At 38.6% G+C, this 51,697-nt stretch overlaps 10 protein-coding genes and 1 long non-coding RNA gene across 15 annotated transcripts; 6 read left to right on the top strand and 5 right to left on the bottom strand.

The window, feature by feature from the left end:
* Positions 1-4,056: 4,056 nt before the first annotated feature.
* SYP31 (syntaxin of plants 31) lies at positions 4,057-7,211 on the bottom strand. The gene is made up of 6 exons (XM_021977314.2): positions 6,471-7,211; positions 5,726-5,976; positions 5,485-5,630; positions 5,298-5,336; positions 4,567-4,764; positions 4,057-4,448 (listed from the first exon to the last, which is right to left on the bottom strand). The coding sequence occupies exons 1-6, from the start codon at positions 6,688-6,690 to the stop codon at positions 4,289-4,291; spliced, it is 1,014 nt and encodes a 337-aa protein (XP_021833006.1). The 5' UTR covers positions 6,691-7,211; the 3' UTR covers positions 4,057-4,288.
* A 5,557-nt stretch (positions 7,212-12,768) lies between these two features.
* On the top strand, positions 12,769-14,531 carry LOC110772834 (nematode resistance protein-like HSPRO2). Its single transcript, XM_021977313.2, has one exon. The coding sequence runs from the start codon at positions 12,860-12,862 to the stop codon at positions 14,306-14,308; it is 1,449 nt and encodes a 482-aa protein (XP_021833005.1). The 5' UTR covers positions 12,769-12,859; the 3' UTR covers positions 14,309-14,531.
* Positions 14,532-15,295: 764 nt separating this feature from the next.
* On the top strand, positions 15,296-18,363 carry LOC110772833 (uncharacterized). Of its 5 annotated transcripts, none has more exons than XM_021977312.2 (3): positions 15,296-15,510; positions 15,896-17,570; positions 17,891-18,363. In XM_021977312.2, exons 2-3 carry the CDS (start codon positions 16,156-16,158, stop codon positions 18,144-18,146), a joined length of 1,671 nt encoding a protein of 556 aa, XP_021833004.1. In that variant the 5' UTR covers positions 15,296-15,510; positions 15,896-16,155; the 3' UTR covers positions 18,147-18,363. The 5 variants fall into 5 exon arrangements, with proteins under 5 accessions (XP_021833004.1, XP_021833003.1, XP_021833001.1 ...); XM_021977311.2 differs by having other exon boundaries at positions 15,510-15,637; XM_021977309.2 differs by lacking the exon at positions 15,296-15,510 and adding an exon at positions 15,536-15,789.
* Positions 18,364-18,672: 309 nt separating this feature from the next.
* EPC1 (Nucleotide-diphospho-sugar transferases superfamily protein) lies at positions 18,673-22,069 on the bottom strand. Its single transcript, XM_021977319.2, has 5 exons — positions 21,365-22,069; positions 20,379-20,775; positions 19,900-20,063; positions 19,695-19,765; positions 18,673-19,060 (listed from the first exon to the last, which is right to left on the bottom strand). Exons 1-5 carry the CDS (start codon positions 21,559-21,561, stop codon positions 18,900-18,902), a joined length of 990 nt encoding a protein of 329 aa, XP_021833011.2. The 5' UTR covers positions 21,562-22,069; the 3' UTR covers positions 18,673-18,899.
* Positions 22,070-27,034: 4,965 nt separating this feature from the next.
* On the top strand, positions 27,035-28,848 carry LOC110772844 (putative aquaporin PIP1-4). The gene is made up of 4 exons (XM_021977323.2): positions 27,035-27,482; positions 27,617-27,915; positions 28,029-28,169; positions 28,425-28,848. Exons 1-4 carry the CDS (start codon positions 27,146-27,148, stop codon positions 28,518-28,520), a joined length of 873 nt encoding a protein of 290 aa, XP_021833015.1. The 5' UTR covers positions 27,035-27,145; the 3' UTR covers positions 28,521-28,848.
* Positions 28,444-29,648, bottom strand: LOC148297025 (uncharacterized). Its single transcript, XR_015833816.1, has 2 exons — positions 29,216-29,648; positions 28,444-29,047 (listed from the first exon to the last, which is right to left on the bottom strand). It is a non-coding gene; the product is annotated as an uncharacterized LOC148297025 (long non-coding RNA).
* Positions 29,649-30,705: 1,057 nt separating this feature from the next.
* EIF2 (eukaryotic translation initiation factor 2) lies at positions 30,706-33,663 on the top strand. Its single transcript, XM_021977321.2, has 6 exons — positions 30,706-31,065; positions 31,240-31,319; positions 31,812-32,041; positions 32,821-32,942; positions 33,020-33,133; positions 33,339-33,663. Exons 1-6 carry the CDS (start codon positions 30,841-30,843, stop codon positions 33,426-33,428), a joined length of 861 nt encoding a protein of 286 aa, XP_021833013.1. The 5' UTR covers positions 30,706-30,840; the 3' UTR covers positions 33,429-33,663.
* A 4,261-nt stretch (positions 33,664-37,924) lies between these two features.
* On the top strand, positions 37,925-38,888 carry WOX7 (WUSCHEL related homeobox 7). Its single transcript, XM_021977328.2, has 2 exons — positions 37,925-38,326; positions 38,470-38,888. Exons 1-2 carry the CDS (start codon positions 37,981-37,983, stop codon positions 38,664-38,666), a joined length of 543 nt encoding a protein of 180 aa, XP_021833020.1. The 5' UTR covers positions 37,925-37,980; the 3' UTR covers positions 38,667-38,888.
* Positions 38,889-39,631: 743 nt separating this feature from the next.
* RPN8A (RP non-ATPase subunit 8A) lies at positions 39,632-43,537 on the top strand. Its single transcript, XM_021977317.2, has 10 exons — positions 39,632-39,964; positions 40,851-40,943; positions 41,025-41,106; positions 41,651-41,747; positions 41,894-41,969; positions 42,131-42,189; positions 42,275-42,397; positions 42,554-42,611; positions 42,748-42,833; positions 43,123-43,537. The coding sequence occupies exons 1-10, from the start codon at positions 39,778-39,780 to the stop codon at positions 43,192-43,194; spliced, it is 933 nt and encodes a 310-aa protein (XP_021833009.1). The 5' UTR covers positions 39,632-39,777; the 3' UTR covers positions 43,195-43,537.
* A 12-nt stretch (positions 43,538-43,549) lies between these two features.
* Positions 43,550-44,453, bottom strand: LOC110772839 (Fasciclin-like arabinogalactan family protein). The gene has a single exon (XM_021977318.2). The coding sequence runs from the start codon at positions 44,278-44,280 to the stop codon at positions 43,690-43,692; it is 591 nt and encodes a 196-aa protein (XP_021833010.1). The 5' UTR covers positions 44,281-44,453; the 3' UTR covers positions 43,550-43,689.
* A 1,351-nt stretch (positions 44,454-45,804) lies between these two features.
* On the bottom strand, positions 45,805-47,655 carry LOC110772830 (HXXXD-type acyl-transferase family protein). Its single transcript, XM_021977304.2, has one exon. It carries the CDS (start codon positions 47,577-47,579, stop codon positions 46,086-46,088), a length of 1,494 nt encoding a protein of 497 aa, XP_021832996.1. The 5' UTR covers positions 47,580-47,655; the 3' UTR covers positions 45,805-46,085.
* Positions 47,656-51,697: the final 4,042 nt, after the last annotated feature.

Here is a 51,697-nt window from a genome sequence, read left to right as displayed (position 1 = left end):
ATGTGCTGGTAATAAGTCTCTAATTAAATTCAAATGCAAGGTGATTACAATCATTTTAGGGTTTGCTTAATCTCTTAAGAAAGCTCTAAGGGGCCCTCTGCTAGTCACTTGCTCAAGAGTGAAAATTCTACTTAATTCCATTAAATTACACCTAATATTATTTAGTACGCAATCGTCCATCTCAGCATATCATTCACTGTATATAACGTACCCTAATAACAAACTTCAATAAACTTTTGCAGATTGGTATCCATAATTTTCTTGTTTGAAATTGGTTTGAAGAGATTTGATTTTGATGATTGAAATATTTTGTCGAGAAAGTCTCGTTCTTTGAGAATTTGGTGAACTACTCTTTTAACATGCAGTCAAAAAGTTGGCCGAATCCAACCTTTTATTAGAGACTTTCATCTTCCTCTATCAATATCACAATTCATTAAAGTCTTTTTTTCATCTTCTTTTTTTTTCTTCTCCCTTCCTTATCATGAGATTAAATAATAAGCATGCTTAGTGGGTGGAGGGGCCTCCTCCTCACTTGGTTCCTCATCTTTACTTAGCTTTTCCATAATATGCTCCCTGTCTCCCTTTTCTCATCTGACTGATCTGACTCATAATTCATGTTAATTTACTTGCATGGCTCATTAATTTATTTTGTTAGCAACATTATCCTACCCTAATCCAATAGTGCCTATCAAATCAATTGCATGACCAAACTCACATATCTTTGCCATCTTCAAGACTAAAAAGAGAATCATCTACAAGTTAATCCAGCTCTTGTTAGTTGTTGTTATCAAAGTAACCCTACCTTGTTTAGCTTTGCGAATACTAAAGCATATATATTACACATCACGCGTGCCCAACAGTTTGAGAAAAAGGAAAGAAAAAAAGTATTAATTTTGGGATTAGGGGGAGATTTAAGTTAATGATTAAAAAGGAGAGTTTAGTACACATCTGGAACAGTAAAGACAATTTTCAAAACAATGCCAGCTAGGACTTAATATATACTCACACTCAGCTCAGTGGGTATTTCACTCATTATTTGGTTGACTAGCATCCACCCATAGAGAATATATACAGTATTATTCCACGAATCTTGCACTGAATATATAACAACAAGATGGTGAATTAAAAAAGAAACCATTTTATCTCAAATCCATGACAAATATCTAGATTCAACTTACCCTTTTGTTTAGTAACAGTTGTCTCGATTTGGTTAGAGAACGCGAGTCGTTCTCTTACAATGATAAAGCTTTGTTGTGAATGCGTTGATCCGTTATAAAACAATAAAAAAACTAACGCAAAAAGAAATCTTTTTATTATCTTTTCGTATAATTCAAAATAAAAATGTAGGTCATGCACTTATACAATCTTTGCAAATTGCACCCACCACTACATCTCTAATCATATCAGCATGACAATTTGGGGGATGAAGTGGATGTTATTTGCCAAACTCATACGTAAGAGAAAGGGTCCAACCATACCATAATGATCAGGAGGAATTTATGGGGTTACCCCACAATAAAAGAATATTACCTGAAATAAGACTGAAAAGGAAGAGATTGGATTTATTTGGCTTTTTTCCATATCAGCAAAAGCTTCTATTAGGATTTATTTCTGAATAGAAAAATATTTAAGCTCCAAGCTTTGCTCTTTATATCTTATTATTCTTGATATTTTCCGTCACTTCTTTTTCCCTTCAGAATCTGTCTTATAGTTATAAAGCATCCTAGGACATAATTTTTAAACCCAAAAAAAGGGATCTTTAAAAAAAAACAAAAATTGGACAAGATCTATTACATTTTACATGTATATATGTCACGCCAACCTTTTTAGTACAATTACAACAATGGGAATTAATAATTAATTATTCATGTAGGACCAAAAACTATTAATGCTGACTAAAACTTTCATCATTTCTAAACACATTTTAGAGTGCCACGCCACAAATCCTTTGGTTTTATTTAAGAGTGCAATACACAGCATTTTAATACAAAATCAATCATTGGTTTGGAATAATGCTAGATGTTTAATATTTCATTCTCTTTAAGCTGCTACTCACACATTATGAGTGCTATTCTATGGAAAATGTCTGCAATAATAATAACAATTCCTCGAGGGAAAAGACATAGACGTTATAAGAAAAGATTTGGCTCATCTCCTTCATGTAATATGTTTGGGAGTGCTTTTGGAAGGGTTAAAAGCACTTCTAACAATATTTGACAGAAAAACTTAGAAGTGCTTATGGGTCATAGAAGCACTTTCTAACTCCCAAGTGCTTTTTCATGAAGTATTTTGATTTCTTATGAAAATTTCAACGTATTTATAATAAAAGTGCTTATAAACATAAGTACTTGCTAGAGAAACAATCCCAAACTATCATTGATTGGAAGCAGCGTGAAAATCTAGTAATCTTTGTTCTAATTTTCTGGTTAATTTGGATGAATAAATATTAATTATTAGGCCGACAATTTGTGCAAATAATTAGTGATGATGGAACATTATTATACTTAATTACACTGTTTTTGTTAGATCATGATGATAATCATACACACTTACATACACACTGATCTTCTGCTCTGCGTAAACTTTGATTATGCTTATTTTATACTTGATTATTTCGTTTACCGACCAAAAAAAGATGATTAGTGAGCCTTTGGAAGCATATACTTTAATACCTACATAAAAGTTCCATACGAAACTGAACAATCCCATCTCAGTTATGCAACAAAATCAAGGAAAGATTTACATCAAACTAGGTTGGGGAAATCAAAGCAGACAAAGACATCAAAATGATTCCAAAAACTTCAAATCATAGTCAATAAGACCATCATGTCCTCTGCACTACAAGCAAAATCGATATTTTCAGCTCTGAATATCTTTTTTTTCTCTTGCACCACACTTGACACTACCATATCATGTATAATGTGTAGGGTTTATCTCTACATGTCTGCCATGAATGAGCCTACTACTGTAGTAGGCAACTAGGCAATTAGGTCTACGAGTGTCAAATTCCACTGTTCAGTGTTAGTTTTTGCATGAGTCTTTTCAATGGGCACCTTCCACCACCTACCAAATCTCAATATATCATGGCCTTGCAGACTTGACGACTTGAATGTTGGACTTGTGTCTGCCATTAATGGCTCCGTTGGTTTTGCATCTAACGCTCGCAGAAAATGCGCAGCAACAACTCACTTACCTTTGTCCTTTTTCTAGTTTTCTTTCTCTTCATTTGTTAGGCTGTCCGTTACTTTTCTTACTTCAGCGAAAAACGCAATCAAAGTCTCAAAGAGAAGTAAAGGACACACTAGTATAATATAGTGGTTTGAAGCAATTGCTACCATTGAAGAAGGTTCTAAGTTCAAATCCTAAATGTGTATGAATTTAGTATTTTATCACCCATCTCAATAAAAAAAAAAAAATTTAAAAAAAATCTTAAAAGAGAAGTTCTTGTAATATAGTATTGAAAAAAAGAGGAAGAATCATTTCATTAGAACAAAATTCAATTAAAAAGAGACAGATAGATGCATTAAACCTTTCGAAATGTAACCGCCCATCAAGACATACTTTACTATAATAGAATTCGACAAGTGATTTGTAGTTTAAGTGATTAAAATCATTCGTAAATTGTTAAAAGGACCCCTCACCTTCAATTCTAACAGTTAACAGGTTAGGATTCAAATCGCGTGAACCCGTGAGTTTGCCAGGTGGGAAGGACATGACTTGGACGAAATCCAGACCATTGTTGAAGGTCATCGCTTCGCAGTGCAGCTAGTACCTAGCTTTGAACCCTTTTGACTACGGGGCAGTTAAAGTTGCACATCCAAACACCAAATTTTCAAGGTTTTGGTATGAAGGGCTATCAGTACAGCGAGTTCATCAATCATAGTCGCATGTCAAGGGTTAGGTTGGTGGGCCAAAGTTAAGATTTAACCCGTTCTTAATTTTGGTCCATTTTTCTTCTTTCTGATCTTCTTAGTTTATTCACACTCACAAAGTTCAAATCACTTTTGCATGTATATGCGCGTGTATCTGGGCCAATTGTAGGGAAAGCAGAGCAAAGAAGACAACAACCGGAGCTTCATATCACTTTATCACGCAGGCAAACATATGTATGCTATAAAGAATGCTACTAATTGTACAAGCTAAAACTTGAGAATTGTCAATTGGGCATGCCCATTAAATATACAGAACAAAGTACCCTTTTCTGCTTTCAATGATCAGCTTTGGGGCGGAAGAAGCCTGAATACACCATGCAGCAAGAATTCTACTGCTGGGTTTTCAATACCAAACTTTATGCCACAAAGAAGATGAAGACAATCAGGAAAAATACCAAAATGGCAAATATCTTGATTATAAGCCACCTATTTGATGATATTCGGTTGAGATTCCTTAGTAAAGCGTTGTGTGCTCCCTCAACATTTGCCAGTGATTCTTCCATGTTGTCATCAATCCTGTTCACGACAACCAGCTTAGTAAAAGTGCATCCAGTATTCTATGATCCAACTTTCATCACACTAAGAGACTGAATAATAAAACATCACAAATTTACAAGCAGCAAAAAGAGAAAACCTGATAGCCAGTTCCCCTTGCTGTGCAACCATTGTAGCCAAATGTGTAAAGATGCCACTCAATTCGGAAATTGTAGATTCTACATTGTGTAGAGCAACAGCCCGGCTTTGTGTATAATTTTCTTGCCTTGGAACTACCTGCTGTAACATGGACATTTCCATTTGCTGCGATGGAGGGTTATCTACAGCTAACCTTCGTCTGTCTTGGCAATGTTTAAAACAAGCAGTTATTTTCCATCAACATACATCTATAAACAGATATCAGAAAACCAAATCATTTAACACCTTATTTCTGGCAACTAAATAAAATAATCATCAATACCAGAAATTCAGAATGGAGAAAATTGACAAGTGCATCCTAGTTTTTGTTGAGGCATGACAATATGAAATATGAGTTCGATTGTAATAGCTGCATTCCAGATAATCATCCAAGTTGATGAAGGCCCTATGCGGCCTTCTTAGATGCTTTCCGGAAGTAAAGCAGACAGTGGTTCACTTCTAATTAAAGGAGGGTGGTTGAAAGTATTGGTTATAGCCTATGTAGCAGATACAAGCATTTCAGGCAAGAATAAAAGATGAATAAAAATAATACTGAAAGAACGTGTGCTTGTCATATTTATGATTGGAAGTACGTGCACATATGCATGCATAGTTTATGCAGCAGGTATTTGTAGGGAATATGACAAAAGGAGATGAATAAGAAATTTCAATTTTCTTCCGGAGCTAACATACCTCAGTTGGCTGCCAGCTTGAACTTCATTTGATGGCAATCTGGTGAGAGAGAGAGAGAGAGAGAGAGAGAGATGAAACGATAAATAAATTACCGGTACATGAACGGTGGAAGGCCTAATATACTACTAATTGACAAACATCAGAACATAAACAGACTTAGTAGATCTCTTTAATACAAAATACTCACGGTGACGGTTGCAAATTTCCAGGTGCACTATTTGTAGTTGACCAGGGAGCAGGTTCGGTCACACTTTTTGCAGGTTGCCGGAAAGGGTTATCTCTTGATGCATTTGTAGAAAACATCTGTTTCCTATTCTCGTGAGCCTTGATATTCTGAGGGGGCAAAAAACGTGGAGTTGTAAGGAAACAACCAGAGACACGGACAAAAAAGACGCTTACCAAGTGTACAAATCAAAACAAGCACTGACCTCTGTTCTAGTGGTTAATACATCTTGAAGCTGTTTGGTAGCCCTCATAAGTTTGCTTTTCAAGTCATCACAGACGGCTGTTGAATGAACAACTTTGTCCTGGGAATAACTTCCATCAGCTATTTCCACGCTTTGAATGGTTTGCAAATCGGTAAGAGCCACATTCAGTGCTGTAATGTCATTCTTCACTAAAGCAGTTAATTCCTGAATTTCCATTATCGGATCATCAAACATAGACGACCTCTTTGCCACTGCAGATTAACACATGGAAAACACAAGCCTTAGGTCGACATATCCTCACCCACCTAATAAAATTCTGAGGAGAATTCAAACCCAGTAGAAAAAGTGAACTCACAAATTACAATATTAGGTTTTGTGAGCAAAATTTTAGGCAATGCAATACAATCAGTTGGAAACGTAAGTAAATCATATGTGACGCTTATTTTCTCCAATCATCGTCAATTATCAATCAGTATTTCAGAACTCTAAAACAGCTCCTTAGCAATATCAAAGATTTAGCTTTCATATGGCTCTCGTACTGAAGTGCTTGAACAAAGCTTAGCTGAACTGTTAACAGTTTAAAGTAAACAAATGCATCACATTCGAACTTCAATTTTGTAATTTTCCTACATTTTCTCAGCCATCAAACAGCTAGGCATAAATACATAAATACAAGCACATACGTATATAGAGCACGGAAGATTCAATTTTGGAAATGAAAAGGAGAGGAGCAAATGCAAAATACACTGGGTGAGCCTTGAGATCTTCTGAGAGGTTTCCTGGATCCCCAACCCGATTCGGGAAGCCTTCTTGTTGAATTCGGATCCAGAAGAGGCGGGTCCCGGAGATTTGGACGGAGATGAGACATTCTGAGGTTGATGAACGGCTGTGATTCCTCCGATTTTCTGGAGGGTCTCGGAGAGTGATCGGAACTCTGTGGTCCGATCACGGTACGTGAAGGCCATTGGAAACGACAAGCCTCAGATGGAAAAAGGTCGAGAGAGAGAGGGAAATATAGGTATTGGTCGTTTGTCGGTGGTTGGATCACCTGCAAACCGGAGGTGAGCAGCAACAGATTGCTTGCTTCCTAGACCTTGGACTTGGAGTTGGGTCCCCTGACGCTCTAGGCGGCCCAATCAAACTTCCGCCATGACACCCACAAATGCGTGAAATGATGAAAATAATTTTAATGCTGAAAATGAAATTGGTTTTTATATTTTCCTCTTTTGCATCTTCATGTTTTCAAATTTCATATATGAATGAGACATGATCACTAGATGTGATGAAAATATATTCGTCTTAATTAATGATTTAAAATTTGTAGTAGAGGTGGGTATTTTAGTTGGATAAACCTACTAATCCAAGTTCAATCTCCATCTTAGATGGGACTAAGATTTCTTAGTTCAAACCCGATAATTTGCACAAAGATGAAGAAATCTTCAACTCAAATAGCAACCTGAAGAGTTTACGGGAATCGAACGCGCATGTCGATGAGATGGGCACTCTATTTTAGCCAACTAATCTAACTCACATATGCAAAGAGTTTATATGTTTAATCACTTGACATTATATCTTATCAAAATCATATCCTTTACAATCCTCGAACAGATATTGGGTTAAATTTGTGGGTCCAACTCACTATAATTTGGGCAAATTTGAGTTTTCCAACCAGCCCATGCTCATTAGACCAAAAAAAGAAAAACCAGCCCATGCTCATACCTCCTCTTGGGTCACGCCTAATTTGTTTTCACAAATACATTATCCTTTGGGCCTGTGCAGCCCAGTTTCAATCTAGCTTAGATCACAGCCATCAGATCCAAAATAGATCTAGGTTTTCACAAAAACCCCAACTTTCTCTCCCTCCCCTCCACCCGACTGTATAAATCTCACCATCAGCCATTTTCATCTTCTACACTGATGCCCGGGCTCTTATGTGTAAAGATGCTCACCTAATGCTCTTGACCTTAGTTATATTTTTTTATACCTGTTCTTATTCTCAATAAAAATTTATTGCTTCTCATAAATAAATAAAATCCACATGTTTATGAGCATACTCTGAAACATGTTGACCACAAAATGGTTCGAAACAGCGTGCTCTTATTTTATATCCATAGTGGCTCTATAAGTAAAACCAAGCTCATGCATCCCATGTTGTCCTTAGCAAATAAAAACACAACACAAACATATCATTTCACATTCGAAACAAACATAATCTGATAAAAACTCATAAAGTGGGTTAAGCTGCTCCTTTCATTGCCTCAATATTTCCCACGATTTGGTCCCCCTGGTTCCCTTGGGCCCGGACTTAACAAGATTTCTGGAGTATTTTTATGTCCTTTTGACTTGCGAAAGAGAGGCAAGACGGTGGCAAGCCTTTGAGTCGTCGCACGTAATGTCTATCCACTAAAACATCAAACTATAAACAGGGGAGGCACGCTGGTCTTTGTTTTTAATTTAATGTTTTTATTCGTCTGCATGACTGTTTCTGATTGTATTAAAAGCGCCATTAACCTTAATTAATGCTAATATTTTATAAACATTTCAAACTTGTGGTGGGGTAGGTACGTACGTTTTGGTTTCTTCAAGTTATCTCCCATAACTACTGATGCGCATGTCTAATTAGGGTTTGTTCACAAGTCATGGGTCATGACGCAAGAATGGCCGACGAAATTATGTTGAGGCAACAAATCTCATTCTTAACAAAATCATGTGTGTTTTCTTAATCTCGGATTTGAGTGATTGATTACGTCGGTCTCCCATTTCTCTAATCTAAGATGAGTTTGAGTAGTGCACGTACGGTGTACAAATTATAATGTTGTTCTCTTGTTTTTATTTTTCGGGGATTTTTTTTGTGGTTGCTTCTTGTGCAGTGCACTATCTGTGATGATTGATGGATAAGAGAAGCACCTGGAGAGGAAAATGAAATGGTTTGTGACTAGGGTTTGGAATAAATTATTATTCCCGGGTAATATTATCCAAACACGGCAAGAACAGAACAAGCAGACATTTTTGTTTTGTAATGGGGGGGCGGGAGATGCTTTGATTGGTTTTCAGCCATCAATTTCAGATAATGATGTCGTATGTATTCTTCTCATCCCGATGATCAAAATGGCTAGAAAAATGGCACGTAATTGAATGGTGGTCCGTTCTTCTTTTTGAGTTGTTTTCTAACGGTGCTAACCATATAATTGTATTGGTAGAATTCAAGTCACAAAACGCGGACTTTGGCCAAACTGGTGGACCTCATCTTATATTTCCCTTTACGTTTGGTAATCTAATCACTTGTTAAAAGATCTGCACAAAAACACTAGAATAGAGTTGATTGACAGTCATTTATGAGTAGTTGATAACCGTCCATATTTTGTAATACTCGTTTGTATTAAAAATTAATAGTCGTTTATGAGTGATTGATAACTATCTATATTTTGTAATACTCATTTGTATTAAGAATTAACAGTCATCAATATGCAAATGAGGACATAGACTCAATAGCATATATCTGAAAAGATACCGATTCAATCCTATCAAACGAGTGGATAAAATCGTGGAAGAAAAGGTGAGAACAAGTTGGGGCCAATCCATGGCATCCGGTGCATGATCGCCAATAATGCCCCACTTTCTGCCTGAAAACATGCTTCCTTGCTAGGAAACCACTCCTAGCCCACAATTGACTTTTCTCCAAAGTCAAATAAAGCAACAGACGCCTTTCTCCCCCAGTCAAGTTTAATAAAATCCTTCGAAGGAAGTTGTATTTTTGTTCATCGCCATCTACCTATTTTCCTCATTAAAAACGATTTTGAAATAAGTTGAGTGCAAAACAAAAGTACCCAATTTTACTTTCTAAAAAAGAAACAAAATAAAATAAAATAAAGCACCAAACTTTTTTATTTGGATTGCTTTTGCTCTGATGAGTCGGCATACGAATATATCCATACTACCATACACCTGCACGATAATTTACGGCAAAGCCAACTAACCGTTACCATCCCAACTGTCTCCAACTCACAAACTGTAACAGGGTACGTGAAAAATGGCAGCATCGTGGTGGCTTGTTAGGCACCGCCGGGGAACAGTGATGACCCCACGTGTAACCGGGGACATGTGAAGTTGGTGGCGCACGTGATGCGCACTCCACGTGTCGGGAGGTGGGGGCATGTCACATGGTACTACCCTGCGTGGTTCGTTGGCCAGAAAAGGGACGCCGAGTAGGAGGGCACTTAGATCGAGTCTCTTGGCCAATGGAGGGAAGACACGTGTGGAAGTCAAAGGCGGTGGGATTGGCGGATATTTGTGGCGGTAAACGCGGGAGGGGATTGAGTCCAATCCTCCTCCAACAACAACAAAAAACAAACGAGTCTTCTGTTGGGTTGGGGTTCGGATATGGCCGACGCCAACGACGTCGTTTGTAAAGAAAGCGAGTGAGTGGGTGACAAGGACTCAAAAAGTTAAAAAGAAGAGGGTTCTTCTTATCCAAAGCCAACGGAACGATGCAGTGCCCATAATTTGAATTGAATGGAACGATGAAATGGCCACTTGGTTTTGGTTCAATTAAATTATTGTTGTTATTGTCTCTGTCTGTCTGTCTGTTTGTTTGTCATATGGATATCTAATGTAAATGCAAATGTAAAAGTCCGCCCCCATTTTGCTGCTTTTGTGCAAATCTTGGAAGGCAACAACCTATGAAATAACAATTTTTATTGTAAAGATCAAGCATATAATAACAATTTGGTTTTGAATGCTACGCTAAAAGATAAAGCTCCGAAAAATCACCTTTCTCGTAAATAACATTCCAACCCTTTTGAATATATATATATATAGTATGGCCCAGTGAAACAAAACACATTAAGAACCAATGCTCTTTGTCCAAACCCTATGGAGGTTGGGGCTTGCGTTGCTCCACATTTACGGCTTTCACTTTGACTATACTCATTTTCGTCTCTCGATTTAACTTTGACTCGCATTTGAATTGTGTGTTGAAACTTTTATTTTTTAATAAATACTAACTTAAAGGAAACAAATAGAGAATATAAGGGCCGAAACTGCCAAATGCAAAAATAAAGTACCATATGCACACGAAATATTAGACTAAAAACTAGTACAATCTAGTACAACAAATCTTCCCCACACAAAATCAAAACAAAATACAAAACCGAGTTACGTCACCGCAAAGGGACCAAAGACAACACCAATATGGCCACAAAGGAGGGGATTCACATCCTTTACACATATCAGCATAACTGCACATAGAGACCCACTGATCTTATGCCAAGAACAAAATTTCCCTAAAAAAACAAAAACATTCCTCCAAAGAGTATACATACGATCGTTATAATTATTTATTTCTAAAGAGTATATGTTCTGATTATCCTCTACGATATTCGATTGAAATAGCAACAAACTTCTTCAATTTATTCCTCAAAAACATAATTAGCACCCCAACAAACAATACATTCAAAAATCAGGTATTCGTTTGCCCTCGTAGACTTGGAAAGAGAATCGTGGCTTTTTGGACTTGAGCAGCAAGTAATTATAAAAACAAACCTAAAAACCCAATCAAGTTGCCTTATTTTATCATTGTATAGCCAATATCAATGAGCCTTCGCTGGCTCAAACACAAGATGAAAAGCCAATTAAAACATTTGCAAGCTGTACAATCCTATCCAAATACCAATACCCAGTTGGCATTTACTTGTTTTTTTTCTGTTTGAGAGTAGCTAGTTTGGCTTCAATCAAATCTGAGGAGCTGATTATGAGTTGAGTATTGTTTCCCGTAATGGATAATCGTATAAAATTAATTGTATTTTTGTATCTTCCGTGTACTAAAAGGCCATGTCTCGGTCGTTTTCCTGCCCTAAATGCATGGACAGATTTTTGAGTCTCCTAATTATAATCCCTAGTTTACCGACAACGGCATGCTTCATAACTCATGTCACCTTCTTTAGATTTTGACCGATTGAGAATTATGCACAAACCGTTAGCTTCTTTAAATAAAGAAACACAAAATTATAGAAATGAATAAGAACGGATTTGACAAGGGACAAAACGTGGAAAACCCAAGAAGCATCCTAGGCAAGCACTCCAATAATTTTTCATTAAAAATCAACCACAACAACTATTGACCGCTCAAATTATAATAAATACTTAGGATTTTTCGGGTATTTTGAATGCTTTACTATTTTATATCTTTTACTTTATGTATATATAGATGCATGGTCTTATCGAAAAGGTTTAGTTTTCACCAAAAAAAAGAAAAGGTTTAGTAGAAAAATTATAAGATTTTGAGAAACTTCTTCTCTCCTCCCTTGACAAAGTAAAATTCTATCGTGCAACATCAAACTATACGGTAATTTTATTGTCGTCATCCCTACAATTCATGAAAATTCTATTTTAATTTACCGGTTGATAAATCCGTGTGAGCTGTTTAAATGATATTTAATTGCAAGACATATCCAAATTGTGCCAGCTTTTTAGGATACACATCCAAAGTATCAATCAGAGGAAAAAAGAAGATAAATGTCGCCGTGAATTAAGAATGTAATTACAATCATTGATAGATGAGTAAGGGATTATCTATCCCTCTATATAATTAGGAAGCTGGCTTTAACGTTTTATTTCCATGGAAAAAAAGGAAAAAAGTTAAAAAGAAAAAGAAAAGTCAGATGGAATGGAAGGCGGTGTAGAAGATGTAGTGGGTAGTAGATGGATGTGCTTGGTTGACCATGGTCAACCTTCAATGGCTCTACTATTTTAGATTCCATTTCAAACAAAGGCAGTTTCCTACTTACGAAGCTAAGTACAGTACACATACGACACGCCGTATTGATAACAGGCTAGTCGTTAGGTGATATGGATAAGCTTTGTGTGTCCATAAATTTCTATTATATAAAAATGAAAAGAAAGGAAAAATAACGTTTTTTTAAAATTTAAAATTTTTGATTTTTTTCAAAACCACGACTTTCAAATTCCTCGTTCTTCATGCCCATATTCCACACGCCTTTTCTTCTGTTTGAAATTTCCGTTTGCCCTATAAATACCCCTCTCTCTTCCTTTGTTCAAAATATAAACAAAATCCAATTCAGAAGGATAACAGCCCTTATTCAAATTCATTCATCATTTCATTTCTCTGCTAACAACATGGTTGATTTAGATTGGAAAGCCAAGATGGTCTCCTCTGACATGCCCAGTAAATCCCCAAAGCTCTCCAACAAGCTCCACGTTTCGATACCCGGTTCGTTTCGCGCCGCACAAGTCCAAACTGATATTTCGGAGGCTTCCGAAATGGCTTGCTCCACTTACGAGCACTACCTTCGCCTCCCGGAGCTCCGAAACCTCTGGAATTCCAACGACTTCCCGTGCTGGAGAAACGAGTCGGTTCTAAAACCGGCCTTGCAAGCTCTCGAAATTTCGTTCCGGTTCATCTCCACCGTTTTGTCCGACCCGAGACCGTACTCGAACCGGCGCGAGTGGAAGCGCCGCCTCGAGTCGCTCACCACCAGCCAGATACAACTCATTGCGATGCTGATCGAGGACGACGAAGAAGACAGCGAGACACGTGGAGCCGCTCCCATCGTCGATCTGAGCACGTCGTACGGCGAGCTCGCTCGGAACGGGAGCTCAGCCGAGGTGTGGAGTTCGGGTGAGACGACGGTGGTGAGCCGCACCAGCGAGGCCAGCTTGCTTCCGCGGCTCGCCACGTGGCACAAATCCGAAGGCATGGCGCAGAAGATCTTGTACTCGATCGAATGCGAGATGAGGAGCTGTCCGTACACGCTAGGTTTGGGAGAGCCGAACCTAGCCGGGAAGCCGGACCTGGATTACGACGCCGTTTGCAGGCCGAGCGAGCTGCATTCGCTGAAGAAGAGCCCGTACGATCACATCGACAACTACGAGAACCAGACGGTGTACACCACGCACCAGGTCCTCGAGTCGTGGGTGTTCGTCTGCCAGGAGCTTCTCAAGCGCGTCACGAGCCGAATCGAGGCGAGGGACTTCGAAAAAGCCGCCAGTGACTGTTACCTGATCGAACGGATATGGAAGCTTCTGGCAGAGATCGAAGATCTCCACCTTCTGATGGACCCGGACGATTTTCTGAGGCTGAAGAACCAGCTCAGCATCAAGACGGTGGACGAGACGGAGTCGTTTTGCTTCAGATCGAAGGGCCTGGTGGACGTGACGAAGCTTTGTAAGGAGTTGAGGCACAGGGTGCCGTACATCTTGGATGTTGAGGTGGACCCCAAGGGTGGGCCCAGGATTCAGGAGGCGGCGATGAGGTTGTATTCAGAGAAGAAGATCGGATCGGATTCGGACTCGGAGAAGATCCACGTGCTGCAGGCGCTTCAGGCGATTGAGTCGGCGCTGAAGCGGTTCTACTACGCGTACAAACAGGTGCTGGTGGTTTTGATGGGTAGCTTGGAAGCGAAGGGGAACCGAGTCGTGGTGAGTACGGAGATATGTGACTCACTAAGTCAGATATTCTTGGAACCGACTTATTTTCCGAGTTTGGACGCGGCAAAGACGTTTTTGGGCGACAGTTTGAATCACGAACATGGAGGAGGAGTCGGACGGAGTCGGAGGAAGCAGTGAGTACTGTTTGGCGCGTTGACTGGTTGGGTTAGGTGGTTGACTGGGTCTCCTTCTCCTCTTCTTAAATTGTGTGTAACGGAGACTTATAATTAAGAGAGAAATTTTTGTACTTAATATTTTGAATGTTTCCCCGGTGGATTTTTGTTATATGTTGTAGGTCTTCATGTATGATTAAATCCTGTAAAATATTACGATTCTTATAAAATATTTAATTTGTTATTTATCCAAGGAGAATGTAATAAAGCCCAGAATTGGAACAGCAGCACATGATTCTTCTCTCTTCTTATGCTACATAACTGGACTTGATTGGTTCTCATTGTCATTGTTCAACTTGTGGTATGATTGTGAAGAAAGGAATGCTTCTAGAGAGGAACTGGTTCCGGGGAAACTTGAGTGCTCATATGCAAGTTCCATGCCTGATATCCGATAAGCACTTATGCGAAATGAGAATATCACTGTTTTGTTAGTGGCGCATGAGTCTCCCGCAAATGAAGCCTGCCAATGTGCTGTGTTGGGCTATTTTAGCTTCACATGGTTTTGGGTTCAGGCTTCAATCTCACCTTTGTTTGTGATTTGTTTGTGAATTGGGCCCTCAATGATCTCGGGTCCAAAATTATTAATGCGAACCTATTTATTATGGTACCATCGAATTTTAGTTTCAAACTTCGTAACTCAGGTGTATCCCCAAAAAAGAGAAAGGAAGTTTCTACACTAATGGGAAGAGAGAGAGAGAGAGGGATTTCCTCAACAACATCCCACCTGCACAGTTACACGTGTCGATAGAAAGTGACGACAGGTGTGTGAGCGAGTCTGTAGTATTTGGCCAAGTGTCGACATTCAATAAGATAGGAGAAAAAGGCGGCTCTTAGTTATCGTAGTTCGCATGTGACTCGGTACTAGAACGACGTAGTCCCACGTTTTCAGAAACCTTATTCGTTGCGAACAAAATCTGATTTTATTTACCGAGCGAAAGAGAAATTGATTTTCTGGCTGATTAAATACAAATTGGACAGACGGTCCAATTGGGTCAAGTAGGAAGGCGAATTCATACACGGAAAGAACTAAAATTAGCGGTAGAAATGCCAATCGTCGCAGTGTACCAGTAGCATTTCTCCACGTGTGGTGCAAGTCTCTCACCTGAAAATACCAAACCGAAAATTTCTACCTTTCTGCGGCCAACAAACAAGCAAAGACCCTGAAAGGTTCTTATTCTTAACTTGTGTTGTATCTTTTTGCTCTGTCTCATTACAGTTTTCAAATTCGGGTCTCTCTCTCAATTTTCGGAGAAAGAGAAACTCCAAATTTCAGCTGAATATTCTCTCCTCCATGGTAAAGGACTTTGTCACGTAAAATGGTGATGGTGGGAACCCTTTCAAGCCACCATGGTCATCATCATTTCATGATTTCACACTTGTTTTTTCTCTAATCACTCTCCTCTCTTTTTAGAAAAAAAGGGTTTTGTTTTTCAATGATTTGAGGCGGTGGGTTGGGTGAGATATTGTCATATATATATTTATTTATATGTATGGATTGGAGATTATGAATTTTTGACTGATTAAACGTGTTTGCCTTTTTTACCAATTTCAGGTTGGATTGAAAGGGACTTCCAGAACCCAGTTAGACTTTTGCTGCATCCAAAATCCATAAAATTTGCAGTCCTTGTATGAATATGATATGACACCCTTTTAGACTTTTTTGGCGCACGGGATTCTTGGGACTAGTGTGTGACCGCTTTTTCTCCACTATACTCTTTCTTTTCTTCAATTATCAGTTGCTGCATCTGTGCCTCTGTTTTTGGGTTTTCTCTGTTTCTCATCGTGTAGCTTTTTTAGGGTTGATTATTAGATATGGGATCCGGGGTCGTTCATTGTTCTAAGAGTTTGGAAAGCATACTTCAGGTTTCGGTACCGCATCCACTTTCTTCTTCATCTTCGAAACCATCGCATTCAATTTCTTTTCATTCGCTGACAAAACCGAGTGGAAGCAGTGGAGCTTTGGCTTATGGGTTCGTTCATCGTTTGGTCTCTTCTGGGTCGACTAGTTTGAAAGGTCGTCACTCGAAGCAACGTTGTAGAGCCAATTTTGATGATTTCTCATACGAAGAATTATCGAAGCAGATTGAAGATTTGGCACAAAATTTCAACCTTTCTGAAGAAGATGATGAGGAAAGTGAAGAGGAACCACCTTTGGTCGTATCGAAAATCTCGAAAACGTCTCCGGTTTCCATGTACCCAGAAGGTGAAAACAGCAAATCCAATGGTTTTTCAGTGCAATCTTCGAGCTTGAAGCTCAGTGCTTTAGAACCTTCTCTTCTTGGTATTCATCCGGAGCCACCAGACTGGCCAGAAAGAAATGAAATTGTTAGAGCCACCATTGAAAGAAAGGCCAACAGCCTTGAGTTTCCTATGTCCCTTAGGTTAATAAAGAAGAAGCATCGCCAATGGGAAGAGAGCCCCAGAGGAGACGCAGGGGAGTTTACTTCTTGCTCTTTGAGCAAAGCATTCTCTTCCATGGTGTTCATCGTACGCGAGCTTCATAGCGGCGCTTTAAGTATAAGGGAAAGTCTTTACTCTGAAGACTTGCAAGAGATCGTAGCTAAGGTGCAGAAGAGAGAAATGAACATGTCATTTGTGTGGTTGTTTCAACAGGTTTTCTCGAAATCACCGACTCTCATGGTCTATGTGATGGTCTTGCTAGCAAATTTCACAGTGTACTCGATGAATAATAATGCTGCCGTTGCAGCTATACCTTTGCCTGTTATCACCGAGATTTTGACTGTGACTGAGAAAAAGGAACAGCCCAATTCAAAATCTGATGATGTTTCCGAAGCTGACATATTTTCTGTGACTGATTCTAATGGGGTTGTGAAAAGGACCTCGAATGAAGGCGTAAATGGCGATGGTGGTGACAAAGTGAGCCCAACAAGTTCGATCAAGAATGCCATTGTTGATCCTGAAAAGATGTATGGTATTTCGTTGTTCAATCATGAGGAGTTCACAACCGAGGAGGAGGTGAAATTGTGGAACTCTGTGGTGGAGGAAGCTTCAAGGATGCAAGCAGAATTGAGGGATGAGGCCCTTGATCATGAAACACTGCAACAATTTGTGTCGCCAGTGACGGTGAATGTTGAACCAGATTATTATGACGAATACTTTAGAACTGATGTTTTGTACCAGATAGGTTTAGCCAAGGAGCCCGATAATGCACTCCTACTCTCCAACTATGCACAGTTCCTCTATGTCGTGATGCATGATCATGATAGGTGAGTATCATATTATCTTCTCCAATATGCTTACTGTTTACACTAATTCATATTTGTTTGTTGCCTTGTTTGCTTGTCTGAATCTAACTTTTACCAAGGAAATAAACCTAGCCCATCATTTTGGTGAAGATGAGTAAGACTAGCCAGCCATATATGTTTAGGAATAATACATGTCCTTGTGTTGTAAGGTTGGACCATGGAGGAATTGATAGATGACTTAGATTTGGTTCTGTTTTTCGATATGAAGGCTATGGCAAGTGTCTGATGAGAGGACTTAATTATGTGGTCCAGTGTGTGATCTGTGTTTTTTGGGTTTGCAGGGCTGAGCAGTGCTTCAGGCGCGCCGTGCAAGGGGAGAAACCAGATGCCGAGGCTGTGAGTCGATATGCAGACTTCTTGTGGATAGTAAGGAAAGACCTCTGGGGTGCCGAAGAGAGATACCAGCAAGCAATGGCAACTGAACCCTGCAACCCCTACTATGCCTCCAAGTATGCCAACTTCCTCTGGAGCACTGGCGGCGAAGACACCTGCTTCCCCCTCGATACATCCTATGATAACTACAACCAAGTTTTGTAATTTGATAAATAAGTATGGGCTACCATCCGGCAATGCCAGGGACGTGTTACTGCCCCAATTAAATTAAGTATCTATAGGAAAGAATTTGACCAGGATTGTAAATAAAAATCTGTCATTCTCATTCTAGACCAGATTGACTGCAGAGTTAGCATATACCTAGTTTTGTACTCCAGTTTGATCGCAATAAGAAATGAGTTTGACATTGAGTTTTGACCAAGTTTCTGTTTGTCTTGTTTCTCAAGGAAATCACTTCAATTCCAAAAGATTGCTTTACTTTACAGTGTCCAGTCCAAATTGAAATTCAAAAATATTACCATTAATTATCTGTTACCTCCCAACATGCATGATCATCTCCATATGAAAAGAAAAGTTAAAAGGCTAAATCATATGGGGTGATTCAAAATAGAATCATCCGGACCGGAGGTATAATTAATTTCTGGGATGTGGTAAATTCCTTGAGTGTCATTTAACCAAGATGCCAAAAACACAAAAACACCGTATGTTTCTACAACTACCTGATACTAGATTTGGAAAAGACCTATCTCATTACTCATATGGCAACTGCCTTCCTCGTGTTACAAAGGTAAGAAAACAAGAAAATCAATCTATATATGGGCGTGCTAAATTAGCTGCTGTCACAAAATGGCATACATTTCCTAGAATCCAATATTATACAACTCAGGAACAAAGAAGTACCAGAATAACTCTAACAGGACTGAAGCAATTTGATTGACGGAAATGTAAGCTCTGGAATCACCAAAACCAGATGTTGCGACTGTCAACAGCCTTCACAGACGTTGGTACCAATGGCATTCGTCCAAACTCGGCAACAAATCTGTCGATGCAGTGAGTTCTTTTTTCACTGTGACCTCCTAAGCTACTGATTCCAGTTGAACCAATCTCAAATATCTTACCTGAAGAAAAGCACAGCAATACATAAGTACCAGAAAAGAAAATAATTGAGATAGAATAATGCGGTAGTGTATTGCAAAGCACTTCCTGATATACATCAAGCAAGGTGACAATTTGCTTTGGTTACAATGTTTATGAAAGCAAAAGGCTATGGGAGCAAGAGTTAGCATTCCTCCCCAAAATCACAAGAGAAATTTATGGCATTTCCATTATTGTTATATTACTATTGGTGAAAGCTGTAGTTCACATATAAATGTTTATATTGGACTCAGTTTAGCAGGTGTGTCCTTGACCAAGGCACTTAGAAGTTAGAACAGGTATCATCTCAACATTTAACGCTCTGAACTGTCATTCTAAGTTTCATCATGCCTACTCTGCTGCATTATTCGATTAAAACTTTATTTATGATGCAGAACTCATTATGGCTTGTCTCCAACTCTTGTAACATCTTTCCATAGAAACAAAAAGTTATTTTTTTTAATCTCATTTCAATCTTATTCAGATTATAAGGACCCGTAAATAAGCAAAATACCCATTCATTGCATGGCATATAATAAAACTACAATCCCGAACACGAAGATGCAAGGAAACAAAATTAAAACCAAGTATGTAAATTAGCATAGGATATGTGATTACCTTTCACCCATATTGGAGGAGCACCGGTTGCATTTGCTACGAGAAAAGACATTGCAATGTCTTCACAGTTCCTGGTGAAATCCAACCCAATATTAAGTTCTTTTGTACATTTAAAAAAAACAAACATATGCAACCAAACACCGATCAATAGATGAATGCCCAAAAACAAAGGTAAGCGACAAATGAACAAAGAAAAAGTGAAAACCTGTTCTTGGTTATAAATTCTCTGATTGATGCTGGCATTTCATTTGTGTACAGACTTAGGTACTTTTTGTGGAAGAAGGCTGCCTTAGACAGTACCATACTGTATGTACCTGTCCACCAAACTGACCACCATCCGCCATAAATGTAGCGATTCTTATCACCTTTCTGCACAGAGAGCATATTTTTGTAAGACAACTGACCAAGTGTGCCATAAAGAGTTTTCAACATTATTAATAAGAAATGAGTTTTCTTCACTAAATGGTAATGGTCTTGTTGTAAAGGTTGTCTAGCCTAAAAAGAATAATTTCGAGCTTAAATGGATCAATAAGAACTTGAAACATCAAACAGAAATTAAGAACAATATTCCAACCAAGAAGCTTGAAGTATAGGGAAGACGACAAGAACTTTGGTAACACTATCTCTACATGCGGACAAAACTTTAGAATAACTATTGCAGCAAGAAGAGAAAATGAGACATACGATCGGATCAACCCAGTGCATGCGAGGCACGAATCCAACCATTGTATCTGATGCACTTTGCCAAACATCGAAAGCAAATTCTACTGAAGGGCAAGGGAATATAACATCATCGTCAATTGAGAAAATGGCATCTGTTCTCAAATCCTTAATTTCTTTAAATCTGTTGTTCAAGCTGTCTTCGGTATTGATATCAAATTTCAGTTCAACTTGTCGCCCATCTCTAGTATTCAATTGTACAATGTGGTATAGAAATTTTCTCAGAGAATCTGAAGGAGGACTTGGTTCACTCCACACAATATGTATCGAATCAAGCCGAGGGCATCTAGAATAGTGAGAAATTGACTGCTTCAAAAGATCATATCTCTTCCAAGTGTTCATTACAATAGAGTATCCTTTCCTGCATAGAGGTTGCACATTTCATGTCAGCATGAATACACAAGAACTGGTATCTAGATGTAAGCAACAATACGCCAATCAATAGCATCCAGCAAATGATGATCTCTGTTAATACATTAAAATAGTCTAGGAGTGTAAAATATAGAGAAGCATATGAGGGTAATATAGAACCAACACAATCTTCCCAATCTTTGAATAGCTAATTTTCAGTTTCCATCGGAGTCATACCTGCTCCTAAGTATTATCTAATATGAAAATATTCTCAACAATCGAAAATTAGATTCATCAATTCATTTATCTCCATTTGACCATATAACAACTCAATTTCATCTCTATATACTCAAAATCCAACAAGTTCTAGAGAAGTTTGGGATTTTATTGAATCTTTCCTAATAAAGTCGGAAAGAAAAATGAGTTTATTCACCAACATCAAATATAAACCCCGAGCTTAATTATTTTCCAAAGAAAGAAAAATTAACCGTGTGATGTGCAAGTGGATAGCTGCCTAATCCGATACTGAAATCTATAATTAGCGACTAATGCGGGAAGGATATGTGGAGCTGTGGAAACATCTAAACAACAGTACGAACCGTGAATCAGAGAACCGCTCCAGAGCAGCAGTGTGATTGGTCCATCCCATAAAGTCCGAAGCTCGGCTGGCGAGCGCGATGAGCGTGAAGCCGATACAACAGCAGAGCAGAAGCTTGATCTTCATGGATCCAACGGTCGAGATCAACGCCTGCCGCAGCCTCTGTACCGTTCGACGGTTCCACAAGCTCCCTCTCATCACCGCGTGGCTTGGCGAACTCGGCTATCGCGAGCTCGCGCGCCAAGCCCAACCCGATTTGCTTGCCCGAGTCAGAACGAGTGTTTCAAGCACGAGTTTCGAACTCAGTCGCCGCCCTTCTGCAACTTCCCATTAATTAAAATCCCTCCGTCTTTGTGACTCGCCGGCAGAGATAGAGAGATTGCTATGGTGCGACGCGGGTGTAAGTACTATGAGGCAAAGCCCGTGCGACGACGAGAGATGGACGGCTGGGATGAGATTAAAGTTGGAGACGAGTAGCTGGTGCCGCTGATCTTATCGTCCGCGCTCTAATTGACGTCGAAGCAACGTCCGTACTCACATTTTGGTCTCAGATCGGAGGGGCTGATGGGAGATAACTTGTTGTTTAGGCTCCTGTGAGGGGGCCGGAGGTCGGTTAGTGTGTGAGGTGGTAGACGGAAAGTATGGTGCAAATGAACGTGTACGACATCAAATAGGTTGGCGTAACAGGTTGTCTTCAGCTGATTATTGATATTTATTGTCGATGATGATTGATGGGAAAAATATTTATCCTTTCCGGCCGTTAAAGTGGACTAGGAGAACGAACCTCTTTGTCAATTTTAAATGGGCTTGACGACGTCGTTTCTCATCTCTCCATGCGTGGATGCCGACTCTTCGGGAGTGGATCTACCTGTTATGAGGATTTTTTTCCTCTTTGTTTTTTTTTGGGTAAATGAGGTAACTGTATGATGTTTTTAGGCAAAAGAAATAAAAGCTATATGATGTTACTATCATTGTGCCACAAGTTAGGTTTGAGTCTTTTGTTTTTCTTTTTACTTTTCCGTTTGTAAGAGTCAATGTTCATATAGGGAATTAGCCTAATGTCAAAAACATCGTACATTTGGAACCAAACAAATCCGATATTCAACTACTACATTTGAATTGATGCTGTAAAACCCACCCACAATATTGGTCAAATTGAATTCAAACATGAGTGTCACTAATTCTAACACGACAATAATCGCTGTAGATGTCAAATTCCAATATACCAATTCATGTACTATGTGATTTCGATTATGAGATTCGAATAAAGATTAAAAACTTAATCCAAAATTGAGAATTATATTACGCATGCAGAGCAAATAAAACACTTGTCATCCAAAATTGACAAATCAACTCTATCTATTACTTCTTGGACACATGGCAATCAAATTGGATTGATGACTAATTCAATTTTAATACTTTTCCTTTAACGGGCACCCCAAGTCCAAAGGGCTAATTATTCTGAGTCAGTGGCGTAATTCACTTTGGTTTTTGCATTGATTTGTGAATATATAGGGACACTTACCGCAACGCTATTGGACATCTCACGTTCAAACTTCATGCTGACCCAATTCCAAGTCGTGATCGTAAAGGGCCCATGAAAATGACTTATTAAATTATGGTCCAAAGTCCAAAGCAGTGATATATCTCGGTCCAATCAACTACTTGGGCCTTATAGCAACTTAAACGGCTTCGGATTAAAAACCTTCATTATTTAGCCCAAAAATAAAAAATAAAAACTACTCTTTGTGTTTTTTTTGGAAGTACAAGCGAAATGATAGTCTCTAAACTCGCACACACTACGACGGTATCATGAATGTTTGAACTTGAGACCACTAATATGTAAATCAATGTCATTTTTCATTGGACTAAACTCTATTGACTATGCAATGCAAAAACTCGCTCCGGTCAAACTTAGCACAAGTTAGCTTCCCTGTTTATAAAGTGTTCCAATCACACGTCCCCAGAGGCACAACAAATTAATATAGCATTCGTGACATGGGATAAAAATTGGCAGTCCTTGTGTATTTGTTTCTTATTTGCTGGGATTTGTCTGCTATACGATCTGAGCTGTTAATGTCATACGTTGTCGTCGTGTGGCAGAAAATCTAATTTTCTTTGTGTAATTTGTTATGCTGAAGGAAGGCAAAAAACTCATGAAGAAGCTAAAAATTTGGTCAAATTTGTCGTCGCCTTTTGTCAGGGCCACAGTGGGTACGGTAGGAGCACTCAATAATGCATTTTAAAAACATGAACCATGCGCATTACATGAAGAAATTATGAAACTGGGCGGTGAAAGTCGGTTGTCTTTAATTGCATTATTGCTCCTGGGATTTTCTTTTTATTCTTCTTCTAAGTCGGTAAGGAAGAAAAAAGACACACCAAGCCCCATTGATATTGACATCCCAAAGTACAAAGAACCTAGTACATAATGAAAAAAAAGCGCAACTAATACATTCTCCAGCCAGTCCCAAGGATAGATTGTGGGCAATGAGCCAATTAATAATCAAATTAAATATCTACATACGGTTAGCGAAAATGCCCAAGTAGCTAGCCCGGTAAAATATAAAATTTGACAGTGTATCCAAGTTACCTATACATTTTCTCAATATAAAGGAAATGATTTTATATCAAGTTGAAGCACAAAGATATTTTTCGTATTTTGGTAACTATCTCACCTTTTATATATTTGGAGTCCATCACTTTTGCATTATCTTTCCTCCTTTTTAGCCTGTTAGGCCCAACAAATGAGGATGTAAAATCATATGTAAATGTCCTTTTTTTTTTTACATTTTCCGGCCAAATGCTACATTTACATTCATTTACACCTCACCATTTGAGAAACTTCCGGAAACTATGAATGTAAATGTAATTTACATTTCCCCTTACCCTTGTAATGGAGATGCTCTTAATTTTAATCTTGAGTTGGTTCATGCATGCATTAAGCACGAGTTTTATCTATGTTAGTATAGATATAAAAAATAAAAAAATAGTTGTTATTGCAGGAGGGAGGGGAGGCCAAAGTTTATTTTTAAGGAAAAAATTAATTATCTGCAAGTTTCTTTGCTTCATTTGCTAAGAACAATTAGGATATGTTTTTTTTTTAATTAAAAAAATAAATGAGATAAAGTATGAACAAAAGCAATTTTATCTTGGTGATATTACCTGGGTTCAAATTTAAAGAGCATGCTTTGATTATAATGTCTGCCACAACGGGAGTCATTTAATCTGTTGCTTGCAGCCAAAGTTTTAATTACGTTCACAATCATCATTATATTGAAGAGTTATTTCTTCTTTTGTCTTTGTATATTGATCCCAGTGGATTGGTTGCTAGATAACTCCAAAACTGGTTGAATTATTATTATTTGCATTAATCCCTCTGTGTTAATTTAATAAATTATCCTTGACCCTTGCTAATGTTTGTTTAATGGGGACTGATAGAAGCTAATTACCTAACCACCTGTTCATCATATTTCATCCGAATATGACAGGGCATCTCACTTTTTGGTTGCAGCATTTTAGAATTCTTTTTCTCTTTCTAGGGTTTTAAATATTAATCCATCTGGGTTATTATTTATTTAAATGCAGTAAAATATAAAGACTAGCTGGTCAAGCTTGCTCCAGTAACATCATGTGCTGCCAAATCAGCAACGAGCAAAGCAGTGGCCCTAATCCACCGGGCGGCTGCAGCTGCCAAATTATTTGAATCAAATATGTGATAAGCGGTTTGTCACCGCTTAATAAAAGACTAGTCTCTCCGCACGCGTTTCCGCACCTGCAGAGGCTTTTTTTTAAAAAAATTAAAATTTATTTTAAAATTAAAAAAGATAATGGGTATTTGTGTTCCATAAAAATAGGCAATTATCTGATTTTTCTTTTAATTTTAATTTTTTTAAATATGAAAAAGTGTGAATTTACCATATTATCCTCATTTAATTAATAATTTCAATTCTTAATATTTGCATTAACTAAGGGCATTTTCTGGTATTTTGAATGTTTCACAATTCTCTGCCTTTTGCTTTATATATATATAGATTAACAACCTTAATATTTGTTTATGGTTTTAAAATGGGAATAATTGTCTCTTGTGTGAGTGTTATCCCACATGCTCTTCATTTAAACATAAATTACGATTTTCCGGCCACTAAGTATTTTTAGGTTAAGTACGGAAATTTACAGGTTAATACTTGTGCTCATATCAATTTGTGAGTCCACTTGTAAAGCTGACTAGCGACTACCATGGTGCCCATGTGGTCCAGATGGCACCACGACCCCATTGTAGTTTTCCTTTAATAATTTTGGTGCCGACTCAATATAATCAATCATTTCTGATACAAGTAATATTGACGGATGAAGAAATTTAAGACCTCAAATGCAAAGATAAATACATAGAATTAAACTCCACCTGGTGTTTAAGTTAAAGAAGAAATGATCGTGTGGCGGGCCCCAAATTCCACCCACATGTGATGCCTCCCAAGTTCTATGTGGCCAATAATTCTGAGCCAGAACAAAATGAGGGAACATTTATCTCATAAAGAATTGGAGATGATGAAATGCAACAGCGACGTGAAACATTATTTATCATTATCCAGAAATGTCATTGCAATTACAGATAACTATACTATGAGTCTATTACAAATGCATTGACAAATTTAATTAATATATGCTTGAATAAATAAAAAATCCTATGATTCCATTACAGCCCTTGTTAATTGTTTTCTAAGCAAAGCGGCAGCTGTCAGCATACAGAGCAGTTGGATCCTGCGAGTGATCTTTGCACATTGAAGAGATGATTGTTCATGGGATAGGTTATAAAATTCTCATAATCAACAAAAAAAGAATCAAATTCATCATCACAGGATAAATGATTGAAGGTTCCTTAACCACCTGCCACCTAGCAATTAGCATAAAGCTCAATTAATTAAAATCACGAGCCAAACATGATCAGCTCTGCTGGAGCAGACTTATCATTGATCATGGTCCAGCGCTAGTTAATTGAAAATTTTCGGTGAGACAGTCTAGCCACATTATTCGTGCAGTCGCTCTGATAAGAAAGAAAGGCAATCCGACCACATTGCATGTGCGATCACCTTTCACAAAAAATAAAGATTCTCAATGTTGAAGTCCAACTCAACTCTACACTGTTCTGATGGAGTGGTCGCACAATATATAGCATCATAAAAAACCTTACATGTAACGAGTGCATATTTATAATAGCGTCTCAGAAAACACGTACAAGGAAGTTGTATCGGGCCCATATATCTTTTCTACGTACTCGGTGTATGTAAGCTTTTTACCCATTCAACACACCTTCTTCAGCTCGCTGGAACTAGAACTCATGAAGTGGACCCATTTCTTTGTTTAGTTCTGTCTCATCTCAGCACTGTGGCGGATGTGATTGGACGGTGCACACTGTGCAGTATTATCTCATACATTCGTGAACACAATCGCGCCACGTGGAAAATAGTGGAAAATGATTTATTTTCCTTACGTATGTCCCATTTCTGTGAAAACTATTGAGAAATGCCTAGAAAATGATTGGTCGGCCACATGACAAGAAAACAAAATCAAATTAAAACACCCGTTGGGTCCCGCCACCACCCGCCCTCACTTCGTCAGCTTCAAACTCAGGCGCTACACTTGCTATATATAATCGCACGCCATAACCCACTCTCCACTCAAACAAACACTGCTCTCTCTCTCTCTCTCTCTCACAGAGTCTCTCACATCAGATAGATCAAACGGTCTCTGCGCTTGGTTTAGTTCTGTAATTAAAGCGAAAATGGAGGGCAAGGAAGAGGATGTCAAGTTGGGAGCCAACAAGTTTTCGGAGAGGCAGCCGATTGGGACGTCGGCTCAGACCCAAGATGAAGGCAAGGACTACAAGGAGCCGCCACCGGCGCCGCTGTTCGAGCCTGGTGAGCTGACGTCATGGTCGTTTTACAGGGCTGGGATCGCCGAGTTCATCGCCACCTTCCTTTTCCTGTACATCACCATTTTGACGGTGATGGGCGTCAAGAAGTCTCAGTCAATGTGCTCGTCGGTCGGGATTCAAGGGATCGCTTGGGCTTTCGGCGGTACCATCTTCGCCCTGGTCTACAGCACCGCCGGCATCTCAGGTAACTACACTCCCCAAAATGCACCGAACACTGATTTGCAAGTCAAGGTCTTTTTCACTGAGCTAGACTCCGTCGGCACCATGTATCGTTATTTTTTCATGATTAAGTTAATTAATGGTTGTTTAATTCGGCAGGGGGTCACATAAACCCGGCGGTGACGTTCGGGCTGTTTTTGGCCCGGAAGCTGTCTCTGACAAGGGCGGTTTTCTACATCGTCATGCAGACGCTTGGGGCGATCGCCGGTGCGGCGGTGGTGAAGGGCTTCGAGAAGAGCTCCAGCTTCGAGGTTCTTGGTGGTGGGGCCAACTCTGTAGCCCATGGCTACACCAAGGGATCAGGGCTTGGTGCTGAGATCGTTGGCACCTTTGTTCTTGTCTACACAGTTTTCTCTGCCACTGATGCCAAGCGCAGCGCCAGAGATTCCCATGTTCCGGTATGTATGCTAATTAAGTGTTTGATCATTTTCCTTAGCCTAGCTGGATCTTGTTAATTTGTTAATTGGTGATTAATTGGTTGTTAATTTGAATTATTGGGTTTGATTAACAGATTTTGGCACCTTTGCCTATTGGGTTCGCTGTGTTCTTGGTGCACTTGGCTACCATCCCCATCACTGGAACTGGTATCAACCCAGCTAGGAGTCTTGGTGCTGCCATCATCTACAACAAGAAGCATGCATGGGATGACCATGTAAGCCTTTCTGATTCATCCAATTTTATTTTTAGAAATACAAGCCGTAGTATAAACGGCTCCTTACCTAAATTAAGGAGCGGAAACTCGAATTTGAGTGCAAGCAGACGCATTCACTACTCTAGTGCTAGATTCAAACTTGGATCCAATAGGCTTTAATTTCACTTTCCAGGAGGACCCATCTAAAAGTTTTGAGAGCAATTTAATGATTTTTTTTTAAATGCTAATTTTTTGTATTTTAAAAAAATGTTGCAGTGGATTTTCTGGGTTGGACCATTCATTGGGGCAGCACTTGCAGCTTTGTACCACGTGGTTGTGATCAGAGCCATCCCCTTCAAGACCAAGTCTTAAATTTGTGTGTTAATGGTTTATGATGATCGTCAACATGATGCGTACGTGTACTTATCAAGCTCTCTCAAGAAGCCGATCGATCGAGTTTGTTTATTTACTTTTCTGTGTATGGTTGTTAAAGTGTATTTGGTGGTATTTTGTACGTATTTCAGCCAGTGTTAATGAGCAGCAAAGCCTGTGTTTGATTTGATCTGCTTCAACAATCAACGGCCCTGGTTTCCTTTCTTTTTTTTAGGCAAAGGCCCCCATCAGATGTGAGTGCTCATTGTATGTAATTTGGCAGTGAAATGTGTCCTTTTCAATTCAGAAATAACACCGACCATTCCTACTCTCATCTCCACCACACACAAGCAAACAAATTGAAATTCTTTCTTTTTAAATTTTGAAAAAACCAAAAGGGAAAATGACACAGAGAGAGAGAGAGTTGTTGAAGTTAGGTGGCCACCTAGCAATGGATGAGGCTGTGGTTTGCTCTCTCTGGTAGGTTCTTTGACTTTGAGAAGCTCCAGTTCTTTCATCATCCTGTGCTGCATGTCAGCAATTTGCATAATTGTGAGACAGATTAAAATAAAACCTGAGTTTTCGATCACCAAAATAAAAAGAAATGAAATGAGCTTAATTTTCATATCGCAATAATTAGTCTGGAAAAAGAAAACCCACATTTCATCTAATCATAGCGTTACAGGACCACTGACCTAATGTCATTTAGACATGCCAAACTTTTGTTGAAAAAGAGAGAAGGGAAAATTCTGAATTTCCATCTGTCATTATTGTCCAACATCTTAGCATAAGAGCTAACGGAGTGTCCACGGCAGATTATAGATTTCAGATTCGATTCTCCACGGCATTATAACAAGCGCCTCAAGTTTGCTCCTTTGGCGGCCTTCATGTGACTTCAAATTTGACAACCATTCATGCAATAAGCTAGTTTGCTTAATAGAAAATCCTAAACACATCCAAAATCATTTGTCTTTAGAGCTAATTATTCATCATTGTTTATACGCTTTTTGGAGCTACTGTTGGCAGCTGGCACATCATGTGGGGAAATTGAAAAGGGAAATGAGCAGGTTGCGATGGAGATGGAGGGGAAAATAAAAAGGAATATAACAAACGCATGGTTGGGATTGGACTGGTGAGCATACTTTATGTTTTACTTATTTTCTTAAAAATGCAACTTGAGCTAGAGCCTGTTTCGTGAGGTTGACAGAAAGTAATAAGGAAGAAGATGAAATATCTAATCAATTTGCCCAAAGTTTAGTAACGGAAATTGTTTTTGACATTCAAAAATAGTAATAATGTACTTCTTCTTAACCAAGGTGGTTGGTGTGAGTGGTTCGGCACTCTCATTCCTTAAGAGAGGTCAGGGGTTCGATCTCTGCTCTCGTATGGAGTCACCACTTTGGCCAGCACTTTACCCTTTACGGCCCGACCCGATGTGAGCGGGGATTAGTTTGGGTTCTGGTTAAGGCTTAAAGGTACCACCCATAGTTGGGGCCCATCCAGGACCACCTCGTGGTTCAGACAAAAAAAAATAATGTACTTCTCCTTTATTATTTAATAACTTAACTTTTTCACAATTCAGGGCTATGAGACTACGAGAGGAGTAGATGACTATTTTGAAAAGAATTAACATTGTTTATGCTATGAGAAAATGATCGTTGATATTTAATAAGTTTTATGTAATATTGGATTTGAACTACTAACTCTCGCCCGTATGAAAGTAATACTCTTTTTTTTGGTTGGAGTGCAAAAAGTAATACTCTTTTTTTGGCATGTTTCATGAACCAGGGAACTCAAGAATTTGGTAATATGAAATTGGAATCGGATAAACTATTCCCCCTAATTGATCTGATTGCTAGTTCTAAGAGTATTTGATTACAAATTTTGCCATGAAACTCCTATAATTTCTTTTATTATTCCGAACGTGTAAGAAAACATAAGAAAAGGAATAAATTCGATACTCATTATTGATAAGTAAACATGCCATAAGGAAGGTCATGATTTATTGCACATAGCTGGCCGTATTTCTCTTGTTAGCGTTTTTGTCTCTGGGCCTCTACTTAGGTATTTGTTCATGTATGAATACGGCCCATTGGACATATGATGACATCCAAAGCATTGGGCTAAAGTCAGCCTATTCACTGTTTACAGTTAAAGTCCCACAAACTAATTCTTTTCAAAAAAGGAAAAGGTAAAGTCCAATATCTCCTCTCATCTCCTCTATCCACCAAAACCCTAGTTGCTCGCGCCATCCTTGTGCTCTTTCTCTCGCGCACTCTCTTAGCCCCAAGCAAACCAGATCCATCAACGCTGAGAGAGAATGGCGGTGATCGAGCACACAGTGTTGCAGTTCTCCACGTCGTCGTCATCGAGCTTGTCGGCGAAGGTTCATCCTCTCGTCATCTTCAACATCTGCGATTGCTATGTAAGGCGTCCTGACCAAGCCGAGCGCGTTATTGGCACGCTCCTCGGCTCTGTCCTGCCTGATGGCACGGTCGATATTAGAAACTCCTACGCCGTTCCTCATAACGAGAGCGCGGACCAGGTCCTCTGCTTTCCCTGATGTCTTTATTTTTAATTTTGATATTAATTTATAGTGATTTTAATTTCCCCCCTTGCTTCGTGTTTGGTTGATGTGATAATTGTAGTTAATTAACTTAATTTTCTTCAAGATCAGCTGACTGATTTAGTAATTTTTTGTGTGATGTCTACTTTGCAGGTTGCTTTAGATATCGATTACCATCACAATATGCTCATATCCCAGCAAAAGGTGAATCCGAAGGAAGTCATTGTTGGATGGTAAATGTCATGATGCCTTTCTCTTATTTTAGTTTTCTTAGTTATTGATATGCAAATTTTCAGGCAAATTTTGTTGGGAATTTTAACTATTTTGCGTGTAATAATAATGCTCATTCTGACTGAATGTTTCTTCTTTAGTGTGATTTATGTTATAATTCAGTGCGTAACACATAACTTATTGACATTTGTGGAGTAGAATAACTTTAGAAATTCATCAAGTTTTCTAACTCTTCCAATGAGATTTTCTTTAACTAGTGGTTAAGCTCGTTGCCAAATTTTAAGACTTTGTAAAAAGGAAAAAGGATGTGATGGAAAATTTGCTTAGTTCATATGTGGTGATGGCATGAAATCAATGGTCCCCATGTTAGTTTCGTGAAATTTGAACATGTATTTTAACCTTATATATGCTAGTATAAACTTATGTGATGGAGATTTGTAATATTTCCAAGTTAGTTAACATGTTTATTGTTGTGGCTCTATGAATGCTTGTAGGTATTCTACTGGTTTTGGAGTTACTGGGGGTAGCGCATTGATCCATGAATTCTATTCTAGGGAGGCTCCCAACCCAGTTCATTTGACTGTTGATACTGGATTTAGAAATGGGGAGGGTACCATTAAAGCCTATGTTTCAGTGAATTTGTCTCTTGGAGATCGGCAACTTGCAGCACAGTTTCAAGAAATTCCTCTTGATCTTCGCATGGTTGAAGCTGAGAGAGTTGGATGTAATCTTCTAATCCCTCATTGTTTTTAGTATCATCGTTGGTCCATGTTTTCTCTCATACACACACAACACCTTCACTTCAGAATCCTTGAATAATTTTTCTGAATTGATTGAACACAAGTAACTTGTTCACTAAGCTTTGGAGGAAACTGGAAGGAACTTGTTATTCTGAGCATTAGTACAAATACGTGATTACATATTTCAACAACAGTTTGCTGACTTTGAGAAAATATGGGGGTTCTACTTGTCAAAAAGGAGCAGTTTGTTTGTGTTTGAGTAACATTCTGTCAAGCATTGCGATCTGAACGGTTATTATAGATAGACACACATGCACATATAGAACCCATTCACACACAAAATTCTCTCTCTCCCATCCGTTGGATCAAATATCGCAAGCTGAAATGTATTTAGATGCATATGACTCACCGTGCATCTGAGATATCTAGATTTGATGTGACAGTCGAAATATGTGACATTACTTGTGAACTTCAGCAGAGAAGAATTGTGTGTATTTGTATATATATTAGATTACAATACTGATGAAAATGAAGGTTTGGTTTAAAATAGGAGCTGCAGTGTTGCTTGTTTCTTTTAAGTCTGTTATATTTCCGTACTGCGATGTGCTTTTCTCATCAATCAGAAATCGCTTATGTGTCTTAGCTTTTATTCAGTATATTGGTTGAACTCAAGCTTTCTACTAATTTTTTTGCATATGATTGTTTGGGCATTTAAGCGTGATGCTAGTCTGGTTTGAAATCATATGTTTTTCCATGATGGCAGATGATATTCTAAAGACCACAATGGTTGACAAACTCCCTACTGATTTGGAAGGAATGGAAGCCTCAATGGAGCGACTCCTAGCTTTAATTGATGATGTTTACAAATATGTTGACAATGTTGTGGTTAGTAAGGAGGTTTGACCTTTTTGAGTCAGTCTTGCTTGATTTTTCTTAAATTTGATAATGGATCTTTTTTTCAGGAAGGTCATGTTGAACCCGATAACAACATAGGGAGATTTCTCTTAGATGCGGTTGCATCTCTTCCGAAATTATCTCCTACAGCTTTTGATAAGCTTGTGAATGACAGCCTGCAGGTACTAATATAGTCTGGTTCATTTTGTTGAATCAGGAAGGATTTAGTTTTAGTATATTTGTTGACATTCTTCAATATGTTTCCAATTGATGTTCTTATATTTCAATCTTATAGAACCTGGAGTGGGTCTAGTTACTAATTTTGCCACCTGGTTTGCGAGAGATTGTCTGACATGAAACTTGTCCTTTTTTTTTTGTTCCTTACAGGACAATTTGCTCTTGCTCTATTTGTCAAGCATCACCAGGACACAGCTCACCCTAGCCGAAAAGTTGAACACGGCTGCGCAGGTTCTGTAATTCCTATTTAGTTACAGAATCTACTGTCAAGACAATTCTACTTTTAAGAAGTCATCTGTTAGGGATATAATGGCCAAGTGAGAACGTGGCCTTTGTTTCCGGAGAAGGTTGTAATATCTTTATTTCATTGAAAGTATAGGTAGGATTTTTCAATCATTTCAAGATTGCTTTTTAACTGTCGGCTAGAAACATGATCATTTTTGGAGCTAATGTTATCTTTCATATCTCTTGTTTCTGTGCATTGGCTTGTGACGATTCTGCTTTATCTTTGTACCTCTACCACATCTAGAATAGGATGTTACCTTTTTGCTGCTTCTGGTCATTTCTGAATCCGTTATCCATACTTTGCTTTTTAGTAGCAGAACAGTAAACTGATTTGGGATTCCTACTTGGCTTGGTCTTGTATCCCGTAGAGTGGGAGGGCATATGCCCTGTTTTATTTTCTTCCAATACAAATTCACCATGGAAGCCTTCTCCGGACTGCTCGTGATTTTCAACTTTATGATGAAGGTGAAACCCGAAATATGAACGATGGGTGTTGTATTCCGAAAACAATATGATAACTTGAAAGTTATTTACTGTCAAATTAACTTTATCACGGGGCGTCGACAACTGTATTACTTGCATTTGATAGTCGTAGGCGATCTTTAATAAAGTGCCCTTGGGGACAACTCCTGAGTTTCCCAATGAATCTGTTGAAATTAGCGGATGGGAAAATGTCACAGATCGTGGTAGTTACATAAAAAATCGATGCTAGAGTAGAGTATTCGAACTTGAAACTGTTTTTGAAATTGTGAAGAGAATTAACTCTACTAAAAAAGATTTAGTGAACAAATGTGTCTAGCCCAACGGAAAAGGGCCTTGACTTACGGTGTGTGAGGAAACGGGAGAGGCTACAATGAGGAGTTTAAAGTGAGGAGGCTATTTGAGAAGGTGAGATTGACCTCCTCAAATAGTCTCCTCACTCTAAACTCATCATTATAACCTCCCCGGTGAGAAAACCCCTTCTTCCAATATCGCTTGTATAAAAATAAAAATAAAAATAAAAATAAATAAAATCTAGTTGGTTATAGTGGTAGCAACTAACAGAAGGGATGCTAAGTACATATGCAATTAACAAGTGGAATTATTTTGATTATAGTGGGTTGAATAGTAGGAGAGTAAAATGTAAGTGAGTTTGGCCTTTGCCCATTAATGAGATGCCAGCAGGCAGCAGCCAAGTATGATTGGATATCCACAACGTCTTAATCCCCCAAAATCATATTCTCTGCTCTCTTATAAAATATGAAGGGTAAGTAAGTGGGGTGGCTTTTGGCCTTTTTGTCTGGATGATGGCGGTGAACCTTCCACTGCTGCTTAGTGCTTAATTATAAGCAGCAATGGAGACAAGAAAGTCGAAAAAGGAGGGAGATTTTTAGGGGGCGGCCTGGATTTCACGCGTGCCCTAATTCTAGCTAAGCCTTCTCGAATCTCACGTTTTCCGCATTCACCCTCTCCATACACATAATAAACACATCTTTCTCGTTTCTCTCTGTCTCAAATCTCACATATATATATATATACTCATCTCATATATATATATATGTATGTATGAAAAAGTTTGTGTAGGGTGTAGATGGACAATTGCAAAAGACAGCCAAACAGGACAGCATGGCACTTTTACCAATCTCCCCTTTCAAATGTTTGATTTTAATTTTGAGTCTGGTTTGGTCTCATCTCATCTTATCTCAGTCAAATGTACTTCCTAGTAATTATGCATATTCATCGAGAAGCATGCGTTCCATTAGCTGCTGGCCTTTCAGCCTTTCAGCCTTTCAGCCTAGCTACATGATATCATATGATAATCAATCAAGCTTCAATCATCTTAAAATTCATCTAAACAAAACAAAAGACATGTTCCTCCAAGTAATTCTGCTTCCAAACAGGGACATGTTCAAGATGATGGGTAGGATGGGTTGGCATTAACCCAGCAAACCCTAGTGCGCTTGTACCATATCATATATCATATATGTTTCATACCACATTCATACCACCTCTCTAATAGAGGTGGGCCCCATTATATTGGTGGGCTCCACCTCTATTAGAGAGGTGGTATGAATGTGGTATGAAAAATGTGATAAGCCTAGCATTACCCTTTCTCTAATTAGGTTTAATTAGTTTAGTTCAAATTAATTAATTAGTTAAAGCTCCTAGGAGTTAGCCAGACCACATTCACAGACAGCAGTCAGCTAACTATTGTGCCAAGTGCAAACAGACAAATATGTTGCTCGTGAACACAAACACATCCTCGGGAATTGTCGAAAGTGCGCAACACAACGTGGCACTGCGCTACTGCTCTTCTCTTGACTACCCAATTACCAGATTTACTATTCAAATTCTTGAGAGACCAAACCAAACCATGCATGCTCCAATACTTTTCTTGGGATTTTGTCACACACACTAAATGACTATAATAAATCAAATGGATCGAGACCATTTTCATAGTCACAAGCAAGCGTTCACAACATTTAATATGTTAGGAGAGATGTCGATTTCGAATTCCACTTTTTCACGATAATACAATGACATGAATTGATGTTGTTTCCAATTTCAGATCTAGGAAGGATGCTATATGCAAAGTCTCAATACCAAACCATGCACTAAACTAAAATATATCAAGACCCTTTTCTTCGTTTTGAAGGTATGTTTCAAGTTACTAGCAAGTATATTAACATACATACTACTATATTATAAGAGATCTCAATTTCAAATTTCACTTGTTCTTGATAATACGATAACATACACTGATGTTATTTCCAATTCCAGATCTAAGAAGGAAACTGCGTGCAAAGTTTCATGACATGGCTATGCATTCAACCATATATGATATATTCCCTATGTAGGGACAAACCCAAAACAACAAAATATCACCTAGACTTTTGATCACTCCCAGAATTGTGTACCTACAAGCAAATGATAAGTGTGTTTTAAAATTTGTTGTATAAATACTTGAAGCTAAGGATGAAGCAACCAAGTGACTGGAAAAAGGGGCATGTAGTTGCTTACGACAGGAGGCACATGACATAAGAAAATCCAATTTGTCTCCCTCTTTTGGCTGGTCTTGCGTTGTCCCTCTCCCATATTTCAATTTGGTGGCTTTATTGTCGCTTTGTTTATGTTCCCACACACCCTTAAAAGGAGATTTAACCCCACAATATTTGACTGAGCTGTACTTAGTCTTAGGGTCAACCTAACTCGGTATCTTTGTCAGTCTGTTGCGATCACAACCGTCCAATTTGGATCAGACAATGTGAAATTTTGACTTTCACTTGCATCGATCTTTCTTTTGCAAAATTACCCAATTAAGATAATCCATCAAATTGCACTCTTCTATATGATCTTTAGCAACACACCAACATAATTTAAAATGATGCTTGGCTTTACTCACGTGTCCTGGTGGTCTTGGACGTACTAAATTAGTCTACTATTCTAGAGCATGAGAATTACATAACTAAACATCTTATCTTAGAATATGCATATATATGAAAATTCTGCAATAAGTATTTTATGTTAAAGACTGGTTGCATATTTCTATTGTCGACCGTTGGATTGCATGTATGTTGCATATTAAATCTACCAACACATCTAATGAATGCAATCCAACAGCCGAAATTAGAAATATATAACCACTCTCCTTACCTTAAATACTTACGGAAGAATCTCCCTCCATGTATATTTTACTGCAAAGCACAAAAACCCTATAGAAAATTTTATATATGCATATGAACTCAAGGAAATAAAAAAAAAATGCTGTTAGAGAGTTTCAATTACAATTTTATGCATTATTAGAGCATCTCCAAGGGAGATGTCAAATACCAAACATAAAATTTAAATTTGATGGTTGATGTGGCAATTTGACATCTTACACAGCTTTACACTCCACCCAATATGTCAAATTAAATTATTATTTTATTACATTTTAGTGTTGATTTATTTTTAATTAAAAAGAATAGAAAAGAAAAAATAATAAAATATTCATTTGACATCTTGCTTTTGGGATGTCAAAAATAACATCTCAATCTTCAGCCTTCATTCCACATCAGCTTTGACACATTGGTTGGAGTGTGTGAGATGTTATTTCTAGCTGTTAAATGTCTATGTGGTACTTGTGACATATTGGTTGGAGATGCTCTCAGTGAAAACTTACATCTTGTTTGCTCGGCGACCAATGTTGAACAGTGGCAGCTTTCGCGCATGTCTCTCTATTTATATCTCTCAGCACAAAAAACCGGGAAAAGATAATTGAAACGAACAAATCCACATAATTCAATCTCAAATTCCCTAAAAACAACGCAGATTAATATATAAACAAAGGGCTGATTTCAATAAAACAAAAACCTACTCCGCAAATAAAAAATGTGACACGAAAGATTAATAAAACCGAAGTATCCACTTTATGGTATTATATATGCACACGGGTTCACACTGTTTTTAGTTCAGAAGCTCAGAAAGGAAGTTCTGAGGCAGCAGAGACTTGTTTCGTTTCTAGGCATTTGAAGCTGAAAAATCAAGTATGGATGAGGGCATGTCAGGGTTTTGCATTAAAGCTGCAAGTTTTCGTGGCAGTGGTGGTGGTGGCGGCAATGGCAATAATGGAACCAAGTGCGGGCGTTGGAATCCAACAACCGAACAGGTTAAAGTTCTAACTGACCTGTTCAGGTCTGGACTCCGAACGCCCAGCACTGATCAGATTCAGAAAATCTCTTCTCAGCTAAGCTTTTATGGAAAGATCGAGAGCAAGAACGTTTTCTATTGGTTTCAGAATCACAAAGCCAGAGAAAGACAGAAACGCCGCAAAGTTTCCATCGATGACAAGGATTTCACTCGTCGAGATCAAGACAAGATTTCTTCTCCAAAACGTACGTTATTAATGGCTGTTAAAAGATATTTTCTCTTTTGAAGTAACTTTTTATTATCTCTCAGATCACTTTCTCAAGAAACAAAGAGAACCTTTTCTTTTTTCTGCTCTTTTAAATATTTGATTTTCTGGTCGTCTTTGCAGAACTAAATCAAGTTTCGGGGCCGGCGAGAGTGATTGAGACCCTTCAACTTTTCCCAGTAAACTCCTTCGACGAATCTGAAGCGGAGAAGATGAGATTTCATGCAAACGAATACTGCAAAGAGGCTACAGCTTTTGCTTACAGGGTTGGGACAGAAATGGACCATCCACCATTGGATCTGCGCTTAAGCTTCCTTTAAATTACATGCTTCAAATGTTATAAGAAAAAGAAAAAACTTCTAGCTAGCCAGCTACATAGTGTAGAACCATGGCTGTCATTTGTAGAATTTAGGGTTTAGCTGGTGGCAGGAAGAAGGGTGAACAGAAAGGGAGGATGTGGGGGGAGATAGCTAGGAGTGGAAAGCTTTGTAGCTGAAAATTTGACGTAGTAGTGAAATTAATTTTAAAGTTGGTTTAAAATATTGGAAATTCTTGGACATTCTCCTCTGCATGTGCTCAGAAAACTTTGTTGTTATTAATTTCTCTGTGATTTACTCTGTTGGGTTCTTGTTTTCCACATGAATGCTTGGAAATTGGAATTTTTGCTTCCTCACATGAGAAGTGTCTCCTTGGGCTGCATAAATTGTCCATGCTATACTTACACTTGGCCTTGGGTCTGCTTCCAGCTTTGAATTTCATGTCCTAATCTACTTCCCCACTTCCCCACAGCCCTCATTTATCCTTTTACAAAGTAAAACTCATCCACTACTCTCCCATCCCTTTATATTATGCTACTACCAAAACTATTATTAAGTCATTTCATTTTGAGATTCTAAACCTGGCCCTTCATAGTGTTGTAAAGTGATTCTTCTTGAAAGGGCATCTAGAATCTCAGGGATACAAATGGAGAAGTGCATGAGGACCTTATAGAGATTGTGGAAGGGTCATACAAGTTTTCCCTCTCACACTCGTCTTCACGTGCGACTCATATAATGGCTGCTCGTAACCACTTAAGCTAAAAGCTTATTGCTTCAACATGTTAACCTAATCCCTATTTTAAGCCAAGCTCAAGCCAGTTAAGCGGGCCCAAAGGTAATTTAGCTGTCCCAAATAAGGCCCATTAAGATTGAGGCCGTTTTTTCATAACTTGGGCTTTGATATGCCCAACTAAGAATCCCGAAACGAACAAAGCTTTTCATAATATAATAATGTATTGTTCGGTGAAAGGCGAGAGGAAAGCGAAACTGAGGAAGAGCAGCAAAGCAAGCAGGTTGAGTTGGAACACGCCAGCTGAGGTTTCCTGGAGAAGAAGCTAACTCAAAATTCAAGCAAAAAAAGAAAAAGTTCAGTTCAAGAAGAAGAAATTAGGAAATGGATGTGATAAAAACGCAGCAAATCTCAGCGAGGCCGATCGAGAAGGTGATAGTTCACCCTCTGGTTTTGCTCAGCATCGTCGACAACTACAACAGGGTCGCCAAGGACACTCGCAAGCGCGTCGTCGGAGTTCTGCTTGGCTCCTCTTTCAAGGGCACCGTTGACGTCACCAACAGCTATGCCGGTTCGTATATTTCTCTCCGTCTTTTAGTCCATCTGCTTCTCTTTCGGTTCCTCAGCTCTGTTTGGATCTCATTCCTTTTTTACTTTTGAAATATGTTTATTTTATCTGGAGATGAATTTTTCCTATTTTGATCTGATTATGGTGGTTTCGATTTTGAATTTTGCTCCAATTGTGGTGGATAATTCATTGGTTCTATAGAAAATTTTGTCTTTAGGTTATGACATTGTGAAAAATATGGTGTATTTTTCTTAATTATTCAAAAAAATAAGTGTGCTGTTGCTGCTATGAGCTTAAACTTGGAATTGGCTTAACAAAGTTAAGTTACATTTTGAATTGTATGCTGCTATATGAATTCCTACTTGTGTCAAATTTCAAATTTGCGATGTAGAAAAGTTAAAGTGATAACAACTGGTTGTGGCATTCTAGACATGCTATTTGATCAGGCATTTATAATTTTAACTCAAGAGGTACTGAGGTTGTTGTTGCCTAAATATGCAAATTTTGTGCTTTTATTTTCTTTCCAAATGTATAGACCTGCGCAATTTGAAAGTGTATTAGTTTATTTACGGTACGGTGCACTTTCTATGTTAATTTCCTGTTGCATTGTAGGTGCTCTAGTTGTTAGTATCTACCACTGGTATTCATGTATTATTTTAAGTTTCTTGTTTATTGGTTTTCCAACGGAAAGTTAGGCAGTATCAGCCTCGAATTCCATGATTGTATCCTTAAATTTGACGAATTAGTTAGATTTTGTGTTTGTCAGGTTTTTGTTATACTAAAATATTTTCTTATTTGGCCTTTTCTATGTTCTTGATTAAAAAACCTTTATGTTTCCAGATCAAGTGCATTACATTTTACACCAATAATATTTGATCTCTATTCACAGTGCCCTTTGAAGAAGATGACAGGGACCCTAGTATTTGGTTTCTTGATCACAACTACCATGAGGCCATGTATGCCATGGCGAAGAGAATAAATGGTATTAGTCGAGAAAATTCTCTTATTATCACATATGTACATTGTCGGTTATGATGAAAAATTGACAAATAACTTTTTCCAGCAAAGGAGCATGTTGTGGGATGGTACAGTACGGGTCCCAAATTGCGAGAAAATGACTTGGACATTCACGCTTTATTTAATGAGTAAGTCGACCAACCCAATGCAAACCAGCGTTCCTTGTACTTGTGATTGCATAGGAATACCATGAATGTTTCTAACATCTAGTTTGATTAACAAAATCATGTGGAGGGATAACATTGAAATAATTTGAGTATTCTAAGGTTGACATTGTTCAAATTGAGATTAGAGAAACCGTATTAAGTTTTTAACCAACTAAAAGGAGCAGAAGTGTACCTCTTTCTTTCTTCTCTCAGATATGAACTGTGTTATACCATTTTGCTGATCTAACTTGAAGATATAGAAAAACAAGAACTAAGATGTCTGGGAATTTGGAAACCTTGTGGTTGCTTGTCAGTTTTCTACAAAATAGTGATGGTTGGTTATAAGGAAGCACTGTACCTTTAAGAGATATTCTTCTGCAGTGGTACAATATGCTGCCTTTATGCCCCCCTTTTTGGTTTTCTAACATGGGGAAGCCTGCAGCCAACATGAATCTCTGTTTCCTTTCTTTGTTCTTTAAGTTCTCATTAATATTTCTTCCTTTCTCCATTCTGTTTGATTTTGCAGCTATGTCCCAAATCCTGTCTTGGTCATAATTGATGTCCAACCAAAGGAGCTGGGTATACCCACAAAAGCTTACTGTACTGTTGAAGAGGTTAAAGAGGTAGAATCACCATTTTTTTAATTAAAAAAAGCTCCATTTTCTATTGTTCTTGTGTACTATTAGAAATGAAGCTTATGGTTAGTGTTACTTTTAACTTGAAATCCAGTTTCATGCAAATTTGAATTAACATTTTAGTTTGATTACAGAATGCTACCCAGAAAAGCCAGAAGGTGTTCGTTCATGTGCCTTCTGAAATTGCTGCCCATGAAGTTGAGGAAATTGGTATGCCGATGGGATGAATAACCGGTGCTCCCTTTTTTTTAGCATTGAATCAAAAGAACTCCCAACTTATTGCATGCAGACATCAATTTCTTTCTATCTTTTGTGGTTTGGTGAATGAGTATCTAGTTTTAGTTTTGAGTTACCATGTTACCCTTTAATAGGAGTGGAACACTTGCTTAGAGATGTGAAGGATACAACCATCAGCACTCTCGCAACAGAGGTTTGGTTTTTACTTCTTATTCACACACAGACACATGACAAGTCTAACATGAATACAACAAACTTAGTTTCCAAGTCTTGTACAGGTTACAGGGAAACTCACAGCCTTGAAGGGATTGGAAGCAAGACTTCGAGAGATTCGGGGTTATCTTGACCTTGTTATTGATGGAAAGCTCCCTTTAAACCACGAGATTTTGTACCATCTACAGGTTTGGTTTTGGCATAACCTATATATAGTATAAGCTAGAATCGTAATGTCTCTGTCTTTTATGAGTTTTTGAGTTCTTTCTAATTTTTGCCTAGTCTTAATATTTTCACCATACCACCTGTACGTTTTCTTATTTCTCTATTCAAAATCCTTGTAGGATGTGTTCAATCTACTTCCAAATCTTAATGTTTCCGAGTTGATCAAGGCTTTTTCAGGTAAATAAACCTACTGTGTTTTTTCTGCCTCTGTAGATATTTTATCGTTTAAGCTGCTTTATGGTTAGATTTTTGATCCGTGCTCAAGTGCCTATTCTGCTAAAATGTTGAATCATGTCCTTGTTGTCATGTGCAGTGAAAACAAATGATATGATGTTGGTTATCTATCTTTCTTCTCTCATCCGAAGTGTTATTGCTCTTCACAACTTGATTAACAACAAGGTGAGATGCATTTCCTTGAATGTGTAATTCTAATATTAGGATTCCTCGCCTTAGCAATTATTCCTTCGCTGTTTGAGGGTGAATGAGAAAACAAAAGGAGCATGAAAAGGCCACTATTCATTCTTGTTCTGTCCATTATGGTTGTAGCTTTTCCGCTGTTTCAGTGAGCCTGGCTTGTCAAGCAATGTGCATGGTGCTATAATATTGTCACAAATATTTGGATCTTCCTTGATTTTCTTTACAAACTTCACATAACGTTTTCTGATTTGACAATTTCGGAATATTTCAGATGCACAATAAGGAGCATGAAAAGGCAGAAGACTTGAAACAAGTTGCTGTACCAGCTGCAGCCGGAAGCTAAGAAGTATCTATATACGGCTTGGAGCTTTGAGGGGCGTCATCTGTCGACTAAGATAACTAAAATGCGTACTCTCACTTCGTTCCAGCCTCAATGAATTTCAAGTTGGAATTGGAGGGATGCATAGGACATGGCCGATTTAATAATTACCCCTAATTTTTTGCCATGTCCCAGATGGTGCTCAGTTTCTTTTGAACATATAATTTACGGGTTGTCAAGTGATGATGGACATAATCATTTTGTACTCTAAAACTTGGGTTGCTTTGCTTCCCATCTTACTCTGTAGACCCATTTCATCGGTTTTATTAACCTTATGACTCATTTATGCGATGTTACAATTCTACCATTCTTGATTGCGTAAACCAAAAACAAATTCCCTTGCCTAAGAACTTTATTAGTATAATTGTGTAATAAAAATATCTAGAAAGAGTTATAACATCTCATACATATGTTTCTACAGTAATCCAAGTACAATATTACAAAAATTCACCGGTGAGCTCAATCTTGTTCCTCAGGCTGAACTGATTGTTGAAACTCAGCATCCATGATCACTCCATCCATGATATGCACAACGCTTCCTTTCTTCCTCAGATCCACTCTTTTGGATCGAACCCTGTTGACCGTTAACGCTCCATCTTCCTCTTTCGAGATATACAACACAAACCCAGATATCGAATCATACGACAGCTCCTTGTCAATCGGCACATTGACTGAAGCAAGCCTCCGAGGCACAGCTGAGAAGCCCAATACTCGAGACATTATTGCATACGTGTCGTCATTCGTCTTCTCCCCCACCAAACTTTCATTTGAGCTGAGCCTCAGATCGCGCTCGAAAGCTTCCTCTGAAGGAACAAACACAGTGAAGGCAAGATCTTCAGGCAACATTTCAAGCATCATCTTCCCAAACTTCCCTATCGATAAATTGTCATCCTCTGAAGTTTGTTTACTGGTTTTTGTAGTGGGATATTGCAACCCAAGCGGGATCTCTGGAAGCCTCAGCATTGAGATTGTAACAATTAAAAGGCAACAAACCAACACAACCCACCAAACGAACGCAATCGGATTTCTCAGAATCCGGCTTCTGCTCATCGTCTTTGACGATCCCGAGTCGCAGGCGAGCTTTCAGGCGCACGGGATCTTCCCACGTGGCTCTTCTGCTGGCTTTGGATTTCGACTGCTGAGGTCCCAACTCTAGGAGCTTCACACTGGCGTGTTCAAGCACCCAGCCAGCCAGTTGAGAGAGCCTATGATTTGGGATACGTAAAAGAGTTTCTTGCACTGCTGCATCGAGGTTGGAACGACGTCGTATGGTTTCTGGACTCATTGAAGAGGCTAAGATGAGTGCGGCCCAAAAAGTGGCCTCTCAAGGTGGACAATATTATTTCTGTAGGCAAGGAATCGGGCTTATCTCAATTCATAATGTTTGTGAAAAGCCGAAATGAACATTATCTTTTGCCTTTGTGTTTGTGGTGCATATTCCAATATTAAACACATAATTTTGTTGGAATTTTTAAAAGCTCTATATACTTGTTACATCTCCAGAAAAATTTCAAGCCGAAAAATGATTAAGTTCCTCAACTTTTTAAAATTTTTTATAATCTCATTTCTATCTTTAAAAATCTTAGGACACTCGAACATGAGAAGGATATGGGTTAAGACACGCTTGTTCAGCCTCATAAATCCTTGTAGGTTTCCTTACCATATGATAAGATAGGTCCATTTTGATTTTGACATCGTAGGTCTCTTGTTTGGCTTTTCGCACTTAGATATTTCAAGCATAAATTTGAGAATTTTCGAGTTTCAAGTATGAAGTTAGCATTTTTTTTAGTCCGAGTATGAACTAGGCATTTTTTAGGGTTTCATGTAAAATTTTGTGGTTTTGATGTTAGATTTAGCTTTTTTTTTGGGTCATTTTTGGGGTTTCATGTATGATTTAGCTTTTTATAATTAAGGGTTTCAAGTATGAGTCAAGATTAGGAGACACACATTATAACACACATTTTAGAGTATTAGATTAAAGCACATTTAATGATTGAGATTGCATATATATACACAAACTCTACAAAAATGCTCATTCATAAAGAAAATGACAAGATTTATACTCGATACAGCAAAATGTTATATGAAACCTTAAAAAAATACTAAATTCATACATGATGCCCCAACAAGCCAAAATCTGTACTCAAAGCACTAAAAATGCTAAATTCATACATGAAATCCCCAAATGCCAAAATCTATAATTAAAACCTAAATATTCTAAAATCTACACACTAAATCATGACAAAAGCTAAAGTTGATACGCTAAGCACCGAGAATTCCAAAATCTACCATCGAAACCCCAAATTGATCAAATCTAGACACGAACCCGAAAAAGTACTAAACAAAGACACAAAACTCCAAAAATACCAAAATCTTACTTGAAACCGAAAAATGCTACATGAACCCATAAAAAATGACAAAATCTATACACAAAAGCCCCGTAAATGCTAATGTATACACGAAACAAAACCAGGTGATAAGACTAATTAATTTTGTTAGAGCGTTGGCCCCACAAAATCAGAACAAAAGAAAATAGAGCTCTCAGCAAAAAACAAGAAAACAAAACAAATAGAGTTGAAAAAACAAAAGTCAATAACATTATAATTCATATCTAAACCACACACACATTAGTAAAAGAAACAAAATGTCACAAATACACAGATCAACATCCCCCCATCCATTGGCCTCTAAACCAAATCACCCCCGTTCAACCCAAGGACCCATACAATCCAACGGTCAACAGCAGAGTGCAGATCAAAATAGAGTCCTTGATCAACCGCACCCGACCATTTCCCCTTCATCCACAGCCCTTTTTCTTTTCTTTTTATATAGAAAATATGACATCATCCACAGTCTCAGCTCGACACGTATTGCATGAACTCAGAGTCCGTTTCTAGCAGAGCCATAGTGTCAGGTGCCAAAACCACCTCAAGATCAACGCTCCCAGCACCTTCCCTCCCCGGAAACGCCGATATCTTTCCGTCAAATTTATTCGCCCTCCCGCTCCGAATTGCCAACGGTCTCCCCCACCCGAAATCGTTGTCGTACATCGGAAATCTCGGCGAGCTCCCCATCGTCATCGTCGCACCGTCGAAGTTGCCAAGCGGAAACACCCGCGGGTCCCTCTCCCAATCCTCTACCACACCTCGCACCTTCTCGTTGTCGTGCGCCTTCACGTTCTTGTTCAGCTGCTCCGCGCACCACCGTGTGTCGTTCGACAGCACCTCTCCCGCCGTCGCGTACGTCGGGATGCTCTGGATTGCGTTCCCGAAGTAGTACGCGTCCAGCTTGGGCTCCAGCCTGTGACGGCAATTCACCGCCATTCTGAACGTCGTCGTTTTCGAGGACGGCAACTTCCTTGCACGCGTCACGGATCGCCACAGGAGCGCGCAGAGCGACTGAAACGACGAAATTTCGGGTGTCGTTTTGGCGTTGGAGTTCTTGAACCAGTTTTCGATAATTGACGTCACTCTGGCGCCGTTTGAGTTAATCTCGTAGGGGTCGTTGCTCTGCTTCCCGAGAATCTCAACGGCGCTGATTAAAGCGTCGTCGTTTTGGAATTCGGCCCATTTCTTACTGTTGGTTCGGGATTTGAGGTTTTGAATCGCTTCTCTGCTGAAGCTGAAAATTCGCTCTCGCAAAGGCTCAGTGAGGGAGAAGGTGACTTTGGGACCTCCTTCCGGGAACCGGAGCACGGCAGGCGATATGATAACGGAGCTCCGGCTGAAGTCGGGCTGCTTCGCGATCGTCAGTTTCTTGTTCTCATTAGGTGGTGATGATGACGACAGTCTGCAGAGCTCCGCGAAGGTGTTGAAGAAGTTCCAGAAGGAGGTGCCGTCGGTGATGGCGTGATTGAGAGCGCAGCCGATGAAAACAGCGTCACTGAGCTCGGTGACCTGGACGGCCAGGATTGAGTTGTGGTGGCCGGTGTAGCTGACGGTGCGGTCGAAGGGGAACAAGTCCTTGACGCAATTGGGGACGTCAGTGGGGCCCAAAATGTCTCGGGTGGAGAGACTGGGGGCAGAGGCGTGGATGAAGTCGACGCCCGCGTCGTTGCAGGTGATGTGAACGTGACCGTCGGAGTAAGTGGTCAAGCGGCCGGCCAAGGGAGGGAAACGAGAGAGGCTTTGGGAGAGAGAGGCTTTGAGGAGGGGGATGAGAGAGTGTTGGATGGGGAAAGGAGGAAGAGGGAAGAGGAGGCCCTTCTGGATGTAGTGGCAGGAGAGCATGGGGAGGTCGGAGACGGAGAGCTTGAGGTCACCGAGTGTGGAGGGCTGGTCGGGGAAGACGGTGGACTTGGCCACCACTTGAGTTTGAGTTAGAGACGTTGGCGAGTTTGAAGAAGGCATTTTGATTGAATGATGGGCGCCAAATGTCTAATGGGTGTGGAGGAGGGCTGGAAATGTGAGCAAGCACTGAGGAGGAGGAGTGAGGAAGGTGTGAGCGTTGGGAGTGGTATTTATAGGGGGTGGTTGTGGATTTGGATGCATGAATGTGCTGACGGGGGCTGGTTTGTTTCTTAATTTAGTAATTTATTGCTGATTTGGTTGTCATCGTTTATTTAATTTCTTTAATTCTCTTTCTTTTTTTTATTAACGTTTCATGAAGAATATGCGGATGGATGGATCGTGGGTTTGTATCTGATGATACATTCTCTCTCTCTCTCTCTCTCTCTCTCTCTCTCTCTGCATATAATTTCCTAATCATGATTCATAATCATCATCAGCATCACAAATCGTAGCTCCGATTGGAAACCACGTGTTAGATTTCCTGGCTAGTTTCTGACATGCGAACTGATGAAATTACAACGATTGTAGTTTTATTAGTGGAAAACTAAAACTAATTAAAAGGCTAGGGTTTTTTTTTAAAAGTAAATACATGATGAAAATTTACATTAAAGCCAATGAGCTGAGCTTAGCCTGCAGATATTTCGGATGGTTCTCAAAAGTCCTTCTTTATTAGAGATAATATGAAGTCTAAGCACCACCATGCCAACTAAAAAATATTGAACGAGTTGACTGTCGACAAGTTAAGCTACAAATTAATTATTAATAATTAGAGTTATTTATACTAACATCCTCTGAGGTTTTCGGTTTCTTCACAAAACTTCTTGAGGTTTTTGAAATTACACGAACACCCCTTGAGATTTTAAATTGTTTTCACGAAACTCATTTTCATTGATTTTATTATCCAAAGATTGATAATTTTATACAAAGAAATTATCCAAATAACAAAGTTGGCATTTGAGATTATATTGCATATACTTCATTGAGGTTAATTTTGTCATTTGCATAAGGTTTTTTTTCAATGAAATCACCAATTTTTAGACAAACAATCAACGAAAAGGAGTTTTGTGAAAACAAACTGAAACCTTAAGAAGTGTTTGTTTAATTTTTGAGACTTGAGGGAGTTTTGTGAAAACATAAGAAATCTCAAAGCGTGTCAATGTAAATAACTCTAATAAGAATCTGTAGCGATGCATATTGGATTTCAGAGATTTTACTCACTCCAACAAGAATCTGTGAGATTTTCTCTCATATATTCAGAATGTGTGGAGATGAGATTTTCTAGTTGAAATCTTCACAGGTAGCAGCAGACCCTCCAGCAATATCCAATGGAGTCCGCCTTGAATTACACAATTCCCATACATAACAAGATACTCATGCCTCCCCCCACGCATCCAATTAAACACATTTATACTACTCGCACTCCTTTCCATCAATATACTGCGGATTTTTCACTCAAATCAAATCATGACCATAAATAATATTTACACACGTGCAAAATTATCTTTTCCTTTTTAATTTTATTAATTAAATTATTCGTATGTGTCGGACTGTGATTAATATGACTCTTACTTATAAAGAGCCAAGGAATATTCATATATATAATTATAATTGAGTGAAAATAAGGGAGAAAAAGAAGAAGAAGTGAAAATAACAATTTTAGCCATCGAGGGTTGGTTGAGTTGATAAGGATCGTTCTCTTCGCTATCCAGGGCTAGGTTCGACTTCCGCAGCCAACAATTACTCTTGATGGATAATATGTAAAAATAAAAAGAAGGGTCTGTAAGTCCTCAAAAAGGCCTTGGTATGCCATGACCCTGGGATGAGGTAGCCTCCCCTCCCCTTAAACTTTTTATCATTTTAAAAATAAAAAAACAATTTGGTTTTTCTTTTTTTTTATCCCTCGAAGGCTTTGATCTCTATCTGATTGCATCCAAATAGAGACAGTTGTTTTTGTTTCTTCGTACCAAGTTGTCAACTAGCTAGCTAGGTTAGGGTGATTGATGTTTAATTTACTATATATTATTTTCTTATTATTTCGCTAGGACCCTATGGTAATATATCTATCTTCTAATTAATATTGCCACAAAGTTTGCTTAAACAGCACTCACTTGCCAGTTAACATACTGTGAGATAAACTTCGTGAAGATTCCACGATAATCATTTTTTTTTCTCATGCAAAAACTTAATTAAGTAATTAATTATCCATATAATTAAGAATAGCGCCGACTATTTACATTCTGTAGGTTGGCTGTCATTCTTCCGATCCCTAGAAAGGTCGGCCCCCAAAGAATCCCAACTGTTTGGTCAGCTAACCTTGAACTGTCCTCTGCAAAATTAATTAAGCTTTATTTGCCATATTATTATTAATTATGTTGTCATAAGTACATTTATTTTTATTTATATAGCATATGTGTGAGATTACCTGATAAAAATATGGTCGGTTAATTAAGTAATATGCAAGATTCTTCTAAACTAAAACCGTAAATTCTGATTTGTCGGCGTGTGCCAGGTTTTAATTGCTAATTGCTATTTAAATGCTAATTAAGCATAATTAATTGTTTGACTTAGACGGTCCATTGCCCATTTATATGATTACCTTGAGAAAAATATAGTATAAATGCAGTACCAAAAATAAAAATATAATATTGGACAGCCCGTGGTGTCTAAATACTAAGACCCATTTTCTTATTTGGGTTTTAATTGTTGGGATCCATGAAGTATTGGCTGCAGCCTCCGTTGATATCTGCCACGTGTATGACAGACAGATCAAGAATGCCAATCACCAAGTGTACGTTGCAAGTGAACCTTGACTTCTGCCAGTTAGAACCCAGCTGCCACGCGAGCAAGTTGTTCAATGGCAAATTGGCCATACTTGTGCGTTTCACCCGAAACCACCATCATCGGGTGCCACGGTCCTTTGAATCTGAGACATTTTGATTTCAGTTTTGCTTCTTCTGGAATAAAAGTAAACAGTACAAATTTATTCCCATATTAGGTAAGGTTTAATTACTGTTGAAATTTAAATGTTCTAACTTAATTCTTAGAATATCTAGAACTGAAACTTCTTCACTTTACAACTTCCGTTCATTTTCGTCACTTAACCCCCATCGCATCACACCTCCATTGCACCCCACCTCCTCCCCTTCTCTTTCCTCTCTCTTATCTAGGGCCGGCCCTTGGCCAGGGCAACTAGGGCCACCGCCCGGGGCCCACGATTGAGAAGGGCACACAAAAAATTTATATTAGCTTATATATATGTATATGATCAGACAAAAAAAAAAATATGTATATGCAAAACAAAATTATAAGTGCTCATAAAAAAATAAAATAACTAAAACTAATGGGTATGGCTACATTATATTGCCCCTATGCTCAACTGGTGTACATATTACCTTATTTCCATTTTCAACATTTAAGTAAATGTCTTTGTCCTTTTACTTTCATTTATTTTTATATTACTCCATTTACTTAAGTTTATAATGTAAATAAGGAAGTACCCCCCATTTGGATTCAAATAAAAATACTAGAAAATCAAATTCCCAACAAATAAAAATATGAAAAATTGGTTTTAGTGCAAAATATGATTTATGCTAAAAATGATGGCTCATTAAGTCAATATATACTTCATACTAAAATCCCATAAAATCAAGTTTTCTTATTTGATGTGTAAGGAATAAAAGCCGCCAAAAATTATCTTGAGAAAATGATTATTCCGAAAAACCATTTTTCATACTTAGTCAATATTGCACCTCCGCTAAAAAAATTATGGGTCCGCCAATGGTGGCAGGCATAAGAATTCTCTCTCTCTCTCTCTCTCTCTCTCTCTCTCTCTCACCCAAAGCACGCATCTCCACCCTAGGTTTCTCTAAACAACGATTTTCTTATCAGGCTTTTGATTTTTGTCTCAAATGGTGAGGAAGGCTATTTCAATCGATAAACATACTTGCAAATTGCAATACACTAGTTAATGAGTTTTGTCAAATTGGGTCGGTAATTATTTAGAATGGGTTATGGATAATTTGGTTTGATGGGGATTAGGTGTCTTGAGAGCTAGCTGGGTGGGTGGGTGCTATTGGGCTTGTGGTAGATGGTGGTTGCTAGGTGGCTGGTGGTGTTTGGGTGGTGGCTTGTTTGGTGCAGCCTGGGAAGGAAGTGATGAAGTTTTTCATGTTTTTTTA

This window comes from Prunus avium, chromosome 2, assembly GCF_965620075.1.
Source record: "Prunus avium chromosome 2, drPruAviu1.hap1.1, whole genome shotgun sequence".
NCBI classification, from domain to species: Eukaryota; Viridiplantae; Streptophyta; class Magnoliopsida; order Rosales; family Rosaceae; genus Prunus; species Prunus avium.
The sequence above is the reverse complement of the archived record's forward strand: the minus strand, read 5'-3'. Positions and strand labels throughout refer to the sequence as shown.

Bases quoted from the DNA above. Each gene is read 5' to 3' on its own strand.
- EIF2 (XM_021977321.2), top strand. From the start codon at position 30,841: ATGGCGGTGATCGAGCACACAGTGTTGCAGTTCTCCACGTCGTCGTCA. The intron at 31,066-31,239 runs GTCCTCTGCTTT...TCTACTTTGCAG, and splicing joins ATAACGAGAGCGCGGACCAG to GTTGCTTTAGATATCGATTA. The intron at 31,320-31,811 runs GTAAATGTCATG...GAATGCTTGTAG, and splicing joins AAGGAAGTCATTGTTGGATG to GTATTCTACTGGTTTTGGAG.
- LOC110772844 (XM_021977323.2), top strand. From the start codon at position 27,146: ATGGAGGGCAAGGAAGAGGATGTCAAGTTGGGAGCCAACAAGTTTTCG. The intron at 27,916-28,028 runs GTATGTATGCTA...TTTGATTAACAG, and splicing joins CCAGAGATTCCCATGTTCCG to ATTTTGGCACCTTTGCCTAT. The intron at 28,170-28,424 runs GTAAGCCTTTCT...AAAATGTTGCAG, and splicing joins AGCATGCATGGGATGACCAT to TGGATTTTCTGGGTTGGACC.
- EPC1 (XM_021977319.2), bottom strand. From the start codon at position 21,561: ATGAGAGGGAGCTTGTGGAACCGTCGAACGGTACAGAGGCTGCGGCAG. The intron at 19,766-19,899 runs GTTTTCACTTTT...GGATTTCACCAG, and splicing joins GAATTTATAACCAAGAACAG to GAACTGTGAAGACATTGCAA. The intron at 19,061-19,694 runs GTAATCACATAT...GCTTTTCTTCAG, and splicing joins TCCTCCAATATGGGTGAAAG to GTAAGATATTTGAGATTGGT.
- LOC110772834 (XM_021977313.2), top strand. From the start codon at position 12,860: ATGGTTGATTTAGATTGGAAAGCCAAGATGGTCTCCTCTGACATGCCC.
- WOX7 (XM_021977328.2), top strand. From the start codon at position 37,981: ATGGATGAGGGCATGTCAGGGTTTTGCATTAAAGCTGCAAGTTTTCGT. The intron at 38,327-38,469 runs GTACGTTATTAA...TCGTCTTTGCAG, and splicing joins CAAGATTTCTTCTCCAAAAC to AACTAAATCAAGTTTCGGGG.
- SYP31 (XM_021977314.2), bottom strand. From the start codon at position 6,690: ATGGCCTTCACGTACCGTGATCGGACCACAGAGTTCCGATCACTCTCC. The intron at 5,977-6,470 runs GTATTTTGCATT...GTTAATCTGCAG, and splicing joins GATCTCAAGGCTCACCCAGT to TGGCAAAGAGGTCGTCTATG. The intron at 4,765-5,297 runs GTATGTTAGCTC...TTGCCAAGACAG, and splicing joins CAAGCTGGCAGCCAACTGAG to ACGAAGGTTAGCTGTAGATA.
- LOC110772839 (XM_021977318.2), bottom strand. From the start codon at position 44,280: ATGAGCAGAAGCCGGATTCTGAGAAATCCGATTGCGTTCGTTTGGTGG.
- RPN8A (XM_021977317.2), top strand. From the start codon at position 39,778: ATGGATGTGATAAAAACGCAGCAAATCTCAGCGAGGCCGATCGAGAAG. The intron at 40,944-41,024 runs GTATTAGTCGAG...AACTTTTTCCAG, and splicing joins CATGGCGAAGAGAATAAATG to CAAAGGAGCATGTTGTGGGA. The intron at 42,612-42,747 runs GTAAATAAACCT...TGTCATGTGCAG, and splicing joins GTTGATCAAGGCTTTTTCAG to TGAAAACAAATGATATGATG.
- LOC110772833 (XM_021977312.2), top strand. From the start codon at position 16,156: ATGGGATCCGGGGTCGTTCATTGTTCTAAGAGTTTGGAAAGCATACTT. The intron at 17,571-17,890 runs GTGAGTATCATA...TTGGGTTTGCAG, and splicing joins GTGATGCATGATCATGATAG to GGCTGAGCAGTGCTTCAGGC.
- LOC110772830 (XM_021977304.2), bottom strand. From the start codon at position 47,579: ATGCCTTCTTCAAACTCGCCAACGTCTCTAACTCAAACTCAAGTGGTG.